Source organism: Cupressus sempervirens, chromosome 10, assembly GCF_028749045.1.
Source record: "Cupressus sempervirens isolate cs-2001-9-10 chromosome 10, ASM2874904v1, whole genome shotgun sequence".
Classification (NCBI taxonomy): Eukaryota; Viridiplantae; Streptophyta; class Pinopsida; order Cupressales; family Cupressaceae; genus Cupressus; species Cupressus sempervirens.
Window position 1 is genome coordinate 920,339,582 of NC_143127.1, and position 72,089 is coordinate 920,411,670.

At 35.2% G+C, this 72,089-nt stretch overlaps 1 protein-coding gene across 9 annotated transcripts; it reads right to left on the reverse strand.

Annotated features, from left to right (window-relative positions):
• Positions 1 to 16,605: 16,605 nt before the first annotated feature.
• On the reverse strand, positions 16,606 to 37,622 carry LOC149537013 (phosphate transporter PHO1 homolog 8-like). 9 transcript variants are annotated; one of them, XR_016357882.1, is made up of 6 exons: positions 36,753 to 37,464; positions 29,118 to 29,240; positions 28,837 to 28,899; positions 26,428 to 26,595; positions 17,120 to 17,256; positions 16,606 to 16,996 (listed from the first exon to the last, which is right to left on the reverse strand). XR_016357882.1 is itself a non-coding variant. In XM_089806851.1 (6 exons), exons 4-6 carry the CDS (start codon positions 28,507 to 28,509, stop codon positions 16,900 to 16,902), a joined length of 264 nt encoding a protein of 87 aa, XP_089662977.1. In that variant the 5' UTR covers positions 28,510 to 28,576; positions 28,837 to 28,899; positions 29,118 to 29,240; positions 36,753 to 36,893; the 3' UTR covers positions 16,606 to 16,899. The 9 variants fall into 9 exon arrangements, 5 of the variants coding, with proteins under 5 accessions (XP_089662977.1, XP_089662976.1, XP_089662978.1 ...); XM_089806851.1 differs by lacking the exon at positions 26,428 to 26,595 and adding an exon at positions 28,480 to 28,576 and having other exon boundaries at positions 36,753 to 36,893; XM_089806850.1 differs by lacking the exon at positions 26,428 to 26,595 and adding an exon at positions 28,480 to 28,580 and having other exon boundaries at positions 36,753 to 36,893.
• Positions 37,623 to 72,089: the final 34,467 nt, after the last annotated feature.

Here is a 72,089-nt window from a genome sequence, read left to right on the forward strand (position 1 = left end):
GAGCCATTGTTAAGAAGACATTTCAATCTGAGAGCTCAAGCACTATATTTTTCTCTTTGCAAGATCTTGGGGATAGATGAGGGTGATCGAATTCCAGGTTCGGTGGTCCTTATAATTTCTCAAACCCTTCAATTTGGAATGAGTACCATTCTGGATTTTGCCACTTTCCTAGCGAAAGAGATTCACAACGGTCTGGTTGGAATAGCAAAGGGGAAAGTAAACAAACCATTCTATTGGTATTCATTGATGATGCATGTATGTTTATACAAAGGATATACTTTCTTCTCCAAGGGTATGGAGTTAGAAACCACAAAGGGTGGAGAAAGGAATCCAGTGCAGTTATGGAGTGTGGATATGACTTTAGAGGCCACTGATGCTAGTTATGTAAGATTTGACAGGTATTTTGCGTCAAAGCTTAGACTGCTTTTAAGAGGAGATAGCCCTAGAATCCCAAAAGCATTATTAGAATTGGTCAGACCCAAGGACCATGCTAAAGGGCTACTTGTTCGTCACAACTAGGGGGATATAATTCCCTGCAATGTTTCAACAGTAATAAGAGTTTATGGTTTCTTAGGAAAACCTCATGTGTTACCTTTTCATGTACCTTTGAAGATAGGGATAGCCGAGCTCTTATGGCAGATAGGTACTATAGATGAGAGGGAATTGGTTAAGAAGGGCACTTTCTTTCCAATGGTTACTATAGTGCATGATTTTGTTTTTGTTAAAAAGGGGTGGAAGCATTTAAATTTGTTTTTGAATAAATATAACATGGCAGAGTCTCACACCAGATTCATTGGCCCTGAAGGATTCTATGATCTATTAAGAGAAAGGGTGAGAGCTTCCCATATGGTACATCGGATTTACTATCCGAAAGATATAATCAGAAATATTTTCACATTGCAGGAGCAAGAATTAAGGAAAGAGAAATGGATAGTTTTCAGTAAAAACCTGGAATTCATTAATGCTTTTGATCCCTAGTACAACCCATTGAAAGATAAGAAATACTGGGGAGATAAAATACAGGCATTAATGAATAATTTTTCTATAATAATTCAGACTATGAATGAAAAGAAAGATATATTTATTAAGACACACCCAGATAAGGCAGCAGAAGTACAAAGAAGAATGAGTGGTAGAAATTTGGTAACTCCTGGCCAATATACATTGCAGAAAAGGGCAAGTTATGTCATGGTTCAAAGTGTGCAATAGGTACCCCCTCATAAGGAGCCAAGGTCAAGAAGTCCATCTGCAGCCAGCTCTCCAAAAAGACAAAAATTAGAGCAGGGATCTTCTTCTTCTCAAAAAGAACAATATTCCCCAAGCCAGTCTCTAATCCAGATAGATGATGAAGCATCTCTAAAGGAACAGCTTAGACAAATGGGAGGAGAAGGGGATGTGATTTTCACCTCTACAGACCTGGATATTGGAGAGCCACAAGAACCTCCTACACCTTCCTTGGACCTGACCATTGCTGATTACCAAGGTAAGGAAATTGACCCAATTGTTGCCCAGGCTTCTGAAAGATTTATTAATGATGAAAATTTTGTAAGATCTAGGGCTTTTGCTCAGTTTTTATGGAGATTAAATATAAAGAATTTTGAGAAAGCCTGTGAGAAGATCAAGGCTGAGCAACCAAATAAATCTGACCCGATTATCAAGGAAGAGGTAAAATCAAAGTTTTTGAGTGATTTTTCTCGGTTCACTCCTGAAGCTGGAAGGCAAATAGTTAGACAATCAGGAGTCCTCCTTCTACCAGAATGGGATATAGCAAATGCTATTGTTTTTTATTCAGTAAGAAAGCATAAGGATGTTCAACTAACAACCGCTAAAGAAGTACTACAGGCTCATAGAGGGGTCAAATTTAGTGATGACCACCAAGCCCTTGTTTTGTGGTCCATAGATAAGAGAGAAAGTACCAAGATGCATGAGTTTCCCACTACAGAACATACTGGTACATTGATAGTATACAGGGCTGGTGAGGTAAGTAGTAAACAAGTAATGGGAATGGCTTCAGAAATGCTAAAATTGGGTGGTGTTGTATCTGGACAAGAAGAAGATAAGTTTGCCCAACTCAATGCTAGGTTTGAAGAAGTTTTGAAAGCATATGAGGAAAGGGGTATACAGATACAATCACTGGAAAACAAAATGTCTCAAATGGAGAGGATACTTAGGAAAAGAAAAATGGGAGAATCTAGTGCACCTACAATTGCATACCCTTCACAACCATTGGTTGGATCTGGATCAACCCTTATTATTGAAATACCTGACACCCCTGAAAGGCCCCAATTCTATATTGCAGAGGACTTTGAAGAGGAAAAAACAAAATTGCATGCGTTGCAGATAGAATTGAGAAATCAATATGAAGAGAAATTAAAACAGGGTGTGATATATTTGAGGGATAAAATAAAATGGTCAACCTTTTTTGATCAGTTGACAAGAATTGTAACCCTCATGGATGAGTTGAACAGAGATAAGGATAAACTGACTCTTCTTGCACAGAAATGGAGGGAGAGAAATAATGATATTACAATCATATGTATATTTGCAGTCCAAATGCCTTATCATCAAGTTGAGAACATTTTTTATTTATTAAATAAGCTAGAGAATTTTGATGATGAAAGAGATTCTTTATAGAGAAGATTAACACTCTATTTTTCCCAATACATTGCTGAAAAATTTACCCTATTTCATTGTGCTTTAGAATCTGTTGATACAATAAAGGAAAAAGAAAAGTGGAAAAGGGAGATGGATGAGTTATTCAATGAAAGAATAATAAACATCATGAGTGAAACTAGCCACTGGTTCTAGGCAAAGACAAATGAAGAGCTAGTAAAAATACAGTTATTTTATACTGCTATGAGAAAAGAATTTGATGATTTAGAAGAAAGTGCAAATTCTTTAATAATGATACAAAGAGAAGCTCTAAGTTTTGATTGGCCAGATGATGATGCTTTTAATAAATGGAAAAATCAGTTTCTAGAACAAATGTCAGAAGATGAGGAGGAGGAAAATGTAAAAGTAAAAGTCACCCTCGTAGTTAATAATGAGGACATGGAAAATCCCCAGGTTGAAATAAATTTACAGGTAACTGAAGGTGATACATCACTTTCAAACCTCATGGCTATTTACTCTGAGGATGAAGAATAATTGAAGAATCAGATCTTATCTTCTTGTTTCAACAACTGAGAAGCATAACAGAAAGGGACCCACCAAGGATTGTTCGATGTATTAGCTTTTCTATTATTTGTTTTTGTCTTTTATGACAGACATTTGTCAGTATCCTTTAGAAGACACTTGTCACTTTCTTTAGCCCGAAGCTTGTTGCATCTCACACTATTTAAGTGAGATTCCAAGGCTAAAGAATGGTCCAAATTCTATTTCTTCTAAGTATTGTGCTTAGTCTGGTTTTTGGTCCAAATTTTGAAAGAAAGTTTGTAATGTATTTTTCTGTCAAATTCCGTGAGAATACATGAATATAGAATGAGCTATGTTTCTTTCTGAAGGCCATTCTGAGTCTATTGTAAAAGATATACCCATTTCAAAGGAAATGAATACAAATTATGAACTGTCCCTATATCAGTTCTTTCTGAATTTTGTCTCCTTTTAAATACTTAGCTACCTTGATGTTGTGTGAGTAAAAGCTTGTGCAATTGAATGCAATCTAGTTAGGTTGTATATCCATTTATCCTTGTTGTTAATTCAATGGATTAAATAAAGGCTTTGATGAATGTGATAAGATTCCTTAAGTATTGAGAAGGATTTTGAATGATAAATTCTGATAAGAATTGCTGATAGAATTTGTTGTAAAGCAACAAATTAGATCTAAGATTCTGCTATAGACTCTGAACCCCAATGGATTAGGCACTGATCAAGTTATTTCAGCTGAAGGAGAAATATATTACAAATGGTTTTTTGAATGCATCATCAAATCAAATTTTACTTTTATTTACTGTAGATCTTCAAAGTTGGCCAGCACTTGTCTGCATGGAATGTTTTAGCTTCAGTTAGCCATTGTTGTTGAAAACATCTGCAGATCTATAGAAGAATTCTTGGCCATATCTGTTTATGGGATGTGTTTACCAAGTTAGTAAGAATTATGCATATGTTTGAGGATCTTGAAATGAGAATCAGAATGAAACTAAGAATAATCCTCATACAGTTGTTCCAGTTTTGAACCATCCCTGGGTACACCCACCCTGGTTTTGCAGAGCCAAAAGAGTAGAAAACCATCTGTAGTTTTGTTGAAGTTGGTCCAAATGCCTTTCATATGCAATTGTTAATAAGAATAGGCTAGTCTTTAGATTGTGTATGTACTGTCATTTTGGTATTAAGATTTTTGTCGCTTAGTAGTTTTAACATTTTCTAAAACTCCAACACGTATATCGAAGACATCCCCTAGTTGAGCTTGTGCATCCTTATAGAAACCTAAATAAGTTGTTGGTGATTTTGATGTGCTTGAATGTTTAGAACCTTCCCCACTTTGAACAAAAGGGGACACATCCATCAAATTGAGACTTAAGGATTGTTTCCTTTTATATGCTTTCAAAACCACTATGGGATTCAAACCCTGTGCTACCAAACCTTAATCAAGTCTAGATGATTATGAGTTCTCCTCTACCATTAAAAAATATCTAGACTTGCTAGTTTCTCTTTGTCAAGATCTACATCTTCTACTCCAAGACATCATTTCTCTTCATCTTATAGATCCAAAGACCTCTTGAGAGAGAAAGTGAGTAATAACTCTTTTGAGAATATGTTAATATTTCATGATGGGCCTATCTTTGACCAAGATGAGAATGAAAAAAATGGTCCTAGATATACTTTGGAGAGAACTTTTACTCTTTGGGATTTTCATATAACGTGGTGCTTGAGACCTTAGTTGCAAAAAAGATCATTACTTTACCATACAAATTTTCTACACCTTATGAACCTGAAGTAAAACCTTATTGGTGGAGATATGATCATTATTGTGGCTACCATACATGCAAAGATCATAAAAATGAAGATTTTAATGCATTTAAACATATAATTCAAGATCTTATTGATGATGGAATCATTGATGATGAAATTCCTAAAGACCTATGTAATGAAGATGCTTCCCTTGAGCAAGATCATGTCGATGAACCTATGTCTAGTGATGGCTTCCTTGATACCTCCATTTCTTCCAATACTTATGCATCTCCCAAAACTTTGAAGCTATCCAACATTCTTCCATCAAACAAGGGTCCTAATGCTTTTCGTGTAGTTCCCTATAGTTTTCCTCAAGGGCTACCTCTTAAGGAAACTCAAGCTAATCTACACTTGGCTGAAAACGCTTTTCATGCTTCTAAGACTAAATATCCTCAACCTTTATGTGATGCTATTTCTACTATGCCCATTTCAGCTAGTTCTTAATTACCCCTTCAAGATCCTATCATGCAAATCTCATATACTTCGTTGTCCTTAGGAGTGGATCCATGTTAAGAGGACTCTCAAAAAGATAAAAATAAAAATTTCAAGAAAGATCAAGATGTCACCCCTCCATATTTTATGTCTTATCCACCTTGTAAGCATGATGAAGACACTACTTCCACTACTTCCCTTGAGCTTACTAAAAATTGTGAACAAAGTTCTATGCCTCTTTTATCCAAAGAAACTTGTCAAGATCAAAGAATCCATTCTTGTTCTTCTTCTCCATATTCACTTCAAAATTATGCTCAAGCTTCAAACAATCCTATTAAAGATACTCATGAGTCTATTGATGGCCTTGGTCACATTGCTCACTCTAAAGATGCTAATATCCCTATTCACTATCCCTTTGCATCTCCTAAATCTATCATTGGTCCTTATCTATCAAAGATAAATCCTTGAAACCTTCCATCTATATTGGGACCTTATGTTCCTCCATATCCTACTTTCACTTCTATCTCATCTCCTAGCTCTCCTATCATACCTCAAGATTAGCAAAGAAACTCATCCTTGATGAATTCTCATTCATCTATCCATATGAACTAGTTGTATAATCCTTATTCATCCACAAATCTCAAGTCTTTTGAAAGTAATTTGGATGATCAAATTAAGAACAAACACAAGAATCCATTGAAAAATGAATATCACTATGTCCCATCTAATTGACATGTGAATAAAAAGAAAGAACAATTATTCAAGAGACCACAAAGGTCTACTACCCAAACAGCTAAATCAAAACAAATATGGGTTCCTAAATCCATCATTAAAGAAATGTGTTCTAAAGCATCCAAAGGAAAAGAAAAATCTAAAGCTATATGGATTCCCAAGTCTTTTTTGAAAGACTTGAATATTGAAAATACTTCAAAATTGGCATTCAAGCTTCCAAAGGCTTCTACTCCATCTTCTTCCAAAAATATTCCTAAAAAGCTTCCAAAGACTTCCACTCCATCTCCTTCCAAATTTCTCTTACTTCCTCATACATCTAAACCTCAAACTAGTTCGTCCATGATTACTCCATCATTTTGCAACCCTTCAAGTTGTGTATCAATGTTGATCTTTCGTACTTTCTTACCTACCCTCATACAATATTTTGAAGTAGACACTTACCTACTATCCTTATTCCATTTATCTTTCCAAGGCATAAAAATTTGTCCTCCATATACATTATTTTCCATCTCCTTTTCATCACCCTATTAGCATCTTTGAGCATACTTGTTTATGGACTTGGCTTGTCATGACTCATCTTTCCTATAGGAGCACTATTCAAATTGAAAAATGCCTAACTTCTTCCAAAAAATTCAAAAAAAAAATTTGAAAAAAAAAAAGAATGAAAATTTTGAAAATGTGCCTTGGTGAAAACCCGGTAATCAGGGCACCTTGGTAGCAAAAGTAAAGAGAAATAAATTTTTCCTATGGTGAAATTCACTCCCTTGTGGCACCTTGGATAAGTACCATGATGAAAACCTACCAAATAGGCATCATGTGTAGGCATTCCCTAATCCATCTATCCCATATTTCCTCTTTGATCTTGAAAATGTTGACCTATAGACAAACATTTGGCTATCTTGTGAGCTATCTTATGATCTTGTTTTCATTCCTTTCATATTTAGCCTTCATATCTATTTTCTTCATTCATTCTATTCTTTCGCTATCCTTTTCACATTTACCCCTTTGGTCTTGATCTAATAAAAAGAGTAAAATACAATGCTATGAAGCCTCTTGACATGTCTACTCTTTTGGATTGTATCTTTCCCACTTTTTACATTATGCTTTCGTGAAGTATCCTATGTTGGCCTTTCATTTCTTGTCCAAATGTGCTTTACATTATAATTTTTCTCTAGCTTGGGTACTCTTGAGGAGTCAATCCTTGAAGATCACTTTCACTTGCTTCATACACTCCTTGTCTATCCATCATATCCACTAGCTTGTTGCTCCATCATGTCCTCTACCTTGCTAGACATTGGGATTAAACGATGTTCTCTTGCTTGGAATTGATGCCCATTCTATTTGAGGGCACCTTTATACATATTTATTGATTAGGAAAAAAAAATTTAAAATTATATATTTCAAAAATCCAAAAAAAATGATATATTTCAAAAATACAAAAAATGATATATTTTAAAGATCCCAAAAAATGATATACTGTCAAAATTCTAAAAATTGGAAAATGTCCTAAAAAAAATGATCATCTTAGTAATAAGTGTTTTGATGTATCTTCAAAAAATTATATATTCCGAAAAAAAAAAAAAAATCCAAGTGGTGAAAACCTAGAAAAAGGCGCCACTTGAGGCCTTTGCACCCTTATTTCTTAGCAGTGTGTCCTCGACACTTAGCCTTTCTCCATCATGCCTTGTCCTTGTTGCCTTGGTTTGAAATTGGGCTTTGTCTAGGGAGGCATAACTATGTTAGGTTTGGTCTCTTGGATGTGTTAGTCTATAGAACACCTTGCAAACAGTGTTTTTCAATACCACCCCAATTGTATTTTTCAATAGAACCCCTGACATCGAGTGCTTTTCAACACTTATCAATTTAGTCTTACCCAATTTCGTCATGTGATCTTACCTCCTTGCAAGCATTTGATCCTTATCCTCTAAACTCGGTATCAATTAACACAATTAAATTTTTAAACACAAATACTTAATGCTTGACTTATGTCATGAACTTTTCTTTGCATGTTGACCGCTATTGATTTTTTTTGAGTGTCTATCTCTCCAGGATGCATAGCTAGAGGACTTGGGGCATGGGACATGTTTTATTTATTTTCTACTGGTGGGTGTGGTCTTGAAATTCTAGAGTGTCTCTTGTTCTCCTCTTAAAACACTTAGGAGATTTGAGGCATCATGCTTGACTGTTTTTGCACAACCGTTCTTATGATCATCCTGCCATCTATGCCTTGATGTGAGCATAGTTTTGCTACATTAAATTGGGACATCGAAGTCATCTTGACCTTTATGTCATTGATGCTTATGTTAGAATCTTTCCACATTCCAGTCTGATATAAATCACATTCATATCTTCATAGTTGTGTTTGTGACTAGTGATGATTGTGTGATTTTTCAATGTCTGTTAATAATGGCCCAATGATGAAAATAAGTTCATTTACATTCTCTAATGAATGATGAACACAAAATCCTATGTTACAGTTGCTCTATTGCAAGTACACCTTTGCATTTTTATGTAGCTTGCATTATTAGACTTCATGTTAGTTTGCAGTTTTAGGCTGCATTATACGTTTGAAAAGGTTTTCCCTTCATCTTTATTGTAGAATTTTAATCAACTATGGTCATATTTGATCTTCATTTCCTTATCTTCTTTTTTGATCTCAATCAAAATTTCTATCTTAAATAGTTGATTGATTTTGTGGCATTCTATTTCTTAGAGAAAAGTATATTTTTTTCTTTTTGTTTCTTTCCATATCTTCCAAACTTCTATCTTCCATTTTCTTTTACCCCACTTCTTTTCTTCTAATTCACCTTTGGTGCATAATATTTCATGCTTGATGATCTACCTTAGTTTTTTGATTCTTACATCTTTCATCTTACGTCAAGAACTTTATTTTTTATTCGATTTGATCAAATTGATCAATTTGTTATTTCTCCTCTCTCATTTCAATTTTAATCATGAGGGGGCAATACTTATCAAACCTCAATCCTTGATTCAATTTTATCAATTTTATCCTCAACTTTTTTAAGTCAAAATTTATTTGTATTCTTTTTCCTAATGTGTTCTCGAATTGACCACACATCTGAGTTGTTTTGTGATCCCAAAAATTGATCTCACACTTCAATTTATTTCACCGACTACATGTGTTCCCAAATCAATCACATATTAATCAAAAAGGGGCAAATGTATGCACCCTAAAAGGTTCATCTAGACTATGGGCCCCCATTATTCAATTTATTAATTTTCTGGATCAATGGTTTACAAAGTTTTATTAAATCAATTCAAATCAATTTTCTTGATCAATTTTGATTATTTATTTTTCTAAAGTTGATCATTTTATCGTAAGTCTTATTTAATTAAAATAAAATCTCTCTTTTAATTAAATAAAATAAGTCCCCATTTAATTAAAAGAAAATCTCTCTTTTAATTAAATAATTCATCCATGTTTAATTAATTAAGAGAAAAACCCCTCTTCTAATTTAATTAAATATTTCTTATTTAATTTTAAAAAAATTCTCTTTAAATTAAATAAACTACCATCTAAAAGAGGAAAAAATAATTAAAAATTAAAAATTCTTCTACACTTAAATGCACATATTTTTAAGTGGGATTCCATTTAATTCTTTTCCTATTTTCTCATTGGTGGATCTTTATTTCACCCAAATCATTCTTTCTCCACCCTTGATTAAATTTTTTTGCCTCTTAATCTTGATCATCCAATCTTCTTTATAAGGGAGAGCCCTCTCCTCGTTTTATACACACGCTTTAGGCTATTGTTATGCTACAAGTTTGGAGAGAAATTTTTGAAGAAGTTTGCATACTAAAACTTTTTGTGGAGAACTTCTATTTTCTTGTCTTTTTCTCTTATGCATCCATGGTTTCCATCATGAGGTTTCATCTTTGCATTTTCATATTAGCTTAGATCTTTCTTTCATAGACTAGAGCTTGCATTCATGGATTAGATCTTGCATTGTTTTAAATTGTTATCATATAGATTAGTTTTAATCTTCATTTGCATTCATATTTTGATCTTTGAATCTCTTGTTTTATGATGTACTTGCATGGGCACAAACTAGGTCAAATTGAGGGCCTCCATTACAAACCCTTGCACTCCATGAATAGAGAGCTATGAGCCACCATTCGAGACCTCATTCTTGAGCAATCTTGGATATAATGACTCATAGAAGTGTGCTCACACTACAAGCTACTAAAAAAAGGTAACTATTTTCTTGAGCAAGTAAATATTTTCATAGAAAAGTTGCATTGTTAGATAGTTTTATTAGGTAGAGTTCTCTTTGTTTTAATAAGTATGTTTATACAAGTTTGCTTTTTTTAACTAGATTTTCTTTGCATTAGTTGTGTCATCCTTTTTTAATCTTTCTATTTTATGTCACTTCACTCTATAGCCCAATGGAGTAAATGAAGGCACTTAGAGGCGTGGATTATACATTCCTCATTATTTCTAAGAACATTGAGGTACACGCTCTAGCTAGAGCCAACTCTTGTCCTCAATTTTTACCTCACAAAATTGTTGCAACCTTATGCGATTTTCTCATGGATTTGAATGTGAATCCTCTTTGTTTAACATATTGGTAAATTGTATGAATGCAATTTTTAATCCCTTAATTTTTCAATATGCAACTTTATTCATGTCTTCCTTTTGAAGGTTTACATCAAGTTGAATCCCCAAATATTTATAAGAAAGAGTTTTTCTTCTTTTACTTCAAACACTTATTTTTGGTAAACTTTCATGTCTTTTCTTTATTTTTCTTTTTGTTGTAAATAATTTTGAGTAGTTTTTGGCTTATGTAATAGTCCTTGAAGTTCTTCTCATTCCAAGTTAATAGAGTTGTCTAACTCAAGTTATAAAGGAAAAGGTTGGGTTTCTTGGGACGACAACACATCTTGTTAAAAATCCTCTAAAAGTAGTATTTTTATTTGCAAATTCACATAATAAAATTATTTCTAATATCTAAAGTAAATTTTGACATCCATTTTGAAATTTCAGCTCATTTTGAGCTAATATGACCATAGTTTTTAATGTTTTATGAAAATTAATCTTTTTAATTCTAGTTACTTTATTCAAAACTGTAATTAATTATTAAATTTTATTACATGGGAGATTTTAAATGCATAAGGGTGGATTTTTTTATCCCTCATTGCATATCGTTGGCATGAGAGCCACCTTTTAATACCCACTGCCAATAAAATATAAGTCATGCATACATGTAAAAAATACTTATTTTGGATTTTTTACATGTAAAGCATCGTTACATGTAAAAAAATCATGTATATTTTACATGTAAAAAATCACTTATTTTGGATTTTTTAGCAAAAATGAGATCTTGCAGCAAAGGATCATAAAATTCATCACTAAAATTCAATCATCTTTGCTTCTAATAGTGACATTTTTTACATGAAATATCTCAAGGATCATTCTTGGCACATCAAAAGTGTAGATTTGAAAGGTTTTTTATTCACATTGCAACTCATTTAGGGTATGTATTTGCACAAAAATACCCCATGTTTGATCATTTTTGCCCACCAAATCTTCAACTTATTGCCTCATGGTAAGTTCTAAGGCATTATTTTCCATTTTCTTGTTTAGAATTATTTTCAAGCTCCATATGATGTCTTGCGTGTCAATTTTAATATGCATTACATATAGCATATTGCTTGGTCAAAATGGTTGTTATTATGATGCATTTTTAATCTCCAACTTCCTACACTTGGCAAGCTATGAATTTTGACTCCAAAATGCATTCATTTTTCTAAGATTGAGTCAAGCTTCGAAGTCTATTTAACTCTCATTTATGTAATAATTCTAGCTATGAAAATCTCATTGGATTCTATTTTAGATTTTACATTAGAGACTAAAATTCCTCTACCTTTGATTCTTGATAGAAAGAGGTTAATTTCTTGTAAAATTTCATAGGGCAAAGTTGTATATATGTGTTCTTAAATTTTTGTTTGCAAATCATTTCATTTCATTTTTAAATTTACATTTTTTTTTATATAATATGTCATCCTTCTATTTTTTGTCTTGTTTCTCTAAGTTGCATCTAAGTGCTTGATCTTGCTCTCATATGCAATTGGGATCAAAAAACTCATTCTTGAATGAAATTACAAAAGAAAGCAAGCTCACCCTACAACATGCTAAAAACCCACCTTCTCACTTGCACATGCTTCATCTACACTTGTTATATCACTGCCATATGACTTAAAATTCATACCGGTGGTTACTTTTGCATGTACCTACGATGAAACCATAATAATTTGTTATAAGTACGTAGATGTTATGTTGTCAATTTACCGTGCATTTTCCCTACATAAAGTTTGTTGTCTAAATATGCTATCATCCTCCAAAAACCAATTTTTGGGTTTTCTCCACCACACAAGCACACATTTTAAACATTTTGAGCTCAAATGCATATGTCCACTTGTTGTCCCCAAATGTTTACAGTCATCCTCCATATGCAATGCTCTCAAGAAAAGCCCATTTTTTAGTGTTCCTCACATGTGAAGAGTTGGTTTTGCAATTCAAATACACAAAGAAGAAGGAGAGACACAAGGCAAAAATGATCACATAATGGAGCATACAAGGAGGTGAAAGAATAATTAGAAGCATAAAACTTCAAGACAAAAATGGTCAAGGAACACTCGACAGAACAATCGAGGATGCATATTCATATTTCGGTTCAAGATGCTTCCACCAAATCTAGGCATGTTATTCAAAAATCATTCCTTCAACAACATGAAGACCAAAAAATATGATGTAATATATTGTTAGGTAGTCATGATATTCTCATCATGTATTTGTAATTATAATATGCAATGAAAAAATAAATAATCATCTTTTGGCGAGGGAAGAAAATTCTATCACTTCGTATTATACACTCTAAGACTTTGTGCTTCAATGTAAATTAAATTGCTTTCACTATTATGTGACGAAATTTTCTTCTGTTGATTGTGAGTTTAATGCTTTAGTTCAAGAGAAATTTAGATTCAATTGCATACACTTTGAGTTGCATATTGCATTCAATGCTAATTTGAACTTTTGAAGACTTTGTGCTATAGAAGGACAAATTGTGATACATAGTAGTGGGTGAAATTACTTAGAGATGGAGACTTTGGGCTTCAATTGCAAGTTTATTTTATTAAATTTGAGACTATCCAGTAAGAAACTATGTCTTACTAGTTATTTTTCTTGAATCCACATGCAACAAACGCATGAGACTTTGGGTTCTTGATTTTGTTTCACAAAATATAAAAGGGGTTGTTGCACCTAGTATTATTCTTACATCAATTCCAAGGTCATTGGTATTATCATAGCAATAGGGCATTTTTTGTTAAGTTGAAAAGTAGTTGTATGCAAATCATTCTTGAAAAAATAGGAATGATTAAGAGAATCACCATTTTTTGTAACTTTGGTTAAGTTCCTATTGAAGCTACCTACAATAAGAAGGGAGCCTCTGCTATTGCTGAAAGGAGAGAGAAACCTCATGACATGTTACGGAAAGCCACATAAGTGTTGGTCATAATGACTGACAAAAAAATTAGCCAACATTTCTTCCTTTAATAATGACTCCCCTCTAGATGATACACATACTACAAATCTCGAATATGCTCTTGTTGTAGTATCGCCTACATAGTCCGTATGGATTCTATTCTTCTTACTAAAAGTACAACCCCCTTTTGTGTGTGGACCCTCTTCCATTCGTTATTTATGTGCTGCTTCAATCTTTGATTGATGATGTGTAGTCTTTTTAATACTTTAACACTTGCATTCATAGTTTTTCACATAGGGTTTCACCACTTGCTCCCATTTGTGGTGAGGATCCTAGTCATAGTATCACTTGGATAGTTATCTAAACATTATAGGGAAACCTGTTTTTTGTGTAGCGTTCTCCTCCATGACATTTGAGGTAAACTACTAGCTTTGTTAGTGTGTCATTTATGGTGTATCCTTCTATTAAGCAATGCCTTTATTGTTAATGTGTTTCTTATCTCTGCTAATATATATGAGTTGTGGTTGCATAAGGGATAACACTTGTTTTTGTTACTTTCTATATAACAAGGTGTAATGGTTTGCAAACCCACCATTAATGTATATTATGTAAAGAATTTGTGTGCGACATGAAGCAACATACATGAAAATCATTCAAGAAGGTGACAATACTATGTTTAGTTTCAAAAAGAACTAGTTCCTCCTTGATGTGTCATAGTTATGAGGGTTAAGACAACTAGAGTCTTCTTAGAGTAAGAATGACTGTTCCATGCACTTTAAGTATTGGAAAACCTTGACAGTAAAGGCTTTGAAAATATAATATGAATTTGGTGATAATATGGTTGAGTCATGTGTTTCTATTATTGAATTTATCATTATAAATATTTCTTTTTGAGTTCTTATAAAATATCACACATACATTATTCTTTTTATTTATAACTCTTGCCATGGACTCATGGGTTTATAATGTACTCAAGGGTCTAAAGAGTTCGATTGGTAACCAGCAAGGTCAATTGGATGAGGAGGTCAATGAGAGGAAGGAACTTGAAGCCAAAGTTGATAACATTCCAAACAAGCTCATGGTATATGAGGGCAACCTTCATCAATTGCTTAATTCCAATGAGCAAAGCACAGAGAATGTTACTTCTAGCCTTGTTGAGGTTGCAGCCAAGTTGGGGAAAGGGACTATTAAGGAGGTTGTTGTCAAAGGTTCTCATACTGTTGGGGCTATATTTGGTAGTTCGAGTAAGCACATGTGGGCCACTACTAGGAAATCTACTCCTATTACTACTACTACCTTTGTGAGAGATATTGTTGAGGAGGTTGTTTATATGGGAAAGCTTTGGCTAATATCCTGAAGGAGTTGGACTTGCTTCCGTTCTGTTGGTCTTTATTTATTTTTTCCTATTGATTGGTTGCTAGTTTTCCTACTAGTTTTTGTTCTTTCCATCAAATGGTTTTGGTCTTTAGGGCTCCTTTGGGGATATATTGGACTTTATTTCTTATATGTTGTATTATGATGTGTGGTGTTTCAAGTCCACTCAAAACTTGTTTTTGACCCTTTGGAGGTTATTGTAGTAGCTTTTGAATATCTTTTGTTCTCTGATGTAAGGGGTTTTGGGTCCCGTCAAAACTTGTTTTTACCTTAATCCAAAACATTACATATAAAATATTATGTGAACTCGATTATTAACCACTATATTAATTCTACAACAAATACTTAGTTAACATTCAAAGAAATGTAATAGTGCATTGATCATGACATAATAGATGAAAACAAGTTCATAACAAGAGCTCTAAAGACCATAATTTGATCACACAGACCTGCAGGCAAGTTATCATACGTATATATGGAATTTCAGATGTTTGGCCTTATTCTCCAACACTCGCTACCCAATCTCCATTGAGTTTCACATGATTTTCTCCAATTTGAATCTACATATTGCCCACAGCCGGTCCTTTATAGACTCTAATTCTGATCCTGCTATCACTCTCCATAATATCCAGGTTCAACTCCAAAAGTTTTAAGACCCCGTTCTGATTTCCAAGCACCCTTGGAAGGATATGTTGCCAATGCTTCCTCTGCGATACTTTTCCAAAGATGGTTTTGCCATGCTAATTGTTTTCTGATTTTCTCTCTCGGCAGCAGTAGACGTGGCTGGTCAATTTTCAGCCTACAAGGAGCATATTGGATCTGTATGTGGCTTTTTTTAACTCCATCTACAGTGGGCTCCTGCTGCAACTTGTTCAATCAATATAACTAGTCCTTTTTCTTCTGTATTACTTCTTTCAGCAGCAGTTAATTTTATTCGCAGCAATCAAATTGTTTTTGACGTGGACTCAGCCTGTGTGCTGTTCAATATGCCCTTCGTGTTGTAACTCCTATTTACGAGTCTACAGTTGTTTTCTTTATTGAACAGGTACTCTGATTCTGTAATTGTATTGTATATATCTCCTTTCAATTTTAAAAAAACAAGAGTTGGCTGGAAATTTCTCTTGGAAAAGTGCATGCAAATGTGAAGATGGGTATAGTTTACTTATTAAATTGAATGTCAGGACCAATAAAGATGACATTATGTCTTGAATCAATTCGAGGTGATTATAGCTCCACAAAGGGTTCTTTTGATGAAACAAATGTATCCAACTTCCAAAAGTATACCTCAGATGGTTACCCAACCTATTTCAGTGGAGTTTTTTTGGAAAACCTACAAGGCTACACTCTTAGAACATATTTCCATGATGATTCAATATGGAAAGAGGCTGTGAAGATGAAAAAGGATGTTATCGACAAGGCTCCCTCGTCATAGAGGAAATTATACATTTTCCCAAAATAGCTGTATGTGCTTCAATATATTATTTCTTAGGATTGCTTTGACCCCTAATTTCTCTTTCTTTTCATGTAGGCATGATTATGATAGCCAAACATAAAGAAAGTACTTAGACAAACCTTTATAAAAGATACCTCACAATTTTAATAAATATGATGATGATTTAAAAGTTTCAAAATGATTTATTATCAGTGATTTCTAGTAATAAATCAGACTTTCTAAAAGATCGCATAATGATCCGTTACACCAATAATGTAGCAAATAATTATTAAACGTATGGTACATTCACTTGTACTGATAGAAATTTAACACGGATATTTACAATTCTTATTTATAAATAAACTCTGATCAAAACTCTAATGATCACAAACATCATCTACCAACATATTTAACAAAAACTCGACACCTAAGGGGTAGCTTGTGAGCTCTTCCCAGCTAATTCCATGAAAATAATCATTCATCATTTTCATTATCAATATGTTGGAAAGGAAGGGGCATAGATTTAAATGCTCTATATTTCCCAACGTTGTTAAGGTGCTCATTTTCCAACCTGCTCAACAGATTAAAAATAAATCACATATTATTAGTCATGTAGTTTGCATTCAAATAAATTATGGTTTAATCATTAATCAATTAAATAAAAATGACATAATCATTGAGGTATTTGAGAAACCTGAAGAAATTCCATATCCCACACCGAATGATTTCTAGACATGCGAATATTGCAATTGTAGCATTTAGATGGAGGCTTGCTATGTTGAAGTTCATAACAGATAGGATCCAAGCAAATCTGAGAACTACATTTATAATCTGCAATTGTGTTCACTAGTTAGATAGGTGTAGACATTTCAACTATCCCCAAAAACTAAATATTTTTTTAAAATGATACATAAATCATTAATGCATGGTCAGTGCGATTGGTTATAAACATTTTCATTAAGACAAATTACAAGAAAAGAAAGAAATTTATACATTTGAGATGTATTATTCCAAGAAAAATGGGCCAAAATTTATTTGCAAGGCTGGCACTAGTTAATTTTATTAAATATCTGAGATGAACTTAATATCATATATTTTCAAATTGTTAAAATCACATATGATGATGTCTCAGCTAATATTCCTCGAGTGGAAGACTACTTGAAGATGGGATGGGGACAAGATAATGGAGAAGAAACTAAACCCTAAAATACATGTTCATACTGAAGACAATGTGCAGATAGCTGTAGTTGAGCCTCCAGTTAAGACGAGCAAAATGAAACAGAAGAAATTGACAAGTTTGTTAGAGACTCAAATCCCAATCCAGGAACTTCCTAGCCAGTCATTCTAATTCGATTTCAAGGAAAAAAGGAAGGTAACACAACTATAAGACCACTGCTAAAAGCCTGGATGCTCTATCTGCCCCAGATTGGTCAACCTAAGGAGAACAAAAAGGAAAAAAACATATTTCAAGTTTACCAAGGATGTCAACCAAAATAAAGTGATCCAAGTGCCAATTCCAAGGACTGGATGGTCAAGGGAAGAGGCAACAGCAGTTGATTATGATGTTGCAACCATTAATATAGGTCCTACAACCAAAAAGAAAGATATTGAAGAATTTGGTGACAACATAGAAACAGTGATCAGAAGGCGGAAGAAAGAAGCAGCCAAGAATAAGGTCAAGGCCCGCGTTACTTGAAGCGTTTATTGGAGCCAATTCAGCATGTGGAAAGCACCTTTGTTGCATCCATGATACTCTCCTAGCAGTTGGTAGAAGAGCCCAAAACAATAAAGTCAATAGGAAAGGACCAGTACAGGATGGTTGGAGAAGTTAGTCGAGGAAGGAGGCGATGCAATAGATGCACTTATGATAGAACACACAACATTTGATGTGTCTCTCCATAAATTCACATCAATGGCAACAAAGAGTTGTCCTCTACCGCAATGTTTAATGGTCTAAGTATGCATAGAATTATTCCCTGATGTCTGGCAGAACTATCTTTTATGGTCAAATCTGGCGCACCAATTATTCCCATTTTCTACCACGTAGATCCTACTGATCTCAGACGGGTACACCAAGGGAAAGGAAAGTATGTTGATGCATTTCACAAATACGCAATGAAGAATAGGTATCTGGGAAAACTTAACGAGTGGAAGAAGGCACTCTACAAGGCCTCATTTTACAAGGGCGAAGTCATTATAAATAAAGAGTAAGCCTCGTACAGTCGGTCTCCTTATTCTCTTTCTTATATGTGCAATTCCAACTTTCGCATGGCATGATAAGTTGTGTGCAGTGTTTTGATTTTTTAATGTTTTTACTTGTTCAGTGATGAGGATAGCCAACTGAAGGATATTGTGAGTACTCTCTTGAAAATAGTAGAAAGAGAGTCATTATGGGTTGGAGATTATCCAGGCGGCATCAACAACACAGGGAACTTATATTCAGTTTATCTTCATATAAACAAATTCTATTCACAATAATTTATGCTAATAAACAAATTCTATTCACAATAATTTATGCTAATATGAAATTCTTTACTTTTTTTATTGTCATCTGCCTATACAAAACTCATGATATTCTTCTGGTTGTGCCTTTTCTCTGGTTCTTCATCAATGTTATGAGTTTCAGTAAGTTCAGCTGCTTTTAAACATCGATCATTGCCATTATAAATGGAGCCATCACTTGTTGCTTAAACACATATGTTGTCTTTATTATTATCACTTGGCTGAGTGGGTATAGTTTGCTGATTAGGATTATTAGTGTAGTGCAAACTGTATATACCAATGTAACTCAGTATTCGAATCTGATATGATCTTCATACAATTCTCTCAAATAATTCCAAATCAATGGCTCCCGATATTGACTGGTTCTCCCTTCAATTTCTAGTCTGAAGTTGTTATCAGATGTACTCCCTCTTTTATTGTTGCTTTAAGTTTGTGATTGCCATCTTACATGTACTTAGCTTTGTGCAGGATAAGTTTAGCACTTCCTCCATGTAACAATTCCAATGTAGATGACCATTCTCTTGTCCATTAAAGGCACGATCTTTATTCCATGAAATACACAACTTTTGTTCATCAAGACTTTGATGCTTATCAATGTTGTTTTAATAATTATTTTGGATTTATCAGGCCCTATCACATCCGCTATATACCATGCTCATTCACTATGGAAAGTCATGATTCTTTATTTGAATTTGTTTCTTTAAATTCTATATGTATCAATTGTTGACTAGAATAAACTAAATGCTCCTAAACTCCATTCCCATTGATACATATTTATTCTGTTTGATTTATTGATATAGACAGGAATTATTCCTCAAAATTGCCAGAGCAGGAGTGTGGAACTAAACATGAGCAGTGAGTGCTTGTTTGAGAAAGAAAACCCGATACAAGGATAACCATGAGGCCCCCAATCATTACAAATTTACAAGGCATCATCATCTACCTCAGAATAACATTGACAGTGGAAACTTTGCACAAGTATACTGTATAACCACAGTTCCCTGCCAGACTGTAGAATGGATTATGTGGATGAACAACAGTAAGAATATTACCTGGAGAGCTGTCAGTTTGACACTAGCCACATTACAGATAAATGCCTTGATCTATCAAAAAATATGGCTTGTGCATTTCAGCGGCCACCTTAATCTGAAGTAGAAAACAACAGCACAAGATTTTCCCATTATTTGTCTGCCAAGCATGATGTGGACCATACTATAGAAGCTTGGCACAACTGCCATGCCACCATCAGAACTTTTTTATGAATAAAATGGGCACAGCCAATGTATTGTTAATCCACATCACTCTATATTGATGATTGTTAAGATGAAATATGAGATCATAATGATTTGGGTAGTGATAATCCAGATTATTATGATGAAATGTGTGATTACAGTGATTTGGGATGATTAAACTGAAGAAAACCTCCAACCAGACACCATATTAAAGCTTGTCACAGATGAAAACAGAGTTTACACAGGCACCATTTGACTGGCACTGGAGGACCACTGTCCACAGAGAAAATGGAATGAAGCTGACTTGGATACCACACGTTAATTCCTAACCACTGAGCCGCAATCACAGCCCCATAGATATGCACCAGGAGAGAAAATAATCAGAGGTAATCGTGGCCACCCTGTAGCCAAGAGCAATTATGAAATCATTGGATTCCCAAAGAATGAATAAGTGTGAGATATCAGTGCAAGCTAAACACCATGCCAGTAGATGAACCCAAGCTAGAAAGACAATGATGACAGGCGCCTCTGATACCACTTGATGAAGGTATGCTCTGATACCACTAATGTAGATACGCTCTGATACCACTTGTGAAGGTATGCTCTGATACCACTGATGAAGTACTGCTTTGATACTACTAATGAAGGGCCATACCACCCTTACCAACTCACAACCAAGAATGCAACACTCTTTCCAGATCCAAACTCTGGTAGAAACCTCCAAGATCTCAACTTGTGCTCACAAGCCACCAAGCAACCTCCTTGTTTCTAAACCGCAGCCACTAGCTCTTCTCCAACTTTATCCAAGATCCAAGTGTAAACTGCCTCACATTCGGCGCTCTGTCTACACTCACAAGTCCATCACAATCCTGCTATAAACTGCCTCACATTCGGCGCTTTGTCCACAGACTCAAGAAAACTCACTCTTCACTTCCTCCTCCTCTTTCACACTTTCCAGCTTCGTACCTTCCAACTTTCCTTCCAACGCTTCTCCTCCTCGAGCTTCTCCTTCTCGAGCTTGATTAGAAATGCTCATATGCCTTGCTTAAATAGGCACTTACCACCCAATGCATGACTTATCCACAACCTTCTAGAATTCCTCCACAACCTTCTACAACTTCCATAACCTTCTACAATATTCATAACTTTCTAGAATTCTACCCACACTTTGATAAATGAAATGACAACCATTTTTTTTTTTTTTTTTCCTATTATGCCACCTATGCACCTCGAAAATAGAAATTTCTCCTTTTCTTTTCTTTTTTTATTATTTCTCCTCTAATTTTCGTCACTTTCTCTCTCCTCCAGATTTTTTTTTTTTTAATAATTTTCCCATGCAAGATGCTCCTGCATCAGACAAGGCCTCCAGCATACATGAAGCACGATTAAAATCAGGGGCACCAAAAGGGCAGGCCATCACACAACAATAGAGAGGTAGAACCAATTTGTGATCTGCCAAATTTTAGTTTAGGATCCCACTGCACATTAAAGCATATCTGCAGACCGTGAGCCACTTAGATTGGAAGAGAAAAACATTCTAGATGAGATTTCCCCTGTACAAGAAGTGCAGATCCTAGGCACCCCTAACAGTGATATACCCTCTAAACAATGGTGATGGGACACTTGTCACCCCTTGAAATAGATTCAGCACAAGCAAAATACAGTCTTCCACTGGTTTAATGTTCAGACATAATGGGCAAAAGCAAGAAACCCCAGGAAACTCAAGTGACTAACTATTTTAGCTTTGGAACAAGAGTGGCAAGGAGCCTGTGGTCCTAATAAGCCTCCTTAAATTGAGCAGCTTCCCAAACACAGAAACCCTGAACTAGAGCAACACCCTGGTTGGCTAGCCAATCCGCAACACCATTGGCCTCCAGAAAATAATGCAAAATTTTATGTTCCTAAAAATGAGGAAGGAGTTTCCATACCTCCCCAAGAACGTATTGAAGTTCTTAACTGACCACCTTTCTTGCAACAAGAGAAGATGTAATGAGCTGAGAATCCCCCTCGAAGTGAATATGAGTGAAGTTGAGAGAAAATGCCAATTTGATCATGTCTAATAAAGCACTTGCCTTAGCCACATTGTTCGAACCATCAGTGATTCAAGAGAACATGGCCTGGAGGATGTAGCCGCTACGATTTCACAGAAGCACGCTTGTCCCCGATCTACCAGGATTACCTTTTGATGTCCCGTCGAAGTTTAGTTTGATAAAAGGAAGATCCGGAAGGGCCCACCTCACATGTCACTGTACCTATGATTTGGGAACCTTGCGAACTAGGACTCCCTTTAGAGGGATTTTAATTTAATTCCAGTTATTCAAGATCCGTTATCTGATGAAGAATAAAGTGTGAAAAGATTTTTTGTTCTTGTAACATAAGCATTAACAGATTATGAAACTATAGACTCAATCTTCTCACAAACTCTCTATGCAGACGAGATTTCCCTACTGAAGATCCATTTATTACGCTCCCACCATATTGCCCACACCACAATCAATGGAATGATCCTCCATATTTGTGTTAAAAATGAATCTCTCTCCAATAATGTGCAAATAAGTTGTGGGTAAGGAAGAGGGGGGACTGATGAATTTTGATGCCCTTACGCAACCCCTCAACATGTTTATGTTAAATAAACCTACTCATACCTTCTACAAGGATAATAAATAGAAAGAGTGAGAGAGAATTGCCCTGTCTAACACCCTGGGAAGAAGAGAAAAAGCCACAAGGAGTTTCATTAACCAAATATGAGAACTTAGTCCCCGTGATATAGGACATGATCCATTTAATCCATTTACTGTGGAAACCTAATTTCTCTCGCATTTGTCTTAGAAAAGACCAGCTCACCTTGTCATATGCCTTTGTCATATCCAATTTGAGAATCATAGCTAGACACCCTGATAACTTGACTGAATGAAGGATTTTGTGAGCCGCAAGAGAACCTTCCATTATCTCTCTACCCAGAATGAGACAACCCTATGGCTCTGAAATGATAGAAGGGATGATTTGGGCTTAACGTGGAGCCATTGCTTTTAAAATAATTTTATAGAAGGTGTTACACAGGGAAATGGGTCTAAAATCTGAAAAAAAAGACTAGCTATGATGACTTCAGAATCAAGGAAATGAAGGTGATATTGACTTGCTTTAGCATGTTCCCATAGATTCTTGATTCCTCTACAGCTCTCAAGATGTCACCCCCCAAAAATCCGAGCATTTTTTTAAAAAGAGGGGAAAAACAGTCAGGACCAGGAGTCTTATCTGCTGCCACTGCAAATACTGTCCGACATAACTCCTCAAGTGATAAAGGACTCATTAGAACAATCATGGTGGAAGACTACAGAGTTTAGGAGATCACTGAAAAAATGAACTGCTTACTGTTGAATTTAAGCCTCTTCCTGAATAAGATTATCAGACTCATCTCTGATTTGAAAGATAAGAATTCTTATGTCTTTTTCCCTTGGCTTAGGCATGGAAAAAACATGTATAAATGTCACCTTCTTTGAGCCACAGTTTCCTATAATGCTGCCTCCAATAGACTTCTTCTTTAAGAGCACCTTGTCCAACTTAGCCTTAAGATCCTTTTGAGTTAAATAAATTATTTCGCTTACTTCATGCCTAATTATGTGTTTGTTCCACTGATTAAACTGAAACTATAATAAAAAAAATTCTTCAAATATGTTGCCAAAGAAACTCTCGTTCCATTCCTTGACTTTTGCCTTCATATAAACTAATCCCTTGGCCAACTAAAACATCCCAGAGCCCTTGAAAAAAGGACTGTCATCCTAGCATTGGTGAATAAGTTTAATTAAATTTTGATCAGCAAACCACATTTTTTCAAATTTAAAGTAGGATCTTGGTTTGAAACCCTTTGAATTTGTAGAGATCACTAAGTCAATTGGAAAATGATCATAGCCCGAGTAGGGAAGAATACTAGAGGTGCCAAGACCATGTTGTAACACCCAGCATTGGTTGACCAAGAATCTGTCTAATCTCACACCAATATGGTGCGTCTCCTTCCATCTGTTTGACCAGGTTGTTATACTGTTAGGAGGAATACAGTCTGACAGTGAATTGCCCTCCAGAAAATCCATGAAATCTTCTGACTTTAAAAGAAGGAAATTCACCACAATTTTATCTTGTAGGCACATAATAGCATTAAAATTGTCATTAAAATGGTATCTTATCTAGCTATATAATCTATGTCATTAATTACTAACTCAAGCTCCAGTATTTAGAAAAATGTGATGGTATCAAATCAAATTCAGAAATAAATTACAATCTTCGAAGGAGCATAAGTCAATCCTCAAGATAATACCTAGGAAGTTGCCCATAACTTGAAGAATGTTAAGTCCCTATATTGTAGGGGTAAAGCTCAAAAAGAGATCAAAACTGAAGTAAAAAGAATAACATTCGCCAAGGGGATAGAGTTGGAGAGCCAGGGCAGGGTAGCAAGCCTCTTCCCATCCACAAACCAGTCCTCCTTTCTATCAACCTAGTCCTCTGAATCTTTGTCTTCAAAAAGTACAATAAAGAAACCCTCCCCATGATCAACATTGAAGGAATCGATCACCCCCTCCCAGTTCTGATGTATCCAATTCAAAATGGATTCTTTATTGAAGACACGGTCAGATCTTACTGATCGAGGTTCGAGCTCATAGATCCTTGAGCTGGAGTTTCAACATGTGTTCTGGGATGATGATCACCTTATCTACTTTGTTCCTGTCAGGTTCCAAGGGAGTAGCAAAAAATGGGAGTCATTTGTAGGACCGCACACAACTGAGGAAGAATGGCTTAGGTTAAACCTGGGTTCCTCAAACAGCTCCTTTATAGAAATTGGTGAAGATGATTTTGGGGAGCCTGCACAAATGTGAAAGACTGGTTGGGGTCGTTTATCACAAAGAACCCAAAAGTGACTTTTTCGAATGTTATGGTTCTCACGTTACCTGTGTTTTGAATGCCTACACCACTGTACAGGGCCAAAATGCCCCTCACATTTCTGATTGGAAAAATAAATTCTTTTGGTTCTCACCTTTACAGACCTGTTAGAGTCTCTTCTCCGCTCCTTTCGGCCCCATTTATCCAAATTCACCTCAGAGTAAAAAGCCCAAACTCCTCTTGGTAGGTCAGCAAAGCTTTTCCTCACTCTGTCCACCCAACACCCTGATTCGAAAACCCACTGGGCAATGTGTGAATCTCTTGGTGCATTGTTGCTGCAAGCCCCATTTTTGAAGACACATTGAGGGATGTGTTCTCTCAGGTGTTTTCCTACCATTCAAATTTTTTTGTTTGAGAAGACGAATAGGAAGAACCTGTTTGACTTCGTCAGACAACATTTCTTTGTACCAATAATCTTTCTCGTTTGGCATTTTCCCATGTTGGAGACTAATCTTCTCTGAGAAGCCCTGTTTTAAAAATCTCCCTGAACTCTCCACCTGGGTCGCTGCAGTTGCTACTGCTCTGAGCGCCATTTTAATATAAAATTGTTGACATGTGATATATCGTATGTTCATTAAGATTCTCATAATTTTTGTGGTATTGATTGGATAATCTTTTATAATTATTTTAAGAGGTATCACATATTATGAATATAAGTATGATAAAGGATTTTAAGTAACTCGTTTGGAAAGAAATTTATTGCAATTGATTGTTTGTGAGTTGATATTCCCTAATTGTTAACAATTTCAATTAATGTAAGGGGATATTATAAGAAGCCATTTCTTTAAGGGGATATTACAAGAAGTCATTTCTTTCACATTTTCAAGGCATCCCAAATACAATATCATACTCAACGCATATCCTTATACCAATAATCACCACCTTTACAAAGAACTATTGATGTAATGGAAGTTAAATCTCAATGGAGCCTTCTTATCACTTACCATAAAGTATAAATCCTTACAACAGTTTTCCATATCTAAAACACCCTTTCTTCTGAGGTTTGAAAAAAATTACTAAATTTACATGATTGTCTTTACTAAAAGTAAATTTCATATAAGAAACAAACAGATATAATCTCGAGTCAATTGTTTTCTTAACAAGCTTATTATTAAGGAAACACAGCTCTTCTAGATGCAAACTCACACACGAGAGATATAGTGTTTACATGTACACATACCCAGCCTTAACACAGACACTATGGTGGCCTTCAAAGCAGTCATTGAGTGTAATCTATTGCTGGTAATCTACAGTTCTAAGCAGCTATTTCCTGTTGCATAGTGCAGTTGTGTTTCTAGACTGGATCATTTCTTTTAGTTGATGATAAACAACTGACCTTGTTGCTTCCTCCTCCTTTGAATCCTAATGTATGAGGCTGGAAGTGATGTTTCTGTATACAACTATTGAGCTTTCATTCTAAATTTGAAATAGCAGATTGTGTAAACTGTGAATAAGTATTCTGATCTGGGCTTACATCCAGTGCAGAAGTTCCAGGGTTTTTGTCCTGAAGCAAGTTGCAGAGAGAGGACAAAATAATTAAACCAAAGAACAATCTTCAAAACTTCAATTGATGCCATAAAATGAAATAAAACTGAGTTGGAAAAATCACTGAGCATGAAAAGAAGCAATCTCATCCTTAATCTTTACTTGGCATCCAACACAAGGGAAAACTTAAAATAAAAGCTTCCAAAACTCTACTTAACCCCACCAGAGGACTTAATCTTATCAGCACATTGGCTTTTACCACTTATTTTAAAATATTACCTTGTTCCTATATTGATGAATACACTCAAACACAAATCTCAATGCTCATAACTTGTTGGTAACATGGATGAAAAAAAAGAGGATTCATAAGTCTACTAACTGATGGAATCATTGACTGTAATGAAATCCAAATGTAGTAATCACCATAGCACGAGTTAAAATATTAGAACACAGGTGCAAGGGAAATGCCAGATTTTTTCTTATTCAACGAAAGATGCATAAAGAACCTCCTCTCCAAGATCATGAACCTATCTCCACCCAATGCCATATACACTTTTTCAGTGTCAAGAGACAATATGGATAGATTGCACATGGCACCAGGCACAAAATTTAATCACTCATCACCAGTGGCTTTGTTGGAAATCCAAAGGCCTAGAAATCAAACTACTAAAGTCCGCTCACAACAAGAACAAAAAGAACAGGGGAATTTTATTGTGTGGTAATGTTGAGTGCCATAAATATTGTAGCCTTTGTCAAGTGCTATATTTCAAAAGTCAAAATCCACTACATGTTTTTTCTTGCTCAGAAACTATCAAAGAGTGAACTGTTGAATTGAAGAACGACCATTTAAACTTCCAAAACATTTATTTACCCATAATGGCTCAGTAGCATCATGTGCATAAATAATTATCATATTTCATTGCATGATTATTGCACAAACATAAAATAGGTGTGTCCACTTTCTTATTGTCTGTCATCATTTTGCATGAAAAGTGGTTCATATTGTCCAACAGAAATTTTTCCTCCCCCACTAAAATCCCCAAATCTAATTCCCTTGCTCCAATAGGAAACCATTCTCAGACCTTGTACGGGGGAAACCCCCAAGAATGTTCTCAAAGAGGCAGGATGTTGCATATACATATGGCCATCTTTGAAATGGCCAAGGATGTCTGCAATGTCCCTCAACTATCTTGGGGACATATACAGGCAGCAGTGACATCATTTTTTTAAAATGAATAAATAAAGTTGAAACACTTCAATAAATGTGAAGACCTTTTAGACAACTTTCTCAATATAAATAAGTTGTTTAGGTAGCTCAGGTTATTGTAAATCTTCTTGCAAGCAAATAGTGATCAAAGAAAATGAAACTATCACTATGAAGAAGTTGGAAATTGAGACAGTGATGGTTGTTGCAAGGAAACAAAATGTGGATCAAGGTTCTGAATCGTAAAGCCTTTTCATATAGGATTTGAATGAAAATCCTACAATATATTTATATAAAATTTTGCATCATAAATTGTTTTATTGCTTTGTTATTAAAATATTTGAGCAATGAAATAAAAGAATTCTATTTTATTGCTCCTATACTACTATCGGCTATGTCAATTTTCTAATTTAATTTTTTAAATCAAAGTTGAAAATCTATTATTTATATAGACACACACTGTTATCCCCTTCCTAGAATGTCATGGGAAGATAGCCTACAGAAACTAGTTGAGCATGGCCTTTTTTGTCATTTTGACTGCTCCAGTACTCAAAATCTATATGCTAATAAAGTGCACAATGTGTTTGACATCAGCTATATTTGTAGTAGAAAAAGAAACAAAATCCTTACATTCTAGCTGTGGCTCTCTTGAAATTTGCATGTCATATCCAGAATCCTAAAAAAAATTAGTTTAATTACCTTAGTTCTAATATGGTTACAAGCCCCCATTCACTCCTCCATTTTGGATACAAGGCCCTTAATGTGCAAAGTGTCATTGCCTTTATCAGCTTGGATTCTTTCTAAGAGAACATCCATAGTCAAATAAGAAAAGAGATAATCTTATTTTATCATAATGAATATAGAACAATGGTGATGATGGAAATCTTCATATTCAAGTTTATAAAACTGCTGAAGTGATGGTACAGTAATAGTCAAAGAGGAAGAAGTGGGCAATATTTGTTGTAGAAAAGGAAACAAATTTTTTAGATTCTAGTTGTGTCTCTCTTGAAATTTGCATGTTATATCCAGAAGCCTGAAAAAAATTCATTTAATTACCTTAGTTCTGATATGGTTACAAGCCCCAGTCCACTCCTCAATTTTGGATACAAAGCCCTTTATCTGCAACGTTTCATTTCCTTTACCAGTTAGGTTTCTTATTAAGAGAACATCCATAGTCAAATAAGAAAAGAGCTAATCCTATTTTATCATAATGAATATAAAACAATGGTGAGGATGGAAATCTCCATATTCAAGTTTATAAAACTGCTAAAGTGATGGTATTGTAATAGTCAACAAGGAAGAAGTGAGCAATATTTGTAGTAGAAAAAGAAACAAACTCTTTAGATTGCAGTTGTGTCTCCTGAAATTTGCATGTTAAAAAAAATTAGTTTAACTATCTTAGTTCTGATATGGTTACAAGCCCCCGTCCACTCCTCCATTTTGGAAACAAAGCCCTTTATCTGCAAAGTGTCATTGCCTTTATCAGTTGGGTTTCTTATTAAGACTTATTAAGAGAAAATCCATGGTCAAATAAGAAAAGAGCTAATCTTATTTTATCATAAAGAATAAAAAACAATGGTGATGATGGATATCTCCATATTCAAGTTTATAAAACTGCTAAAGTGATGGTACAGTAATAATCAACAAGGAACAAGTGAGTAATGGCTATACATTGCCGTACAATCATTTGGCAAGGCACCTTTTTTGAAGGCACTTGTGAAATACCAGAAGAACTAAAATGCCACTGTAGAGCCAAGCTAAAGATGAGTCAACAAAAAGAAAATGGAGCAAAATACCATGTCAATACTGGATTTGACTCTGCTCTTCAGTTGGCTACATCTACCGAGAAAGCCTTTGCTATCAATCTCCAATTGGCTAGATAGACTTGGATGTTAGCAAGGAGGAATTTATAAAATAACAGTCTATTATAGAAGACTTAAGATTTTTTTTTTGTATATCCGGGAATTTCATGATTTGTGTTTCATGCTATACGAAATGATATAGTGTATAGTGTTCCAGGAGTACAGTTACAACTTAGAAGCATTGTGTTCTATGTACGAGTTATTCAAGTACGAGGAAGTTGTATTGATGTTTAGTTTCTTTATGATGGACTGATCGATTTGTATGGCTGATCTAAACATTGATTATATACTACAGCTTTAAAACTATATTCAACCCGAAAAATAATAGAAACACTATGCCAGTTAATATATCCACCAAACCAGTCTATTTTCTAATAAATTTCTACTCAAATTCTAGAAACCGAGTCTAATAATTGATCTGAGGCAGTGGAATGGTGAAATATGAAGGATTCTCCAAAAGTTTACTCTGAATTTACAAAGGATCAGTAGCTCAGGATAATAAAAACCGCTGAGGTTAACCGTAGCCCTGATAAATTAGAATGTGTCATTTTAGCAGGGAATAAAGCAAATTTTGAAGCCCCATTTTTATCGAGAATTATAGCCTTCAAAACATTCTAATTATGCTGGCCTTGACAGAGATCCATTTGAACAGTTGCAACTAAGGAGTGTTTAATAGAGGAAATATATATTTTTATCTTAGGGTTTAAAAGTTCTAAGATAAAAAAATAGATATGTGTCCATGGTAATCTTAGATTTTGTGAACCACGGCTTGTTGTGCACTAGATCTTGATGCCAAATCCCATCCCAAGGCTTCCAGTTAAAGGATATAGGATCCATCAAATTGGGGTCCCTAAAAACACAGATTTTGATGGTCAACCGGTCTTCAATTAAAAAACAATCCATATTTTTTTTTTTTTAAATTAAAAACCCCTAAAAGATTCGCATATATTTCTCAAGACATCCAGTACGGAAAATTCTTACAGAAAATCAGGGAGAACAAACAAGACAGGTTGAAGAGGGGAGAAATCTCACGTTGCTCAAAAATGCACCTTCTACAGAAACTTTTTTTCCAACCTAAGAAAATGATTGTTTGAAAGCATTTTCTCTAACATCTATATAATGCAAAATAATTACAAACGTAGAACAAGAAATCACCTGAAATTACAGAGTAACATACCAATTGATTTGAAGCCGCTTGTGTAGTTTAGAGAGACACAGGCTTTCACCCCAAAACAAAATGAAGACTGCGTAAGAATGAAGATCTAAAGGTTTCTTTGGCAAAGGGTCCACATTTGCATCATTGAAAGGAACAATGATACCAAGACTTACTAGTAGACAACAAACCCTTATCAGAAATACCTTCAAACTGTGGAAAGGCTACGACTCCCAAAGCCTCTTTTGAGGACACCTTTTCACAAACCCTCCGTTCGCCTCATCATCTGTCGAGCTCAAAACAAGAGATCTAGACTTGATTTTGATAGAGTTCTTGTTAAGCCCTAATGGGATCATACTAGGGTTCTGTTTGTCCAACTTAAAAAAAATGATACCATTGAATCGCCCTACCATGTATGTTTATAAACCCTCCGCCGTTTCAACCACTGGAATCTTTTCACAAGTTGATTTCTACAAAATCCCCTCAAAAACTGCAAAGCCAGGAAAAAAACGTAGGATCAGACGGGAGAGGAGACTTCAAATAATCCATAATAAAAAATACTATGCCCCTCTCCTGCCATAGAAGTCGCAGGAGTCCGTCGATTGCGCAATCTTCCCCCTTTGGCTCTTACACATACTGCCAGTTTTACTTACTTTATTTCCCGCCAACTTATTATCCATGCGTCACTTCATAAAGGAAAAGTCAAATTAGAAATTCATAATAAGATAAATAGAAAGTAAAAGAAAAAGGTTAAGACAATAACAGATTTTTGTCTCGAAATATTGTCTTTAAACACTATGTACTGATATGATATGATATGATAGATTTTAATGACGTCCACGAGACTAAAGTAGTCTATGGGACCCATGCAATCGCCCTCCCGAGTCAGGAGCCAAACTAGTCAGTTGCAAAGTTTTGGTTAACTTGTCTCTTCTTCTCTGAATTTTGATAATCAACTCCGCTGTTCTCTTCACTTGATCTTCCTCAAATAAATAGTTGAAGTCCTTGTTCTGCAGAATTTTTGTATAATCAGATCTGATGTCGTTGTAAGCCAAGCATTCCATGACAAAGTGTTGCTCTGTCTCCACTGTTCCCATATTGCAAAATAAACATGTTCTGTCTGCCCACTCTTCCTTTGGAAATTGCCATCTACCAGTTTCACATCGCAGCTGATGTGAACTAGTTCTAATTTGTGCCATCAACATTTTTGCTTTCCAGTTAATAGGTGCCCTTATATAGGCCTTTTCATCATGACTAGAAGTGGGATTAAATTCTTTAATGTAATAAGATTTTTTCCTCCCTATGTGTCTTGTCCACAGAATATTGCGAAATTTTTCATTGACAAACTTTTTTATTTCTTTAATGTTATCCGGGCAAGCTTGGATGTTGATATCCCGTTTTTGCATCCATTTGTCATTTTGTTTCATCCATGTGCTTTTCCGCCTCACAAGTTTTTCCTCTATTACCAACTTGGGCCAACGATGTGTTTCTAGACCTTGAGTTTTCTTTAAATAGCTTAGCATTCGGGTCAATGCGACGGCTTCTAATGGAAAGGAACCCACCTTCGCCAAAAGGATTTCATACGGAACTGTGGTCTTGACTTTAATATTGCATGTGATAAAGTGTTTTTGAATTCTTTCTACTTGCCGCCATTTCTGTTTGGACATACTACCGCCCCACACTTCACATCCGTATAGAATAACCGGAGTGACCAGCAAACCAAACAGAGTTTTCATGGTCGTCCAATCCCATAATTCTGCGTTCCTGCACTTGTTTTGTAAAGAGTATAACGCCTTCCAGCCCCCTTGGACTCTTTTCGATCTACAAGTATCCCAGTTGAGTTTGTTATGAAAATCGATGCCCAAGTATTTGTACTCTTCCACAATCTCAAGGGGGCTATTTTCAAACAGAAACTTGTCTTGTATGCCCCTATTCTTCTTTAGAGAGAAGATCATAATTTTGGTTTTGCTAGTGTTAACTTGCATTCCTACATCATGGCAAAAAAATTCTAGTGCTTTCAAGTGCTCTTTCAAACCTTTAGCTGTTCTAGCAAGAATAATGAGATCATCTGCATATAAGAGCAATCTTATCACGAAGTGGGCCAGCTGCACCCCCTCACCATTGGTCTTGTTTATCCACTCTTCTAACTTGTCAATATAAAGCCCGAATAGTGTGGGAGAAAGCGGACACCCTTGCTTAACCCCGATGTTGCTATCAAAATCTTCTGATAACCCTTCTGTCGTTCTGATTTTAGCTTTGACCTGCTCATATAATCTGTAAACCGCTGACGTAAGTTCTTTAGGGACATCCAGCTCTACCATTCTATCCCATAGTTTATTACGTGGCACTGTGTCGAAAGCTTTTTTAAAGTCCACGAAACAACAAAAAGCCTCGTTCCCCGGAGTGTCCCAAACTTTCTCTATCAAATGCCTGAGAGTGATGCCGTGATCTATAGTAGAGTGTTTTGGTCTAAAGCCTGCTTGCCCTTTTGCACGTTTGCCTTCTGTTTCAGCCCAGTTGCTGATTTTTTGTTCTACCAAACTACCAAATAACTTGCCAAATAGTGGATTGATCATGATGGTTCGGTAATTAGAAGGATTGTTTATATCTCCACTTTTGTGGAGTGGGATCACCACACTTGTAGTCCATTTTACAGGGAAACCCTCTCTATTGACACTGTTGAAAATCTTAGTGATGTGTGGTGTGAGGATTTCAGCACCCCATTTTAAGTATTCCGCTTGTAGCCCATCTATATCTTGCGCTTTACCAACAGCTAACCTTTTGATGCCTTGAATAATATCATTTTCACTGAATAACTCCCCCGTAGTCTCTGTTTCCATGATACTGTGTTCTCTTAGATCACATTCGTAGAGAGTCTTGGCATATTCCAGCCTTTTGGTTCCTGTTATGTTATTCACTATCTGAGTTTTTCTCTGCTGAAGCTCTTTCCAAAATTTTCTGGGGTTGTTTTTACCAAGATTAATCAACTCTATTCTTCTCTTGTTCACATACTCTTCTTTCTTCTTTTTAATCAGTTGATTATACTCTTTTCTACTTTCTTTGTTCATGTTCTTTTTCCAATTCCTTTTTGCCATTTTGCACTCCTCATCAAACCAAGGATTGGCCGGAAAAGTGTTCTTGGCTTCTTTTGTGGCCCTAGATCTTTTACACTCCTCCAATGCTTTAATGATAGTAAGAACAAGATTATCCTTGTCCATGAAATGTTGTTTTTCAGACTCTAGATGGTTTCCCGGAACCCTAGACAGCCGCAAAAGAGAGTCTTGAAAAGTATCATGGTTTTCTTGTGTCATTAAAACTTTGCCAGTCGGAATCATCTTCCTCTTCTGTAAAAGTTTTGGGACAATATGTTGATCTTTGAAGTGAGTAGTCACTCTTATCAAGATGGGGTTATGATCAGATTTTAACTCCATGGGGCAATCTTCTATGTTAAAGTTAATTATCTTTGCGACATAGTCTTGCGAGCATATAACATAATCAACAACACTTTGTCCATTGTGTCTTTTGCATGTGATGCCTCCTGATTTAGGCCACTTTTCCATACCATTGCATATAACCATGTTGTATAGGCAGCATAATCCTAGTAATTCAGCACCAAAATGATTAATCTTTCCCATGCTATCCTGTGAAGATCTTTCCCATTATTGTGTCCCTTCTTCTTCGAGCCAAACTGGATCTCTGCTTTCATTGTAACTCTCCTTAAGATTGAGAGTTTGGTTGTTTGCTGTTCTAGCATTGAAATCCCCTATTAACATTATTTCCCCTAAAGAGCTAAAGGCCGTTATGTCTTTTTTTAGCGCAACAAACTGATCTTCTCGATCCAACCTATATTTTTTATATATTTTTGAGCCTTTTGGAGCGAAGTAACATATAGCCACCCTTGTAGAAATCTGATTCTCTGTTATTTTTATCCAAATATATTGCTTGTTTACATCTTCTTTCTCTAAGTTTACAAATCTGCTCCAAGTTTCTTTTATTAGAACGGTGATGCCTCCATGCCCCTTACCATTATCTATCTTTTCATTCCATAGTGATACCTTCTTATATCCTTCAAAATCTGGAACTCTACATCCATCATGCTCATGAGTCTCGGTAAGCATAATGATGTCATTATCTTTAGCTATCGGCCCTAACCCAGGTCCTCTTCTCCAAGGATAACCTCTACAGTTCCAGCTAACTATAGTTAAATGTTCCTGGGTGGGCCCGAGTTCCTATTTATTGCGTGTGATTTTGTCGCTGATTTGGGCTTTGCCATCTTGTAACCACGCCCACTTGCCTTTTCCTCTTGCTGTTTTCACTTTTTCCCATTCCTTCCTCCTTTCTTCTTGCTGAGTTACGGTGAGATCATCATCAAGATATATGCGTGTGCCTCTAAGAAACTTCCTCTTGCTGAAAATGTTATTTTTATCTCCTATATTCTTCATTGTCACTCTAACATGTCTATCTTTGCCTCCTCTAATCCATTTTTCGATTCTTTGAGATTGTATGGTTGTTCCATGCCAATCTAATTGGTCTTTAAAGAAGTCTTTAACTAAATCCGTTGTTTTCTCCTGTTCTCCATAGTCTCGTAGCCCTTTGACAACGATATTTGTTGCTTTCTCATTTCTTTCTTTTTCCTCTCTAATCTGTCTCCGAACTTGTTTTTCTATGTTGTCAATAGGAGTGTTTGCTGGCCCCTTTACTATGTTGGCCCATGATCTAACTTCTTCAATCTGTTCTCTAAGTTGATTCTCTTTTATTTCCATATTGGCCATGGCATCTTGTATATTTTTCATTTGCGAGTTTTTGTCTGCTTCTGTAGCCTCTCCTTCTCCCATAGTACTTGTTGCTGTCCTCTTTTCCCCTACTTCTTTCTTCAACAATATTAATTCATACTCTCCTTTTTCCATATTAAATTGCAATTTTTGAATTTGTTCTCTAAGTGACTTGACCTCCGCTGCCAGCTTCCAGTTATCTTCAGTAACTCTTTTCATTGTGATACTTTCTATTTGGTTCCTCTCCTCAAGTGCCCACACCCTTTCCTTCATAGCTACTAAATCATTCACAAAAATGTCTGGATACCACGTCATAGGTGTCCTTGTGGGGTTGTAATTATTCGGTAGCCCATCCTCCACCATGTCTATCACCTGAGAATTATCTGGCTTCCCTTTACCGTTAATATCTCTGATATTATCAAACTGCTCAATTGTTTTAGAGATTTCAGTCGGCCTCAGACTTTGTTCTCCCTCCCTTGTGTTGTCTGGGGTTTGTGGAATCGGTTTCGGAAGTAAAGTTGCTAACTTCCCTCTTTTTGCATTTTTAAACTTTCGTATCTTTCTCCGCCTAATTATTCTTTTATATTGTTTGGCATTCACATAGATGTAGTTGCCTCCTGTGAGTGGTCGGCTGGTTTGTGATAAGCTCAAAGTGTTTGTGGGCAAATTACCATTTGTCCCTCCAAGATTGAATGAACTCGTGTGTCCGGCTGAGGGTTCCAGAATAATGAGGAAGCTCCCTTGATTCCACTTGATGATGCTGCTGTGCCTTAAACTATCTCCGTATGTCAGAACCAAGCCACTATTGCCAGAGATGTCGTGTTTCGTAGCTTCTTTCAAACTAGTTTGTTGTTCTGCTGTTACGGGTGCCCTGACTATCTGATTCTCTGCCACCCTGTTACTATCAGATCCTGTGTTATGTAAGGTGGACCCATCTAGTTCTGACTGTTCCTCTCTTATCATAGGTTGATCAGTCAATGATACTTTTACAAGTATCCTATCTGCAGATGTATCTGTGATTTCCCCGTTTGTTCCGTCCATGAGGACCATATCATTCCCACCGATGCCTTGTTTATATGTTTTTAATAGTGTTTTACTATTGTAAACTTACCAATGCCAGGAGAAGAAACAAAGGGAGCCTGAACAGGTGTAAAATCATATGCAAGATAAAAGGAAAAGGCGTACCTGGGATCTGCCTGTCCGCCTATTGGAGGCACATATTGTTGTCTTCAAATGGAACCGAGCTGGAGCCCATTGAAAGAGAGGGACACCATATCAAGTAAAATCATCATCTGGAAGCCCGCCAATATCAAAGTCTTTAGTACTGGATGGTCCCACCGGATGCTAAGACTACCGACCAAACCCTTAAATCTGCCCCTGCACTGATCCCGTGTCTTGTGGACCCCTCAATCAGAATGCTGGACCCCTCAAATTTGTATGTAGACCTTGTTAACCTGCTGTCCTTGTTGTCAAAGCTTCCCAGAAGATCCCTTAGACCACGTCTGAAAGTGCCATGCTAATTCCCTCCGCTGAAAAAACACCACTAATTTCTAAATTGCGATTACGCGAGGGCAGGAGCACGAGCACGAGCACGAGAATGAAATTGCAGGCATGGACAGGAGCAAAGAGGATCCTCGTCAAGCAGATACGTAAAATCCAAGAATCGATTCAGCTTGCCTTATAATAAACAGAAATCCTAGTAAGCGAGGCGTCAGTTACGGGGAGAACAAATAGCTCGCATAGCTGGAATCCGATTCATATCATTCCGCGTTCCACAGCCCTCCACTGCAAATCTTCAACTACAATATATTCGTAGCCCTCATTAAATTGACGATTCGATGTCCAGGCAAGTAAAAAGAGTACGGACGGCAATGTAGTGTCGGGGATCATCAGCGGTGGGGACGGCAATGTGCAAGCCGTAGGGAAAAGCAATTATTGGATCATAGGTGGAAAGAAATGAAGTGAAAGGCTGGTGTAACTTTAATATGGAGACTGATCTTTTAAAGTAGCGATAAATAGGATTTGTTGTGTCATGTAATGGTTCCGTGTTGAGCTGTCCACTCAATATGCGTTTTGTATAGAAAAAGTGGTTGCTTAACTCTGTGTCTAATTCTTCCTACGTTCTCACATTTCACACGAGAGTAGGACAAGGAAATTAGAGTTTTCCTTTGTTTATATGTCTGATTGTAAATCTTCTTACTACAAGAGGCAATTTCATTGAATTTATTTTTCTAAAACTATTATTTGATATCAAGCTCACCCTAGACATTCACTTTATAACATAAACTGATTGATGAGAAAGTTTTTGACATTGGCGACATATAGGTTTGAAGTTTTAGTTTTTTTAAGAAATTTCCATCCAAGATTTTAATTATTCTTTTTTGCTTTGATCCTCAGACAATTACCACTCTGGGTAATAGCGTCATCGGCCAGATTATGGAAGAAGTTTAATTAGTTTATATATATACATCATTATCTGCTTTACCTTTACATATGTGGAAATCGAGGCGGCTAAAAATGTTTTCTTTTGCCGACCATGACTGAGATGAAAATGAAACATAACTGATCCTTCGAGATGAAATGCAACAAAATTGATTCTTTGGCTTATTTGATGGAGGTGTCACGATTCTCCATCAAATAAGCCAAAGAATCAGTTTTGTTGCATTTCATCTCGAAGGATCAATTATGTTTCATTTTCATCTCAATCATGGTCGGCAAAAGAAAACATTTTTAGCCATCTTGATTTCCGCAGATGTAAAGATAAAGCGAATAATGATGTATATATATAAGCTAATTAAACTTCTTCCATAATCTGGTTGATGATGCTATTACCCAGAGTGGTAATTGTCTTGGGATCAAAGCAAAAAATAATAATTAAGATCTTGGCTAAAAAATTTCTAATAAAACTGAAACTTCAAACCTATATGTCGCCAATGTCCAAAACTTTCTCATCGATTGATGTTACATTTCTTCCAATGTCCAAAACTTTCTCATTAATCGGTTTATGTTATGAAGTGAATGTCTAGGGTGGGCTTGATATCAAATAATAGTTTTTAAAAAAAAAAAATCAATGAAATTGCCTCTTATAGTAAGAAGATTTACAGTTAGACATATAAACAAAAAAAGGCTCTATTTTCCTTGTCCTGCTCTCGTGTGAAATGTGAGAACGTAGGAAGAATTAGACAAAGAGATAAGCAAACATTTTTTCCATACAAAACGTGTATTGAGTGGACAACTCAACAAGGAATCATGACATGACACAACAAATACTATTTATGGCTACTTTATATGCTCAGTCTTCATATTAAAGTTACACCAGTCGTTCACTTCACTTCTTGCCACCTATGCTCCAACTGTTAGACCCATAGTTGGTTTTCCCTACAACTTGCAAATTGGCATCCCCACTGCTAATGATCCCTGAGTTGTTCCCTATGTTGTTGATGCCCCCTAGATAATCTCCAACCCATAATGACTCTCTTTCTACTATTTTCAGGACAGTACTCACAATATCCTTCAGCTGCCTATCCTCATCGCTGAACAAGTAAAAACATTAAAAAATCAAAACACTGCACACAACTTATCATGCCATGTGAAAGTTGGAGTTGCACATATAAGAAAGAGAATAGGGAGACCGACTGTACGAGACTTACTCTTTATTTATAATGACTTCACCCTTGTAAAATGAGGCCTTGTAGAGTGCCTTCTTCCACTCTTTAAGTTTTCCCAGATACCTATTCTTCATTAAGTTTTTGTCAAACGCGTCAAAATACTTTCCTTTCCCTTGGTGTACCGACAGGATCTACATGGTAGGAAAGGGGAATAATTGGTGCGCCAAATTTGACCATAAGGGTGGTCTAAGATATCAACGCTGATGGAAGACTACCTCGATGTTTTGTTATGGAATAGAATTGATAAAGATTAAGATTCTATTAACAGGGCAGCAAAAGAAGTTATGGAGTGGCATCATGCTATGCATTTAAAGGTCACAATCAAGGAGATTAAGAATGATTTTGCAAGCATGAGAAATGGATACTTGACATCCAAGACAAATGCTATAATCTTCTCGAGGTCACAGTTGAGAGGGAAAGTATGAAGAATGATGGTGATGTCACTTAGAGAGACTGGGAAAGACTTGCTGCGCCAAAACTTAACACGCCATTCTCGGAGCAGATTTTGAGATAACTGCCATCCAAATGTGCAGTTGACACATACAAGGAAGATAAGGACAAACAAGATGCTGAGCTTATGGAGTTTGATGAGGCTCCAGATTTTTATAATTTCAAGATTAATGCCAATCCTAACATTTCCCAGAATCAATAGAGCCCGATAGTGGAGAGATTCAAGGAGTGTAAGCTAAGGGCCCGTTTGGTTACAGGAATATGAAATCAGAATTGGCATCTGGAAGCCTTGATTTGGGATTCTGGAACTTGAAATCCATGTTTCGGTTTTGGGAATTTGATTTGGGCCCGTTTGGTTCACCAAGAATTCAATATGAGAATACGCATTTCCTCCGTTTGGTTGCATATTTAGGAATTGGAATACCGACATGAACAAGTTATTTTTTTACAAATGTGAATGAAATATATTTTTAATACATCATTTTAGCGTGATTACACATTATATGATTTTAAAGCAATTATATTTATTGTCATCAAAATTGTGGAAAATACTTAGTCCACCAAAATAAAACTACATTAATTTATAATTTGTTGTGATATTACTAAAAAAATGGTCGAATATTTGTATACAAAACAAGAGCTCTTGGAGAGCTTGAGTCCCTGCCTTATGCAAAGAGTGGAAGGTATCCAAGGCAGATGGTACTTGTCATTGCATAACACATATTACGAGGTGTTAACAATTCACGTCTCAGAAAAGGTAGTACTTGTCATTGCACAACACATATTGTGGCCAGGTGTTAATAATGTAAGTTGCGATGATAATATTTAATTTAAAATGGATAATTTTAAGTTATATGTAAAATACAAAAGTAAAAATTTTCTGTAGTCTATATAATATGTGAATTTAGTGCTAAATATAAATAATACTACTAATTTCTAATAACTTTATAACTAATTATTTTGAAGAAAATTGTAGAATCTAAAACCAACGAAATCTGAAATTTTATCTAAATTTTGTATTGTAAAATTTAATATAAAATAGAAAATGCAAGTATGCTTTTAATAATACAAATATATTAAATGTAAGGTTCAAAAAAATAGAAATAAATATAATATAACATTTGTGAAATATAAAATATCTTTTAATTTAACTAGAACAATTTAAGTAGTAAGAAACAAATATAAAATTTATTTAAACAAAATAATATTTAAAATGAGTTAGAATATATTAGAATTGTTGAACATCTTTATATTATTTGTATTTTTCAAATATTTTTGACACAACATAAAATACATTTTATTTATAATTTCTCATATTTCAAATTTTCATATAATTTTGTTGAGATTGTTAATTTTGGAAAAGAAAGTCTAATAATTTCAAAATTTAAACTAGGAACTAAATTAAATTTACAAATTTTCTTTTAACTCAACTCATAAAACATATAACAAAGTTCTATCTTTGTTTAATCGTTCTCACATAAGGTTTCAATATACAAGGTCGAGTAAGAGGCCAAAAGGCAACACAAAACATGTAATAAAGTTCTATCTGTATTAAGCTCATTGTCAAAAAAGGGCCCAAAATACAAGGCCGAATAAGAGGCCAATAATTACACATAGAAGGTAGCGTAAAAAGATTATTTCAGCCTCTCGTGCCTTAAACATTTTACACATTTCATCATACATTTCATCTTTTGTCATTGAACCAATGTTAGCCCTGGCCACCTCTCGTGTCTTACACATTTTCCACTGGTTTTTTTCATTATAAGTAGTTGTAGAGTCAAACCACTTGAAATGTCCACAACCTCCACTCCCCTGCAATACAAAATATTAGTTTATACTAATATTATCACATGTCATTACTTTGAAACATACAATACATAACATGTCAAAATTAATAACCTTTTTACTCTCAGGACAGCGCCAAAATTCAAGCCCAAGATTTTGCTTGTGTGCGACACTTTTAATATGCACGCCCCAACACCACATGGGCAATTATAAATGGGCACAACTTTTGAATCCATGAATCCTGAAACAAAAAACAATGCACCATGTCTTAATTGGTGTAGAGGCCAAACAAGCATACAAACATTCAGGAAATCAATTGCAAGGAGGATTTATATTGATATACGTACTAATCTATAAATGTTATTTAATAAATAGTTAGATAAAATGTTTATCAAGTGGCTAAGATGACCTTAACTTGTTTCAGCTTTACTTGGTTCAACTATGACAAACTTCATGAAGTCCAATACAGTGAAATTCAAACAAAACACCACCCTTCCATGTAATTTTAAGATGAATTTGATCTATAGTTGTGTTGAACCTACAACAATTAACAACAATTGATATCCAACCAGCAGCATGTTAACAGTAGTTAAAATCTAATATCCAACCAGCATGTTAACAAAATAGTTAATATCCAACCAACATGTTAACAACAGTTATATCCAACTAGCATGTCAACAACAGCTCTTCAACCAGCACATCTCAAACAATACGAGCAACATGATACAATGGAGCATAGAATTTTCGATACTATTGATATAGAAAAAGCAATGTGATTCATACATTAGCGACAAAGAATTGTGAGTACAACAAAAAAAAGTTCAGCACCAGAGTGAGATTACAAAAAGATAGAAAGATTAAGGGCATCACATAAGTATCTCATTCATTTCCATTGTATCAAATGTTGGAAACCCCCAATTGAACTCCCCTTCACAAGGAGGAAACCCCCAATTGGTGCCACTGGGATTCTCAATGACTTGGGCAAAAAAAGTAGTGGAATGGAGTACCACTTATTCAAGATAGAATTATAAGCAGAGTAGCAGCCCCTGTAGTTGTATGTAGACAATGCAAATAGCCAAGGGTACTTTTATGAAGGAGTTGGAGGTTATGTACAACTCCCAATCTCTACAGACAGGACTACTTCTTATCACATTATCAACAATTGTTCTTGATAAAATGTGTCCTAGTAAGTCCTTTGGTAGATTTGTTTAGAAGCAGTGATTCTAAAAATAACCCACTTCTTGTTCTTCTATGTTGGTTTGCAAACATTTGCATTTGCAGCTCAACTCGTGCGGTCTCATTTCAGATATATTGGTTTTTGATGATGTAGGGAGCTAATTATTGATAGATTCATTTGCAATTTTGTATTCTAATAAGGAAAAGATTAGATTGCTAGTTGCATGGATCAGAACTGAGGTTCAAATCATCTTAGATGTGAGATGGATAGATGGACAGTTCTTTGAAAGAGTGGTAGAAATAGTTTGTCTTTTCTACCATAAGGATGTGGTGGAAATTGAATGCCAAATATACAAGGATATTTGTACATAATATGATTAGTCTGAATGAACTATTTGAAGATTTCAAACTTCACAAAATTATAAAACTTTATTAGAACTTTTTTTATCAGATCTATAAGATAATTAAATTAAATAAGCATAGGAAGCACACACTCCATATCTCATAAAATAAAGCCTCACACCCAACTGGTATATAGATGGATATATAAAACCATATGATTATATTCAGATTATCAAAACATAATTAACAATGTCAACATAAATATATGTTCTATATGAAATAAAACCATACAATTATATCCATCGAATGTGATGTGAACCACCAAAATTAAGCAACATCCAACTATTATAAAACGATTGTCATAACTATGTCAAACATACTAACTAAAGCCCTAAAAACTTCATTCGAACATATTCTGCTCTCTCATCATCATTCATTATCAAGAACCCTTTGGCTCTATCAGAATTAGCCACAAAGGTGTCAAACGTCGTAATCAAAGTACCCATACTAAGTTCACCAGTGGCTTTTAGTGCAGCATAGACCTTTTCCAAATCTTTTATCTTACGCTCTTCACTCAATTCAGTAACTTGGGACTTGAGAAGGGTCTCATTTAGCTTATTGATTGAATGAGACATCTCGTCCATAGAATTAGCCATACTAGCCTTCATCCTCTTCGGCCTCCTTAAGGATGATATTGAACAAGTATGTTTCCCAGTTGCTGTACTAAACTGATTGGACATTGGAATACTTGTATCTTCCACATCTAGATCAGTAGCAGCCCCAATAGGTGTATGAATTTCATCGTAATCATCATTAAGATCTACTGTTTCATCCATATTGTGTCCTTCTGCTTCTTGTGCAGTGTCGACAATGGCACCCTCAGCGATATCATTGCCCACAATCAAGGCAAGGTCATTATAGTATTGGAAAGATTGCCTTTTAAACACTTTCACACTTTTAAATTCCTTCATCTGCATGTTGTCAAAGATATTGAATTATTCATTTGATTATCAATAATAACTTAATTAGTCATTAAATTACCTTAAGCAACTCATCCCAAACAGTTTCGTCAACATCCATAGATTGCGTAGACTCATTCCACACAAAACCACTAGTATTTTTCAGCTTCTTCATTATTCTGTAACCTTGTTTCCAAGTTTTTAGTTTATTTTTGAAATTGTCCTTAGACAAGTTCATGTTCATATCTGCATTAAACTTTCTTTCAATAGCTGTTCAGGCTTCTTTTTTGAAGCCTCCCTCTCCTTTCCTTCCAAGCGTGACTTGTTCATGTAGTAAGTCCAAAATCTTACGTTTCATACATGGTTTCCAAAATATCTTTTTCATAGAAGGTGGTGTTTCAGTGACTTGAACGTCATCATTATCCATGCTCATTATCTCTACAAAAATTAAGAGTACCCATTTCATTAAATATTATCATGTTTATCGCTTTCCTTCTTCATCTGACTGATTTAATCACAGAGATTCTGCTTAGTTAGATTTTTAGCTCAGTTAGTATAAAGATAGTACTAAATACTATCAATACCATCAATACCCCTAAGCTTCAGTTGCATACCATCAATACCCCTGTCTAGCAACCGCTTGTAGTTTTCTCCCCAAAATAGTATAGTCTAGTTTAAATCAGAAGATTACACATTTTGGTTTTTTTAATTTTTCATTTTGTAATTGCTAATTATGAAATGGATTAGCAGAGGCTATTCTAGTGCGTACCTTTTAGAAACCTCTATCTAATTGCAAAGTTGAAACTTGAAATATCTCAAATATTTGAACCCCCGTGTTTTGGAGGTTTGAGCCACCAGCCATCTCCTAGCAATGTAAGCCTTTTTAACTCAGTAGATATGCCCTATAACATAAATGATGTCTGTGAGTTAAACCAATTCCTGTGTGAATCTCTGTAAAAAACCTCTTATATTTGAAGGAAATGGTTGGTGGCTGAGAAATGATGCTAAATCCGTTGCATTTTGTAGCCTATTATAGAAAGTGTCTATTCTTTCTGGTTTCTTTTTGTGTATGTGCATCTTGCATTTTTATCTTTTACTGTATTGGACACTGAGTGCCCAGCAATATTCATAATAAAAATCCCTACCTCAATGAAATTTCTTAGGCTAAAATGAAAAATAGATGAATTTCATTTTCTTTAGTATTTAGCATCTATGTTTTGCTATTAATTTTGCTCCCCACGTTATTCAAGAGCATACATGGATTCAGAAAGACTACAAATGTGATGCCTACAAGGTGTTCTACTAACATACGGGCTTTCATGCCTTCATCCGTGTCCAGAGAACCTTCATCAGACCCAAATGCAGCAAAATCATATGATGCTAGACAAATTTAGGTGTGTCTGTTATATTGCCTTTGGCAGTGAGTTTCTGCTGAAATTTTGTTAACTACCGCAAAGATGCAGTGTAGACGATAAAGAAAATTTTCAAACAGTGTATGATCTTCAGTGATATTGCCTTGAGAACTTTTGCATGGGTGGTCATTTGCAAGAACTAACGTTAAATCATTAACGCAGGGGGTTTTAAGAGCCAATTGGCTGATGGCTTTAGTTTTGGTCTCCATTTCAGTGCCAATTGCTCTAGTGATGATACAATCTTTTCCATAAACTAACCCAAGATATTAGGCATGTACAGACAACATAAAGTCAAAGAGCAGGCAGATTTACCCTTCACAAACCCGAAAATGGACAACTAATAACCCATCAACTATCAAGCAACAAACAAGGCATCTCTATGTGCATCTCTGGTCATAAGAGAGTAAAACAAACAATAATGCATGGTGGTAAATGGGCTGTGCATTTTACGAAAAATGAGTAGGACCTAAACTTTAAATTACAGGGTTCATTGATCATGTCAGTCCAACCGGTAACTGTATTATCCAAAGTGAAGGAGGACCAATTTGTCAATTGAATAGCATGAGAACATATAAATTATGGTTCACTACAAGTTTCCAAGTTCAACACATTTCCTGAAGGTATAATTATTTACTAATCACATATGGAAGTGATAAAATGTTTCGAAGAATACGAATTTTTCTCATCTAGCAGTTATAAGCCCACATTTTAATAAATGTTATATATTTTTGTGAATTGTCAGGTGAATCTTAAGAATTGTTCTTTTGAGTGCATGTAGTTGCAAGATAATATTTGGCATAAATGAAATCATTAGTGCACCAGAGAAGTCGAGCATTAGAAAGGTTTTTAGTTTTCCACTTTTTTAATTTCAAATATTACTCATGCTTTTGAAAGTGAAAGTACATTACTTATTTCTATATCAATAACATGTGAGTCAAAAAATTAGAATGAAAAGTAGCAATTGAATTGACCAGCTTAGCAACCAGAATTAGACTCGCTTGGATTCTACAATAAAAAGTGAGATTCAAGGAAGAATTTTCAAAATAACCGGTGATTATGTCCGAATGCTAAATAACATTGCATAAGTCCCACAAAAATCAAAACTTAAAAGATACAGAAACATAAATAGACAATTGCACCTCGACATCTCTATTTCATTCCCTTGAGAAACTTACAAGGAAACCTCCACAACTAATACAACTTACAGCTGCAAGAAAAACTACTTGAACTATGTTGTCAAATACAGTGTTTCATTCAATCTTATGAAAAACTTTAATTCCTTTGCAAGATAGTCTGTATATTAAACTTCTATCTTGCTCCTATCTTTATACTAACTGAGCAGGTTATTGAGTACTGAACTGAGATATGGAAAAACATTGATATGTGTGGTTCCCCCACCTCATATGTATTTGACTTCTCATACACCTGTTAGTTCACCTGATTTGGAAAGTGAAATAGAAGTGTCTAAAGATAAATGTAGTGCAATTTTATCATGTTTTAATTCGATGAGAAAGTATCAAAATCCTCAACACAAGAATTTCTCTTTCAATTTGCTGATTACTAGCACATTTAATTTGTGAAAAAAGAAGGAATGATTCAAAATGATTTTTCAAATTTAGAGCTATAATAAGATTGTCTTGATTGTTGTAACAAGATGCACGAACAAAAAAAGGAGTTTACAACTAGTACTAAATACTACACTTTCACAACTAAGATGGAGCTCTATAATCATCCCACATCCTTTTTGCTATTTCATCTCGAAACCTCCCCCAATCATCTCTATCACGTTGAGTCATCCCATATGTCTCAAGTACTGGTACATCTATCCCGTCACGATCATCTTCCTCTTCAATGTCAACTTCAAAAGTAATGTCGTCTTCTATGGTTATGAAGTTGTGCAGTATGCAACACACCAAAAAAATCTTTGTTTGGGTCCTGATTTGATACGACATCGCATGTCTTAGGATAGGAAAGTGCTACTTCAAAATGCCAAATGTGCACTCTATTGCATTCCTGAGCGATGAGTGCCGGTGGTTAAACAACTCTTGTGGAGTGTTTATTGGGTTTGCCCTTGAGAACTCTTTTAGGTGGTAACATGTGCAACGATAAGGCGCCAGAAACCTAGGTACATTGGGATATCCAACATCCACTAAATAATATTTTCCTACATAAAATGAGGTATATTAATATATTTTATTAAAAAATGTCATATGCATTAGTATATTAATATATTTTACATACCAAGGGGGACTACCAATGGATCGGATCTTGACAAGGCTGAAGCTAGAACATGACTATCTGCAGCTCACCCTTCCCATCCAACAAGGACGTACTAAAACTTATAATCGAATGAAGACACACCCATAACATTTTGTGACAAGTTTCCTTTTCTGTCACGATATGGAGCTTGCATGTCGACATCAACAATAACCGGAATATGAGTTCCATCGATTGCTCCCACACAATCCTACATTAGAAAAATTTATGATCAAAAGAACATGCAACAATAGAATTTAGAGTCGAGGAAACAAAAGTGTACCAATAGGGTATGTACCTTGAAGTACGGATCAAAACGGTCTTTCCCACTAATTTCTGGAGGACTGTGTGGACCAGGTGGCAAAAGATAATTCTCATGGAGTACCAACACTGCTGTCAAAACCTTGTGGAAATATCAACTGATTGTCTTTCTTGAGTGACCAAAGTTGTGAGCAATCTTACGATTCCTCAGATTATGGCCAAGAGTATCTCACCAGTTGTTCTTCTAGAGTTAAGTGCATGGTATTTGTGATGCTTCCTTTTTGCTTAAGAATATCTGCTAGACGAAAGAAGGCTTGTCTACTCATTCGAATTTGATCGTGACAATCAGTCTCATTTGAATAGACAATATGTTTATAAAAGGGAATCTCACCTCTTTTGTGCTTGCATATTGATCTTCTACTTTCTTGTGCAATTGTTGCTATTGATGCGGCAAAGGCTGCAAGACTAACTACAAGAGCACAAATGACTCGTCTCTTCTTAGCAACGTGCCCTATAATACATTTGTCTTTGAGTACATCCATCAACACCCTAAAACCAATGCAGAGAAACTTTTTATTAGATCCTTGGAATTACTAAAATACAAATAATCTTATGTTAAGAAATGATTAATGGCAGGAGAAAATATCAATTGCACATTTTAATAGAACTGGGATTAAAATATATTGCACCTAATAACTTTTCAAAAAATAAATCTACTATTCTTCAAGCATATAAAATATATTGCAGCAATACAATACAATACGCCAAAATGCCCTATAAGATTGCAGTAACAACAGTCATGACAATGTGACAAGTGTAGCATTCTGGTTGGCTGCAGGAAACACAGCCTACTATACCACATTACGATCAGGCATCTTGTCAAACAGTTCACATGGCTTATCTTTGCTTTCATTTTGCAACCATGTCTCCCAAGGCAAATGCTACTACTTCATCTATTATTATCTCTTATCATTCTCCATCTCCTATTTTTTTTACTTGACCTTTTTTATTTTTACCTATACATTTGCGCTAACCAATTTGATTACAATGCAACTCTATCACATTCATGAGTCTTGTATGCTGATTATTTTTAATATTATTTTTGCTTATACTATCTAATGATTCCTCCTATATATTTTTCTTCTATATAAATTTACTTTTTCCCTATTACTATTATACCTTTTATCTACTGTACTATTATTCTATCTTGGTTGTCTACTTTATTTTTATTTATGCTGATTATTTCTCTACATATTAATTACTCTTGAGATCAAAATATGATGAAAACATGTTAGGAGCTCTCCTCAAATTAATTAACTTTTGCACTTTTATTTAATTAACTTTAATAAAATTTCATCAAAACACCATCACCCTGGTTTGTTTCATTTAAACACCTCGGCCTCTTGTTCGAATGCGTCTTATGAGTGTTGGATGATTTTATATAGGTCTGTATGATAAAGATTTGGCTTTTAAACAAGTACAATGGAATTGAAATGTTGTTTTTATAAAGACGAGTTTTGTGGAATTCAGACTCAAAGATTTTGCCTTTAATGGATGCTTTTATTAAATCACAATTTGTATTAATCGCGTTATATTTGGAGGGCTGAGGGAGCAGTTACAAATCATTAACTTAATTTTTTTATTGTAGAATATAATGGTTTGGGTGTAGTATGTGTTATATGATGCTTCATTGGTAAGTTATGTACCGATGATAACAAAAGATATTGATTATAGTAGAGAAGACAAGATAGTGATATCTAATGTAAGTTAAAGTTGACAAGTACGAGATGATTTTTTTAAAAAAGTTTAAATATGAAATTATTAATGGTGAACAGCCAACTGATCTTCAAGAACCTAGTTTTTGGAGGGCCAACAGTAACTTCTAGTTCAGCCTGTGGGCTCTATTAATAGTAAGGCTAGAGTTTTCGACTAGCAATTTTGTTCCCCATTTTTTCGCAGGTGCACTGGCAACATTCAAGTTTGTTCAAAACTCATTCCAAGCGTTGTGATAAATATCATTAACAACAATATGAGCAAGAAGCCTCATACAAGGTATGCTCACCGCGACAGTGGACTAAAGTTATGGGTAGGAAAGTGAGGATACAGTGCTTGGCCATTCCAAGCGTCAATTTTACTAGCATTAGGCTTTAGAGCTTCGTAGTGTCCCCAGGTTTGGCTAGGTCATCGAAATCAAGAACATAAGGAATCGGATTATGTTTAGACTACAATGAGAATGAAAAATCATGTTCAATATCTTCCAATGGACTAAAGCTATGCTTCGAATGTGAATAAATCATTCTGGGGCAGTGATACTTATAGGATATGCAAAATAAGGGATTCCATGAACATTGATCATTGTCATTTATACAAAATGAACTTGTTGAAAAAAATGATGAAGATTTTAAGGCATAAATAGTTCACAAGAATATAATATATCCTTCAAAAAACACGATTCTCAAGTTAATTCAACTGCCATGCATAATAAAAGATTCATCATCGTCTGCTAGAATGCCATAGATCAGGGTTTGTAGAGCCAGAGAAACCAATTAGAAGGGAATCTTCGAGTGGTGGAGATTGTCATGATATAGATGTAAGAAATTGGTGGTTGTATGCGGTAGAGACACAAAATTTTCCCAACAATAACAACACAAAAGAAGAGGAATGCCCATCAAACCAAAATCAAAGAAAAAGAGAAACATGGTAGTGCCAATTAGATAAGAAATAGTTCCAACCCACCAACGAACATGATCAAATAATAAAAAAAACAAAGAGGGCAATGGAGTTTTAACAGAGAAAAGAGAAGGAACAACACAACTATTTTTTCAGAACAAGAGATCCTTAGATGGAAGGACAACATGACGTACTGGTAAAGTTGAAACAAATTAGCAAATATTGGAACAAGAAAACCATTTCGCAAGTTCGGATAGTAGGGAACCACTAGAAGACCAATCCAATCATGATTGGCCCTCGAATTTAGTTCAATTAGATCTCTGAAGTTATGGAGGACTAAGAGTAAAAGAGACATTTGATTCATAAGATGGGTTGTTAATTCACAGGGAATAATAGAGAGGAAAAAAGAGGAAATCTCTTTTGTAAGTAAGAGGATAGTGCACATCGCATTCTTCTGCAATCACAAACAAGGTTCGAATTGTAGCCGCAAGCGAGCATAGTTAGGTAGTTTCTACAATACACATTCATTTTTGTTCTCACGCTGAAAATATTATTAACCCTAATGATTAACTAGAGGATCCAATGCTTCATCACTATGAACATTACTTAGATACAATGAGTGTTAAGTGTTGTATTCGTTCTTACTAAAAATAGATTCTAATAAACAACTACTGATCGCAATATCACAGATTGATTGATCAATCAAAGTATTTGATAGCTCTTACCGAGTAAAACCATGAATGCCAATGCTGCTAAATGAAATGAAGGAAGAAAATATCAGTGCTAAAAATGCAAAAATAAATAGATCTAAGGTGAGCAATGGAAATATTTACATCAGAGCTGAGAGAACCTGTAAATCCTATTGTTGTGCCTTCAGAGAAAAGTGAACCAGAGAAACAGGAAGTAGACATAACTGATGTGGAGGTTATGAAAAAGAATGTGAAACCAGAATCTACAATGGGATGACTGGAAAAGATGAAATAGTCATCATGGAACCTGAGTTTGACAAGCTAAATGAGTATAAAGATTCTCTCTCCAACGGTGAACTTACTTCCAACCAAACTGAAGATAAATCAGATCAGACCTTACAAAATTATAGTCCTATTAAAGTGGATTCACCTTAGGAATAGGAAGATACATGCAAAGCCTGAAACAATGAAATGTAGAAGCAAGATGTGATTGGGGTAGATAATAAGAACAAGAGTGCAAAGAATGGTATGCTGCTAACATTACATCAATAGGTATTGTTTGACTTGACCAAAATTACAATACAAATTAGTCCATCTTCACTTTATCAATGCATTTCAAGCTTAAAATACAATTTATGATTATTATGTGATCAGACATGGGGAAGTTTTGAGCTTGAAATGCGAAAAAATAGAAACCCCTAAAAACTACATGGAGGCCAGTGAGCATCATGTGAAGAAAAGATGTCATTATATCTCGGAGGCTAGATGACAATATATCATCCAGAGAATGATTTCATACAAAAACCTAACTATACATACAACAGGATCGATTTGTGCTTTAGCAAACTACAAGATCCAAGTGAAGAATCATTTTCCCCTCTTTATGATGATTGTACAGAAACAGTAAAATTCTGTTATCAAATATTTGGAGCCAAGAACACATACCAGTGCTTTTAATGCAATAATGAGTGAAGCTATGGAGTTGGAGTGAGTGGAGCAAGAGAATGTTACAATCTATGACCCACAGAAGTTTATGTATGCATGGATCGATCTGAATGAGCCATTTTTTCCCTAATTAGCTGAGTGACACACATCAAATAGATAAGAATGTGGAGGTTAGAGGAAGTTGAGGAGGAGTACAAGAAAGGTGAGTTCCTTTAATGGTTGTTTCCCTAACAGTTGGGCAGTCTAATTAAATAAACTGGGCCTTCTTTTTCAGTCCACTATGCTCACAACATGTTATATTTGTTTACATCCCTCCCAGTAGCTCTTTTGGACCGTGACAACTAGCCAGTGGATATTTGCATCTTTTAAATTGTTAGGTGCACACATCGTGTGCCATTCATTTCCTACAAAGAGGAAATAAAGAGGTTGTGTGTGGTTTTCACTGGTTATGATGCGCTTTTCAAGCCACGAGAATGTGTTGATGATTTGGGTAAGTGCCAAGTGCTCCCTTTCATTAGTAAAGACAAGCAAATTTCTTTTTACTTTTGTGTGGGGGCCCTAAAATGCAAATACACATTCGGCTAGTCCTGATAAACCCCAGATTCGTTAGTTCTGATAAACCCCATATTGAAAGTATTTTGCCTATTGATGATTCTGAAAATGAGCAGAGAACGAGAACAAGCATACCTGATAAACCCCAGATTGAAAGTATTTTTCCTATTGATGATAAGAAATGTCCATACCTATAGAGAACGAGTAGAGGTCGAGACAAGCAAGGCATGAACTAGGCAAGATGTGCAACGAGCAAGGCGTGAACCAGGCTAGGTGAGATGTGTAGAGGCGGGAACGAGCAAGGCCAAAAATCTGGTCGAGCACCAAATATCCATCGCAAACCCAACATTTTTTTTGCAATAATTTGTAATGCTCGGTTTTATAAAAATGGAATTAAAATGGGAATGTGGACAATTCCACCTATTTTAGTGGAAGACCGAATCCTTGTTTTGGGGGGCAAATAAGGATACTGGATCCCACTTTTTTCTAATTTTCATTCCCATTCGGTGGACCCAAATAGTGGATATGAGAATCTTGAGAATTATGTATTCTAATTCCAGCTCTAATCCATAAGCCAAACGGGCCCTAAAGGAGAGAACTACAAGAAAAGATAAATGACCTAGTTTGATATTCAATGAATAAAATATTGTGTGCATTGTAAAATAAATTTTTTGACAAATTAATATTTTATTGTAGTATTAGAATAGTTATTCTTTTGCAGTTGTCATTTTTTTTGTCTTCTAGTGGGTTTAGGTATAGGTATTTGATCCTATAGTGGGTGTTGGTAGAAAATATTATTTCAAAATCCTCGGAGTTTCTAGAAGCTAAATTTTGGCCCTTAAAAGGATTGTATTTCAGTATAACACAGTGATGCTCCCCACCCCACATCGGCGATGTGGAGTTGTCCTCAAGATGTCAGGGGTTCTAGGGGAGATGTGCAAAAGTCCAGTAGTTATAGTGATGAGGAGTTTACCTATAGGGGATGTGGTTAGAGGCCTCCCTTCACTACATTTTGTACTAGTTTTGATATCACAATATCATACTACTTGTAATCACCTTTATGATACATATATTTTTGATATAAAATAAATCTTCCATTCACCATTTCAACAATTTTACAATTTTAGTATTCTAATTTATAATTTATAATTCAACGTGCAATGTTCCATTGTTCATTGTTCAAGTATTTACTATTTGGCATATGGAAGTTTGTTATTTAGTATTTAATATTTCAATTCTTATATTGTTATTATTTTAAATCAAAATCTTCTAAATTTCCAATACTTTGAACTTTTTAATTTTTAAGAGTAATTGGTAATTCGATATTCAATGTTCAATGTGGGTATGTTGCTATTTGGCTATGTTCAAGTATTTAGTATTATAATTTATTAGTTCTCGTACTTTTATTTATCATTTCATAACTACCACTTCAGACTATACTAGAGTCTGAACTCTATAGTACTATACATTTAATAGTGATTGGTATTTAGATATCCAATGATAAATGTTCAAGTAGATTGTTTTTTGTATTGGTTATGTTGCAATTTTGCTATTTCAATTATTTGGTGTTAGAATTTATTAGTTCTTATACTATTATACATCATTACATATAGTATGAATTGTTGTCAGTAAATTCTATATAGTAGCCGACGGATAGAATTGTATCTAAAAGGGCGCGTGATAGTTGAGTCACCCCTTAGGGAAGGTATATATACACCGTCCAGAATGAACTTGGAAGAATCATTGTAAGCAAGCATGCCAAATATTGTAGTATCTTCTGTATACATGTGAATAATAAAAGGAATACTTCTGTGTTACATTTTCTTGTCTATTGTTTGCATGCATTAATAAATCGTTTACCCTATATGGCAAACATGAATTATATAGTACTATGCTAAGTTACTGATGTTGGTTCTCATGCTAATGTGGATGTAGGGTGTTGATGCACAAATTTCTCTTGTGGAGATTTTGGATGCATTTGGGTGCATCCATATATATATATATATATATATATATATATATATATATATATATATATATATATATATATATATATATATATATATATATATATATATATATATATATATATATATATATATATATATATATATATATATATATATATATATATATATATATATATATATATATATATATATATATATATATATATATATATATATATATATATATATATATATATATACACACACACACACATACATATATATATATGCATACATATATATACATACATACATATATATATATATATGTATATATACAGACATACATACATACATACATACATACATACATACATACATATATATATATATATATATAATAATTTATGTACGCAAAGAAATGCACAAAAATAAATCATTCCATAGCAATTAGCATATTTAAATTGAAATAATAGTAATGTTTAATTAGTAATTACTCAAGTTCAAGATTCTAATGTAATTTGAATTACAAAATCAAACTAGACAATTTAGGGTAGAAAGGAGACAAAATATAATTAAATGAGCACATGTTATATTGTGTCACTTAAGTGACTTGGTGCCTAAAATTGTGGATGCTTTGTGGATTCACATGAATGCTTCACAGATGCTTTCCCAAGCATCTTGCAAGAACTCGCAAGCAGATTTTGTGCTTCTGGCCCACCTCCCCCGTGCATCCTCGTGCATCTGCATTAGTATCCAAGTAAAACATGTATGCACTGGTATCTTAGGTACTATATAGTAATTCTCTCCCCCGTCCCCAAACTTAAGTCCTTTTTTCCCCATCCCAATGTCCCCCCAGTGCACATATTGCACTATTTAATTTTGTCCATCGAAAATTTAAAAACTATGAAAGACCTATGGCTCTCTACATTTAATAAGATTATTTTTAAGAATTATTGCTATGATACAAAACTATTGACATGGAGAGATTCTTGTGTTTACTTTGTATGTGTGCATGGTTCTACCTTACAAAGGTCATATCATTTGCAACATGTAGATGTGTGTTGTAGTGTATGATTAGTTTTAACTCTATTTATGAGCATCACTTCAATTGTTAAGTTTATCATAGATGCATGCTCCATGGGTTTGGTATACCTAAGGGTTTGAAAATCTTCTATGTCACCTTTGAAGATTGCACCAATTGTGTCTAGTTGTGTCAATCTAGGAAAGCATACTCAAGTTTTATAAAACTCCAACATTCAATGACAGTGGTTGTTCATTAGTCTAAGGTAAGATTACTATTTTAAGCCAGCCCTTTGAGCCCTCATTCCTTTCACAAGTTAAACTAAGTAGTCTATTCAAATTAGAGACATGTTATAAAGGCTTTGAATGGTTTAAAAATTCTTCAATAGCTAAAGAATCTGAAGTCCTGTCATTATTTGGAGAGGCAGGCTATGGAGCATGAGTCACAGATAGAGTTAGCCATATGGAGGCTTCTAGGATTAGACCTCTTAGTTCTACCTCTCTTTGTTTTTACTAGAGATAGGAAGAGGAAGATGTAATTGGAATAGTGTATTTAATTTTAGTTTTATAGATACTATTTACTATTTTGCCTCATGTCATTAGCACTTCTCATGTGAATGTGATTTTTAACCCACTTTGAGTTTTAAAGATTTCTAGACTCGGCTTGTTTCTTTTTTGTTCTCATTAATTGACTCATTGGATGCATCTTCTCATGGAATTTTGCAAAACAAAGCATTTCTAATTAAATTAAAGCAATTTTTGAAGTTCTAAAGTTTTATCAAAAAATTGGCTATGTTTTTCCAAAAAACATTCAAGCCTTCGCCAGTTTTTAGCTTCGGTGAGTATATCACATCATCAACTGAGTCTATCCAAGTGAGAATCAAGACCTAATAAAAGAACCTTGAGGTCACAATTAGCATTTGAGAGTTCCTTTTAAGAAGAGAGGATAGAAAACACTCCATAAATTTTATTCTGTGTCAGTGTCATATACATGCATAAAAAAATTCTAGGAAATCACAAAATTTTGGTTTAAAAAATTTGGGAGAGTTTATTACACTTTAGGGTCTACAACACTCAAAGGACTGCTTTTCACTTCCAGATACCCTTCTTTCAATGCCCTTCCATTTAAAAATGTCTGGTTTTGCTATGCTTTCCATTGAAAAGATGCTAAACTAACTCAGGCATGCATACCCATCATTCTTGTCACTTAATAGCTCTAAAGCACCTAATTTTGTCATGTTTGTCATTTAAGGTTTCAACATTATCTGCCAAGTGCACTTGATCGTCATTCTTTCCATGTAAGTGAATGTATGGATACTCTTATTCTGAGCACATTTTTCAGACACTCATGTCACTTATGTGATGTTTCCCAACCCTCAAGTGTGTCATTTTACCAATCCAACTGAGCATCTATCAACGATAACTGAGGCGTACACTATGACATTATATGCCATTTGATTGTCGTGTTCACACCTATACATACCTTCTTGGCTAGTTATGCCTCTTAGGTGCATGATAAATATAGTTGAAGCATACACTTCAGCTACTACAACCACTTAAATGATTATAGACGCTATGTTTTTGTAACCTTGGTTGCTTGACCGTGTGTTAGCTGTGGCATTCAACTGATTTTTTCAATTCAGAGTTCTTCTTTCTTAGTAAGGCACTATTTTACTTGTATTTGAAATTAATGTTGGGATCTAGGTGCCCATTATTTTTTGCCCTTGATATCTATCCTCCATTCAATACAATCAAGAAATTATTTTTATGTGTCTCCATCACTTACCAATTCCTAGTCACTCATTCTCTCATGTTGATCAATCGAAGAACATCCAGAGCCTATCTTGATCATCTTTGTGACTTAAGCACCTGCCAATCAACATCCAGGCATGAGGTTTGGCTCTTCTAAGCACTAAAACAAAGACATGGACACTTCAACTCTGTCTTTCCTTTTCACAAACATTTAGCTGGACATTTCTCTCTTAAACACTTTCACATCATTTTTCCTTTAGCACAACTTGACCGATGGACCAAACAACCTTTAAGATATATTACCTTACATAGGACAAGGTGTACAACAAAGATACCAAGGAGAAAACATAATAGCCTTCCTTCTTGCACCTGACAAAGAAAATTACTAGAGAATGATGTCTTAGAGATGACTTTTGTAGGGTGTGACATAATATCTTAGGTTTTGTGAATAGTGTAAATTAATAATCCCAAAGAACTATCCATATGTTGGCACAAACCAAGTACAAGCATCATCTAGCACAACACAACCGCCTTCTATCGCCCACCTCAACCACTGTAATAAATATAATAGCTACCTCTACGCATAGTCAAGATAACATTTAATATGTATTCCTCTATAAATTAATAGATTGGGTCTGTGATTAGCAGAGCCCATTTTGGGTTTCTCATTCCTTTGAAGTTTCTATGTCTAGTTTTCAATATGGTATCAGAGCCAAAGGAAAGGTTGTGTTATATTCCGTTTTCCCAAGTCTTAATTAACAAATAACATACTAAAAGAAATAGAAATATCACTTCATCTTCATAAGAAGTCAGTTATATCAGTTTTGTTCATATGAAAATATTTTGATGGTTAAATTAGTTAAACAAAATTTCTTAACTAAAAACTTGAAACGCCATCAAATGAAATTACTACAAAAATTGAATCCACATACCATGGAAACAAAGATCACAATCAAAACTAGGGATGCTTCTGCAACCACCTGGGTTAGTCCACAACTACCTCTATAACAATATTATGAAATGACTTCCATCCAAAATTATTAAATTAAAATCAAATGATGATTATCATTAAATACCACTGTAATCATTAGGGCATCACTTACCACTGTAATCATTAGGGCATCAATTACCATTGGAATCTTATAGGGCTTCTGATACTGTTGTATCACTTAGGGCTTCTGATACCATTGAATCATTTAGGGTTCCAGTTATCACTCAATCAACTAGGGCTTCAAATTCCTCTCCTTCTGATTACTTAACTATGACAATAACTCAAGATTAGAAAATATACTTATATTCAATATTCATATAAATGAAAGAAAATAAATCTAGGAATCTATCTCTTGCATCTAGGTGTAACAATGAGTTAACTCAATTAATCTTACGTTCTTGAATATTAATCATAAAAGTGATAAAATCTGGTTTCGACAACCAATTGAATGTATGGCTTATCTTTATCCAATGCATGTCTTGCAACTTATGGAGAGGTGAAACATTGTCAAGGGCTTAACCACCCAACCTTAGACCAAATCTTATCCCCACATGATCTCTAATGAGAAAGGCCCTCCCTACTCAGAATAGCCAGGGGTCATCTTGCCATACATTGGGAATCCTAGTAATTAACACACGATATGACTTGGCAGTAGGAGATTACATTAACAGGATTATGCATAAGCCATTAGTTAATTCATATTCAAATGATAAATATTGAAATGTCATAATTTGATTATTGTTTCATGTTATTATAGATTCCTTTCTTTCATCTCATCACCCATTTTCTTGGTTATATAGCCGGGTGAGTCCTAGGTGTTAGGAATTCTCAGAACAATTGATCTTGCCAATTATACAAGAAGATTACATGCATCTAGCATTTCAAAATATGTGATTACATGATCATGTTCTTTAAAGATTCTAATTTTTTTTATTGTTTAATTCTCATATCCATCGGTAAATGATTATGGATCCATAATATGTTTATCTTGGCTTCAACAAAAGATTCATAGCACTTGTCTTTCATAAGAGTACAAAAACATTTCATATTCTCAACCAATGTGTTCTACTCAAGTTGGGCATATGGCTTCGCAAAAGATTCATGTTACTAGTGAATTATTTACTGGTTCTTGTTGAAGGTGTTGTCTCCTCGCTTAGAAATATGGAAAATGCATCTGTATAAATTTGCATTGAAGAGAATTCTTTCTTTAAAAAGTTCTAATAGGAAAAACATTATTCTTATTAGAATCCAAGAGTTATGACAGTATAGAATTGATGGCACAATGCAAAGGAAGTAAAACAAATCAAGAAATATATGTATGATAATCAAGACGACATCATTGACTATTTTGGAATATGATTGTATACTGTATCCATGCCTTCATCCATTGAAACTATATGCAGCCATTAGAACTAGAGCAGCAAAGCCAGACTATCTACGCATAAATGAAGAATCAAAATACAACCATTGAACAAGGAGTTATATCATGCCAAAGACTGAAGAAAACTTAACTAGTACTCAAAGTATCAGAAGATTAGTGACATCACATAAGCTAAAGGAAGGAAGCAAGTCATGTTGACATTCAATCAAGTTTTTTATTAGTGATAACACTTATTCAGATTATGTATAGCTACCAAGCTCATTGAATAGTCTACAATGTTTGCCATGTAATTTAGTAGCCATTGACCATTACAGTTCCTATCGAGCATTTTAATGGTTACCAAGTGAATTCGATCAGTCTGAAGTCTAGAAGTTCAACCTGAGCACTTCAGTGGTTACCAATCTTTGAAGTTTCTACCAAGCTGGTAGTTCATGTAAAGTGAAGTTGGTGTTAAGCGAGTTGTATGATGGTTAGTGTTTACTGAGTGCAGTCATGGTAAACAAGTAATTAAATTTATATTGAGTTACAAAGTATCTACTGAGTCACCAATGAAGATCGAGTTCAAGACTACAATGAAGTGATTAGCATGGACCGAGCTTCTACTTATACCAAGTGCATGATGATGCCAAATAATGATAGTGGATGTCGAGTATCAAAACTTCACCAAGTCAGCCTTCAGAACTCGAGTATCTACATATGGGCTAACTTTGTAATATTGGTGTTAACTTGTATGATGGTTGACTTTGTAATTATGTAAATTGGATACACACACACACACACACACACACGCGCGCGCGCGCGCACACACACACATACTTTCTATTTGAAAGGTTTTTGGGTCACCAAATCATTGTGTTCAAGTGTTATGAATGTTTTATGTTTTAAGTTTCTCATGCATATAGTTAGATCTGATTTGATGAACTAAATGATAATTGGATTATTGCAATTAAGATATGTATAGGATAAAGTTTTTGAGGTTATTGATTCACCCTTCCCCTCTCAATAACCTAGCATAGTCTTGAATATTTCCAACAATTGGTATTAGAGCTTTGTGGTTCTCAGGATAAAGCTTGATAGCTTGAGCAAAGATCAAAGATAATGGAGATATTCAAACTTGACAAAGCCATTGACAATGAAAAGTTGGATCTAGAAATGGCCATTGCCCAACTCAAGAAAGCAAAGGAGCATATTTCCCAATCTCTAAAAAGAAGGAAGGAACTTGCAAATTAGATGAATGATCATCAGTATATTGAAGAAAGAATTGAAGATTTTTTCCCTTCAAGCAGTCTAGATGAAACAAATGATGCAATCAAAGAACTCCTAGAAAAGAATGGTTCCTTGCAAGAAGAGGTATAAAAATTGAAAAGAGAACAAGAAATTTAGTCAATAAGATTATGTGAAATCTTGCAACAGAGAAACATGATAAAAGAAGAAATGGATGGAAAGAATAATGAAATTCAAAATCAATCCCTTCAGCAAGAAGACTTTATTGATCAACTCTCTAATGCAAATGAAGAAATCATGAGCTTGAGATCTGAAAATGAAAGGATAAGGAATGATCTAAACTCTAAAAGACAAATCAATGAAAGATTGAGGAATGATCTAAATTCTAAAAAGCAACTCAATGAAGAATAATGAGATCCCAAGTAGACTTGGATCAATTGAATCAACTGAATGAGTAGAATTTCTATAGACAAAAGGGTAAAGAAGAAATTGGATACAAAGAAGAAGGTGAATCCTCCAAACAAGGTTCTCAAAAGAATCAAAACTTACTTGAAATCATTGTTGTCAGATAGGTCATACATCAAAAAAATGTTGGAGTAATGGAATAGCTAAATTCAATGGAAAATGCTACAATTGCAATTACCATGGTCATAGGGCTAATGAATGCAAAGAGAAACCAAAATTTGAGGGCAAGTGTGACAAATGCAAGAAACAAGACCACAAGGCATTTGAATGCAGATCTAAGTCATTCAATCCAGTAGAGCAAATTGTGAAATCAATATTTGATTGGGACTACAACACTTGGTGTAGATGTTGTTTTTGTGGAGAATTTGGACACATTGGCATGAATTGTGTTAAACATCACATGAGAAGAAAACATACCACCATAAGATGTTTCACTTGTACCGAACTTTGTCATCTTGCCAAGAATTTCATGAATATAGGCAAAATTGAAGAGGAAAAGAAGATAAAAGTAGATAATATCAGAAAGTAGATGAGATAGCAATGGATTCCTAAATCTACAGAACATGCTAGTTCAAGCAATGATGGTCATGTTGCTCAAGAAGTGGGTGACTCCACCATTTCCAACTTAGTTCTTAAGGAAGAACTAGAATTGTGTTGTCAAGATCACATCCTAATAGTTCTAATTGAAAGGAAACAAAGAGACAAATCAATATTCAAGATACAAAAGGATCATCAAGAGTGATCGGTATTAGTTATCACCGAGTTGTCTTCTCTACCGAGCAAGGTTGGGTCATGGACTCTACCGAGCAAAGTCAAGAATAACAAGGAAATGCTTGGTTACCAAGTCATGAAGCTTTACCGAGAAATCCAAACAAATAGTGGATGACAGCATGTCAAGTATGATGTCATCATAGATACCTTCATACTGAGCATTAATGGCAAAGCTTTTTTTAAAGCAAGAAATCAAATTCATTTTCACCGAGAAATCTAAGTACCTTGTGAATTGCAAAGAGATCAAGTGACTTCGAGCATAATTTGCAACAAGGTTTTTCAAGGTTTTCAAAGCTTACCGAGTAACCATGGCATCAAGTAGCAACAACAAAGCAAGGAAAGGGTCTAAAATGTTGCTCTGAGGAGTAGACTGGAAAGCACTAGTTTCAAAATTGTGTTGGCCATCAGTAAAACCCTCGACCCAAACAGAGTGCAATCATAGATCCCTCCTAAGGTACTTCTCATCAATGACATTCGTACTCATTTCAAGTGTGCTATTCAGGAACTTGGAATACTAGAAATGGATGATGCCCTAGGTGAACTGTGTGTTAATGGGATTCTCAAACCCGAGCATAAACATTTGGAAGACAAGGGTTTGACCCACATTCCCCGCCTGCCCTGAAGTTTTCAAATCAATTAGATCAGATACATCCTAAGCCAAGTTCATAATGGTCATTTATGGCTTGAGAAACTAGTTGTTATCACCAAGAAAATGATTCATCACATTACTGGTCTTCCCATGCTCATCAAGGCCAAAGTAACCAAAACCCTGGGTCGGGTGGAGTTGGAAAAGAAAACCTTAGCTGAGTGGGATGAAAGAGGCATGAAGATTAGTAGTGTAACTGATGCAAAACTAAAATTTTGCATTCATGTGATAACTCACAAGATTTATAGTTCTAGCTATCTCAACAGTGTGTCATGTAAAGCTGTTGACCTAGCTTACAAGGTTGTGAAGAACAATCTATCATACGATCTTGCAGATTTATTGTTGAAACAATTCAACAAAAACATGGAAAGTATCAGGACTTCCAAGAACAACCCTTGCAAATTCGGTTCTCTGTTGACTTGTTTATTTTTCTATGTTCAAAATTTTTTCCCTTCAAAAGGCATGGTAGTATGGAGAAAGGATGTTTTAGTGTTATATCAGATAATGAATATATTTGTAAAATGGGAGAGAATTTTGTTAGCATAATGGATAACTATTTTGATGTCTTCAAGGAGAAAATGAATGAAATATTCAAGATACCTAGGAAATTCATTGAAGACTACAAAGATTATGCTAGTTTCATGGTAGACAATGATAGAGTCTACATTTAGGCAATGAAACCCAGATTTGTATGGGTAAAAATTCGTCCCTATGAGGTAAACATTGATGAAACCAAAGACATTATTGAAGCCCTAGTGAATGAACCTGTTGATCCAAAGACACCATACTTTTGGAACATATGATGAGGCTAAGGCAAGGTAAAGCTTGAAATCAAGATTCCATAGGAAATTAACAAAGGAAAGAGGAGGATAGCCAAACTGAAAATAAGCACACCTCTTATGTTAACTGAGGGAAAATGAGAAGATGTTGAAGAAGCAGAGGATGAAGAGGAATCTAAAAAGGAAGAAGAACTAGTGAAGAAGAAAGACAAGGTGATCATCACCAAGCCACCTAAACCATCCACTATAATGTTCACTAGAAGATCAAAGAAGAAGGTAGATAAAGAAGGTGGTGATGTTATCTTTAACTGACCTCCACCCACATTTCAGGAAAGACTTGAGGTATTGAGAGAAGAAGTAGGTGTACATAACTTCAAAGCTCTCAAATATGAAATTAGGACACCAACAGAGCAGAAAGAGGTTGAAGACCTAGTCATGGAAAAAATGGGCCAATCAAATACTCCCTAGATCAGTTGGCATCACAAATCCCTGGTGTTTTGCTAGAGAAAATCAAGGTAAGATGGGAGAATACCAAGCTAACTGTTAAAGATATTTTTGCACAAACCTTCAGACAGCTAGTACCTACCTTGATAGATGCAGAGGTGAACATGGCATTGAAAGAAAATGATGAAGGACATATAATATGTCGTAAGGAATGCCACAATCGAGTGAGTATCCCATTGAAATAAAAGATGATGATGATGATAGTGACAAGGATGAAGATAATGATGAAGATTCAACCTAATTTGTCATAGTTGACTATCAAGAACTTATGAAGGATGATGAAGAATAGAAAGAGGAAGAAGGTACTGAGGAATCTAAGGAAGATGACGAGGAGACCGACCCAGTTAAGATAGTTGTGGCTATCATTGCCTCACTTCCCCACTCTCTAGTTAAACTAGTAGCAACATCAATCTCAAAGATAGCTTCAACAAGTTTGATTGTGAAAACTATTGACATATCAAATTCCAATTAGATTCACTCCCTCATAGCTCAACACATTATTGATAGAAGTGTCTACCACTTCATCTACTAAGCTACAACATCCCTCTTCTTCAGCTACTAAGTCAGAATCATCAGTAATGGATACAATGTGTTCTACAATTTTGTGCTCATCAGCAGTAAGTGCTACAATTTTGGATTCTACAATTTTGTCGACTTCAGTTTTGGATACTTCTATAAGTACTTCAGTTTTGGATTCCTCAAGCATACCAATTAGTATTCCATCAATTAGTACTATACTAGTTTTCACTGCTAGTCCTACTATTTCTACTATTGTTTCCATCCTAGATTCAAAGGAATTAAGTACAAGTTTAGTTGAACCTAAGGCTTAACCAAGTACAAGATTTTTGAGTAAAGGAAAGGAGATAGACAAGCATATAGACCTAGATGAGGAGATTGCAATTACCAAATGGGACATTTTTAATCTTACTATAGATCAAATGCACATGTTGAAATCCTCCAGAAGAAGGAAAAACAATAGAAACTAAGAGAGGAAAGAGATAGAGAATATAAAATCATAAATGATGCCAAGAATATATTGTTTGAGGCAATAGCTATTGAATTTGATACTTCTCAACACATTTTTTTGAAACTAGAAGAGGTTGTTTGAAAGTTCAATGAGGACACCAGTGGTTAGGATGAGTTGATTGAGAAAGTAGAAAGAAATTTGTTAATAAAGTGCTTGAGCACATTGCTTAGAAAATTGCTATCCATCAAGTAGAGCTTTTGTTGGAATGCCTCAATGGGAAGAGTGCATCTGAGAGGGGGGGGGGGGGTGAATCAGATGAAGTGAATTTTAATCCTTTTTACTCCTTTAATAACATGTAACTACAATTAACATGCATGCATATAAACATTTAGATAACAATGAAAAGTAAACATGCAACACCACATAACACATGAGATTTTGGTGATCCATAAACCCTCCAGGAATAAGAAGGTAAAACTAGGGTGGGGATTACACCCACAAAATTTATTGCAGCAAAAGAGTTCAACCACTTCTGATGGTTTTCCCTGTTAAAGGATTGCCTTGTTAAAGGCTTTACACACTGTCAAATGTGACTTGTTGAAAGGATTTACAAACACCTTACATGAAGTGTCACCTTGTTAAAGGATTTACATATAGGCTATTAAACCCACCTAACTTAATAGGACTTTCATGACCTTCTCCAAAGGTTCTCCTATCCTTCTCCTAAGGATCTTCCAACCTAGTTGTTAAGCTAACCTATCTCAATAGGATTTCAACATCTAATACAATTGTGAGATAGTATTAGAACAATACACCTGATTGAATGCAATCTCTTATTGCGTGTCTCAGGGACTTGATCTACTCTTCTTTCATTGATCTATGTTAGATCTGATCTTCTGAATGTGTTCCCTATTCTATTCTGATCAACTTGATATGTAAATGTTGTCCTTTCCACTTAATCTCTAATACCTATGTTCTGCAACAACCTTAGTATTCGGCTCTGCTTATTCTTCTCCTTTCAACAACTCATTCTATGGTGTCATGACTTCATTATAAAGATCAGTGGATAGTCATGCATTCTTGAATGAAGTGTTCCCACTCAAATCCTTAGTTGTCACCTACTGGCTACATGTTGTCTCCAATTATCTAATTGGTCTCATGTTGATTGCATAGGTAGATGAGAGGATTTGATCTTATCTTCTTATCTTGTCATGAGTCATGCATAACTATTTCACATCTTGGTTTGTGATGACACAAAATCTTATGTTGATCATGCGTTGCCTAGCACATATAGTCTTACTGATGCTTAGCACATACAATTCTTGTATTGCTTGGCATCCACTATGTTTCTTGGTTTACTTGGCACCTATTGCTTTCCTGATTTGCTCAGTACCTAAAGAATTTTGTATTGCTCAGCATCCACTATGTTTCCTAGTTTACTTGGCACCTGTTGCTTTCCTGCTTTTCTTGACACCTGAAGAATTCTGTATTGCTCAACACCAACTGTGACTTGGCACTAGCTAGAATTCTGGCTTGGCATGCATTGTGTGCTCGACATCTATAGTGAAAATGGTTGTGTGTGTTGACACTCATTTGTTAATACTAAGTATTTGATCAACAATCTTCCCCTTTGACATGAGTGTCAAAAACACTTAACTGATCATTTATGATCCAGTTCTATTGAGTACATTCTTTACTTGCTCGACTTTCATGCAAAAATTGTTTTTTTTATAAAAATATTATAAGTACCTTATGACTTCCCTTGAGTTGATTATGCCTTGTCCATTCGTAAATGTTGTAATTATGTGTCGAATGTGCCTGTTTTTGCATTCTGAGCTTGTTTTTTTTTTTTTTTTTTTCGCTATTTGCAATCATTCAACTTTTATGTCATGTCCCCTATTCAAATAATTAAAAAAAAAAAAAAACTTTGCTAAGGTAGGCAGGCTCCAAAAAGGTGAAGTTTCGAAAAAAGGGGCTAATCTTTGGAAACCAATGGACTAATAAATAAAAATTATTATTAAATTATATTTTATTAACCCCTCTTGGACGTGAGTTAGGGTTATGCCCTCTTTTAAAGGGGTTTGGAGGCATTTTGGGCTCATTCCAGAACTTGATTTTTGCTAATTTTCTTGTTGTTCTTCAGAGGCTGCCAAACCTATGAAGAAGGAGACCCAAAAATGGGAGTTTGTAGGTTTCTAGGAAGGCTAAGGATGGGAGTTTGAAGCCATTCTATGTGCATGCTCATACAGAGTTTTCCTTTGTGTTGAATAGTGCCGATTTGTGGGTTTTCGGAGTTGTTTTTGGTTTGAGTTTGGTGTTTTCAGTTGAGTGTTTCATATCAGTTTGGTTTGCTGCTGTATTTCAGACTTTAAGATGTTAAAATAGAGCTGAATATATGTATTGGGTCGTGATTAAGCTTCTGAGATAGTTTATGAGTGTTTTTGTGGTGTTTTCGGGCATTGTGTGTTAATTTCGGGAGCCCGATTGAGCATAGTTTTGTCCTACATTTGCGAGCTGTTGTGTAAAGGCTATACAAATTTGGAAATTTCATTTTGTAGGCTGTTATGCTGCTGAAATTTCTGCAAAAATTTCCATTCTCAGATTTATTAATAATTTGTGAAGTTGTGAAGTTTTTTGGCACTAATTTGGACATACCCGATTTGGGTTTTATTGGGAAATTGGCAGATCTTTGTAATATTGGTTGTTTGATTTTAAAGATCTGATTTGAGGCTGGAAATACCATGTAAAATCAGTAAAGGGACATTTCAGTGGTATCAGAGCCATGATCTTGCCAGCCTGAGGGTTTGTAGAAGTTGCATGTCAGTTTTAATAACTACCCAGATCTTGCATGTCAGTTTTGACAACTACCCAGATCTTGCATGTCATATTTTATGGTTGCATGTTGCTTCTAATTAGTTGCATGTCAAAATTTATGATCGCATGCAACTAAGTGAAAGAGAAAAAAGATATTTGCAGTGAGAAAAGAATAAAGAAATTTTGATCAAACCCCTAGTTGAAAGCAAAAGTACAAAATCCAGGGAAGAAAAAAGTATGGCTGATCCAGATGAGATGGCAAAGAAATTCTTCCAAGACATCCAAAATACTCAGAAGCAAACAGTGGATGGTTTGGCGGAAACTAGAGAGGCTTTGCGAATATTGACAGAAAATTACAAGGAGTTGCATCTATTAATGAGAAAGGGAGCACTTCAGAGGAGCCAAGAAATGGGAGATCCACACCATCTAAATCAACTAAAACTATTTTCTTTCCTGCAGATGAGCCACTAGTACCAAATCCAACCATTAATCTAGTGGAAGAGGTTACAGGTAACTTGATTACATTAAGAGCTACTTATAATGGCTTAGATGATGACTTTCGTAGTTCAGTTCCTTTTAGAGAATATGTGGATATAATGAACACTTTGATGCCCAAGAAAGAGAACAGGAGGGAGCATGAAACAAGTGGAAGAGAGCTCAAAAATAAAATAAGCAAGTTTACAGCACCTACTTTTGATGGAACAAATAAAATTTCAGCTAGAGCATGGCTACAAAAATTACAAACTTTCTTCACACTTAACCCCATGAAAGAGAGTGATGCTGTTCAATTTGCAAGTCTACACTTGGAAGATGCAGCCTATGATTGGTGGTATCATGGAATGACTACTCAAGGTCATGATCAGGTAACTACATTTGCAGATTTCAGTCAAAGAGTGATAGATAGATTTGACCTCAAGGATGATGAAGAGTACTTTAAAGAATTGTCAAAGTTGAAGCAAACCAAATCAGTTAATGAGTATATAGAAGAATTTCAAAAAGTGGCTGTTATGGTACCTGATATGAGTGAAAAGAGGATCATTTATCTTTTTCTTAATGGTTTAGAAGATTTTGTTAAGGGTTTGGTTAAGGCTTTCTCACCCTCAACCTTACAGGAAGCTATCAAAAGAAGCTTGCAACTTGAAACTTGCGTGCCTATGAAATCAATAACTAATAAAAAACCCCCAAATCTTTGGCAACATAAGGGAAATTTTCAGAAAAAGACTTTCCCAACACTACCACCAAAAGATGTGACAAATGTGGCAAAAAAGAAGGTAGATGAAGAGACTAGGAGTGAATTACGAAGGAAAAAGCTTTGTTTTTACTTGTAGAGAACCATGGGTTCCAGGACACAGATGTTTGGGGAAAGGTCAAGTGCACTATATTGAAGTTGCTTCAGAATCTGATTCAGATGAGCATGAGGAATTTCATGATACTAAGGAGGAGGTAGAAGAAGAGAAAGTAAAAGAAATCAGCAAGGATGGCACTTTAGCAGCATTATCAGGAGTCCCAAGATACCATCCCTTCCAAATTCGAGGGGTACTAGCAGGGAAAAGGTTGACTGTTCTTCTTGATAGTGGGGCAACTCACAATTTTATTGATGAGGGATTTGTCATGAAAAGAGGGCTTAAAGCAGAAGATTTTGAGGGATTCAATGTTACTGTAGCTGATGGATTCACTATGCCTTGCACACGGGTGGTGAAACAACTCAAGATGACCTTAGGAGATTATGAGTTATGTGATGACTTCTATGTGGTTGGTATTGGGGAGACAGATCTTGTATTGGGTGTTCAATGGTTGCCCTCTATCGAAGGCTATTACATGAACCATCAAACTATGGAGTTTAAATTTCATTCCAATGGGAAAGAAGTCATATTGAGAGGGTTATCGAATGGAGCACCTAAGGTGGTCTCTGCAAAGAGGATGGAGAGGACTTTTCGAAGAGGACAAGTAACATGGGCAGCACGAGTCATAATCCAACCAACAAGCTCTCCAAAGAATCAAGGTAATTTCCATTTTGAAATTCAAAATATTCTTGATAAGCATAGTATAGTTTTCAATGATTTGCCTCCAGGATTACCACCAGATAGAGGTTTTGAGCATGTTATAGAGTTAAAATAGGGTGCCAAACCAGTTATAACAACCCCATACCGCCATCCAAGAGGTTATAAGGAAGAAATTGAAAAAACTATTAAAGAACTCCTGGACATGGGATTCATAAGGCCTAGCTCTAGTCCATTTGCATCATCTATGGTACTTGTCAAGAAAAAGGATGGTACAATGAGAATGTGTATAGACTACAGGGCTCTAAACAAGAAGACCATAAAAAATAGGTATCCCATACCATGCATAGATGAACTCATTGATGAGTTACATGGTGCTGTATACTTCTCAAAAATTGACTTAAGATCAGGCTACCATCAAATCCGAATGAGGAGTGAAGATGTGGAAAAGACTGCTTTCAGATGTCACTATGGGCACTTTGAATTTCTTGTTATACCATTTGGACTCACTAATGCACCTGCAACATTCCAATCTTGTATGAATAAGGTATTCAGTCAGCATCTTCAAAAATTTGTTTTGGTATTTTTCGATGATATCTTGATATACAGTAAAACATGGGAAGAGTATCTAAAGCACATAGACATTGTTTTGGGAATCTTGGAGCAGCAATCCTTCTATGCTAAGCTATCTAAATGTGAGTTTGGTTTGACAGAGATCCTATATTTGAGACATATTATAAGCTCTAAAGGAGTACATGTTGATCAACAAAAAATCTAGCCAATTTTGGATTGGCCTCCACCCACTAATCTTACACAGTTGAGAGGTTTCTTCAGGTTGTGTAGCTACTATAGGAGATTTGCCAAGGGATTTTCTCAGCTTGCTGCCCTCTTGACTGATTTGACAAAGAAAGGAGCTTTTGTTTGGACAGAAGAGGCACAAAAAACATTTGATAAGCTTAAGGAAGTAATGAGTTCATGCCCTGTGCTTGCAATTCCAGATTTCTCTTTACCTTTTGTTGTTGAATGTGATGCTTTTGGAGAAGGTATAGGGGCTGTCCTAACTCAAAGGGGACATCCAATAGCATTTGAGAGTAGAAAATTAAATCAATCAGAGAAAGGTTACTCCATCTATGATAAGGAAATGTTGGCAATCATGCATGCACTTCATAAGTTTAGACAATATTTGGTATGTGGGAGATTCATTGTAAAGACAGACCATAATAGCCTCAGGTTCTTCTTGAACCAAAGGGATTTGAATGATCGTCAACAAAAATGGGTAAGAAAATTGCAAGCTTATGATTTTGATATTGAATACATGAAAGGAAAGAATAATGTGGTTGCTGATGCTCTCTGAAGAAAGCCCACTTTGTGTTCCTTATCATCTATCTCTGCTGATTGGAAAGTCTCCATAATTTTAGAGTATACTAAAGATTCATTTGCCACCAAGATTTTGGATAAGTTAGTGGATGATAACAGGTACAAGGTTGTTGATGAATTGATTTATTACAAGAATAGGATCTTCTTAGTGCCAGGGTCAAAAACTAAGGAGAGGATATTGATGGCCTTTCATGACACACCTTTGGCTGGTCATCGGGGATACTTCAAGACATACAGGCAAATTCAAGAGCGGTTTTCATGGAAGGGTATGAAGGAGGATGTCCTTAAACACATTAAGGAATGTATGGTATGCCAACAAAGCAAGAGTGAGCAAAATTTTCCTGCAGGGTTGTTGCAGCCACTTCCTATTCCCGAACAAAAATGGGAAAGTATTTCCATGGATTTTTCATCACTGGGTTGCCCAAGGTTCAAGGTAAGGATTGCATATATGTGGTGGTAGATAGACTAACTAAGTATGCACATTTCTTTCCTATCACATCTGATTTCAATACATCACAAGTGGCCGAATTGTTCTTCAAGGAAATTTTTAGATTACATGGTTTGCCTAGAAACATTGTTAGTGACCGGGACCATAGATTCCTCAGCTCTTTTCGGAAGGAGCTCTTTCATTTGGCAGGAACTGAACTCACTCCTAGTACTAGCTATCACCCTCAAACAGATGGATAAACAGAGATAGTTAATAAATGGATAGAG

What these genes read in the sequence shown, in the direction of transcription:
- LOC149537013 (XM_089806849.1), bottom strand. Translation starts at nt 28,509, where the DNA reads ATGGGGGCTTGTAACCATATTAGAACTAAG. An exon ending in GTAACCATATTAGAACTAAG is followed by an intron (nt 17,257 to 28,479) that starts GTAATTAAACTA and finishes ACACAATTGCAG; the next exon opens with ATTATAAATGTAGTTCTCAG. An exon ending in GGGATATGGAATTTCTTCAG is followed by an intron (nt 16,997 to 17,119) that starts GTTTCTCAAATA and finishes TCTGTTGAGCAG; the next exon opens with GTTGGAAAATGAGCACCTTA.